This window comes from Chionomys nivalis, chromosome 5 (assembly GCF_950005125.1).
Source record: "Chionomys nivalis chromosome 5, mChiNiv1.1, whole genome shotgun sequence".
NCBI classification, from domain to species: domain Eukaryota; kingdom Metazoa; phylum Chordata; class Mammalia; order Rodentia; family Cricetidae; genus Chionomys; species Chionomys nivalis.
The window spans coordinates 24,356,401-24,428,489 of NC_080090.1; the positions used below are offsets into that span (position 1 = coordinate 24,356,401).

The following is a 72,089-nucleotide window of genomic DNA, read 5'->3' on the forward strand; positions in this document are numbered from 1 at the left end:
AAAGCTCATTCATTCAATAAATATCTATTGCACACTCATATACCAAATATTATTCTATGTGCTAAGAATGCATACGAATACAAACACACGCAAATCCCTTTGCTTTGAGGTTTGTGTTGAACTGGAGTTGAGTGAACAGATGTCCATAAGATTTTCAAGAGCTAGGGCAGGATACAGGCTTTGTGGGTGATAAGCACAACAGATAGAAGAGTGAAGCAGATTCTAGCCTTAAATAGGGCGCTCAGAATGGGCCCTACTCAAGAGTGAATATTTGTACAGACCTGAAAGAGGGAAGAAAATGCATGATATAGATGCATCTGGAAGAGGGGCAATTCCAAGAGAAAGTAAGACTGAGACCCTCAGGGAATAAGTAGGTCTGATATGCGCTGGGGATATCAAGGTGGCTGGTGTGACTGAAGCACTAAGACCTGTTTGAAAAATATTTGATTCATTTTATATACCAACCACAGTTTCCCCTCACTCCCCTTCTCCCATTCCCTCCACAGCCCACCACCTCATCCATTCCTCCAAAAGAGTAGGTCCTCCCGTGGGGCATCAACAAGGCCTGGCACATTAAGTGGAGGCAGGATCAAGCCCCTCCTCCCTGCATCAAGGCTGAGCAAGGCATTCCACCATAGGGAGTGGGCTCCAAAAGTCAGCTCATGCACCAGGGATAGATCCTGGTCTCACTCCAGGACCCCTCAAACAAACCAAACTATGCAACTGCCACCCACATGTAGAGGATCTAGTTTGGTCCTATGTAGGCTCCCCAGTTGTCAGTCTGTAGACCATGAGCTCTGATGAACTTGGGTCAGCTGTCTCTGTAGACTTCCCCATCATGATCTTGACCCCCTTGCTCATATAAACATGATGCTAAGGAAATTCCCAGGGATTCACAAGAATGACCCCAACTAAGACTCCCAACAATAGTGGAAAGTGTTACTGTATTGACCTAACTGTTGTCATAGAATCTTCATTCAGTAATTGCTGGAAGCAGGAGCAGCAATCCTCAGTCAAGCACCAGGCTAAGCTCTGGCAGTCCAGTTGAGGAGAGGGAGGCAGGAACATATAGATCTTTTAAGACTGTAGCCATAGAATAGTGTTGACTTTGCTCGAAGAGGTATTTGAAGATGTTTGAGAAATTGGAAGAAATGGGTGATGGTGATGTGCAGCAATCAAAGGAGAGCCCGAGGGAATTGGTTCTCTCTCCTTCTATCATGTGGATTCCAGGGATCAAAATCCGGTCACCAAGGTTGGCACCAAGTGCTTTTACCCACTGAGCCATCTCACAGCTCTAAGTTTTACTACTGTAATAGATTTTTAATATATCTAGAAAGTATCAGGACACAGAACATGACAAATTTCAATCAAACTTAACTTTGAATTTCCTCTTTGAAATATGGTAGTTCAATCCTTTAAAATGTGTGTATTTCTATGAGTTCTTTGAGAATTTCGTAAAATGAGTTCTGATCGTAAGAACCTCTCCTCCCACTCTGCTCAGATCCTGTCTCCCTTCAAAGTTTTGTGTCTCATCTCCCCTCTTCATCTATCAAGTTCAATTTGTGGTGTCCATATATGTAGATATGTGATCTTCCATGGGACTGTGGTCAACCTACCACTCTCTCTGTTTGTTTGTTTTGAGACATGGTTTTCCCCTGAGGACTTGATCACTCAGTATCTGAGGATGCTGTGCAAGCTGCCAAGGGGAAGGAGCAATCAGTAGTCCCTTCAGCTATGAAGCCTGTGAAACACAACAGTGACTAGACTGGCAAGCTATCCACAATGGTACAAGGGTGGCATTTTCATTTTGAAGGCGATTAACAGGTCTAACTGGAGTTAAGACCTGAGTAATAGGAGGGAAGGAATTCATGGTAGGTGCTGTAGACCTAGCCAAATACCTGGGTCTCGAGGGCTCATAGACCCTAGAGGAGAACCCAATACTGCCATTTGCAGAAACCAATACAATTTCTAAGTGTCTTCTAAATATTTAGCCTTATACTCAAAAACAAGTGCAGTTCTTGATCCACATCAAAGGAGCTTCTTTTGGCATCAGGTGGAGACTATTAAAGACATCCCCAACAGGCAAAAATACAGAGAATGGGTTACTGCAGGGTGTCCAACCACAACTGATAAATCTGCAATGAAACCCCTACACCTACAGCCCCAGGAAAATGTGAAAATGGGGACCAAAGTTAAGAGTCAGAGACTAGAATACTTAATGTCAGTATCCGTTAGAAATGGCAGGTAACATGCACTTATGATATCTCAACGATATTGTTGCTTGGATAAGATCATCATAATGACCTCAACAACTGCCAATAAGGAGATTCCACAGGCTCTCCACCCCAAATAAAGAGCTATGGGGGGTCCAGAGACTGCTCAAAGAGGAGGAAGCAGCTTCCTGTGGGGATGAGCTTCCACATAGGTTAGCCCACCCCAACTGGTCAGGCCTGGATACATGTGTATGAGCAATACTAAACGGACTCAGTATGGTGTGCATGGGCATGTATCAACGATAGTTTAGACAGATCATGAAATGAATTTCTGAGTGGGGATGAGAGGACTTGAAGATGAGAGAGAGGGTGGAAGAGACATAGATGTAGTGGTCATGTATGACATTCTCAAAAATTATTCTTTCAAGGTACCATCAGAATAGACACATTAATGTTACAATGAAAAAATACAAAAGATCAACATTAAAATTAGCAATCAATCTAGTAAGATCCAGCTATACCACTCTTGGACAATATACTCAAAGCATGCTCAATCATACCACAAAGACACTTGTTCAGTTATGTTCATAGCAGCTTTATTTGTAAAATCCAGAACCTGGAAACAATGTAGATACCGTTCAATCAAAGAATGGATAAAGAAAATGTGGTACATTTACACAATGGAGTATTACTCAGCTGTTAAAAACAATGACATCAGGAAATTCACAGGTGAAAGAATGGAGCTAGAAAAACTTATCCTGAGTGAGGTAACCCAGACCCAGAAAGACAAACAAGGTGTGTACTCACTCATAAGTGAATAGTAGCTGTAAAGCAAAGGAAACCATGCTACAATCCACAGTCCCAGAGAGGCTAGATAACAAGGAGGACACAAGCAGGGGTGGGGTATGGGAGGACACGTGGATCTCCCTGGGAAGGAGAAATTGAAGAGATCTCCTGGGTGGGCTGGGAACAGGTGGGGATGGGAGCTTGAGTTGGGGATGGGGGGGAGAGTACTGAAAGAGATGACTGGAAAGGGGGGACATTTTGGGGTCAAGTAGAAACCTGATGCATGGGAAACTTCCACAGTCTACAAGGATGACCCCAGCTAAGACCCCTAGCAATAGTGGAGATACAGCCTGAAATGGCTGTCTCCTGTGCTGCCACAATTGTCCTTAAAAAGCCTTCATTCAGCAACTGATAGAAACAGATGCAGAGACAGACCCACAGGCAAACATTGGGCCAAGCGTGGGGAATCCTGCTGAAGAGAGGAAAGAAGGATTGGAGGAACCAGGTCAAGGGGGTCAAGGACATCACAAGAAAACTCACAGAAAAGACAAACTTGGTTCATAGGGACTCACAGTTTGAGCGAACACCAGAGAACCTGCTTGAGATCACATATATGTGACAGTTGTGTAGCTTCGTCTACTTGTGAGCCTCCTAACAATGGGAGCAAGGGCTGTCCCTAACATACTGGCTGGCTCTTGGGAACCTATTCTTCATAATGGATTGGCTTCTGTACCCTTAATACAAGGGAAAGTGCTTAGTCTTACCAAAACTCGAAATGCATTTTTTATTGATATCCATGGGCAGCCTACCCCTTTCTAACAGAAACAGAGGAGGAGTGGATTGAGAGGTTTCAGAAAGGAGCTGGAGGAAGGAATAAGAGCAGAGGAGAGAGGGAAAAGTGCGATTGGGATGTAAAATAAATACATTTTAAAAAAATAGAAATCTTCCTAAAGCATTTTTATTTATTCTTTGAGAATTTTATACATGTGTACAGTGTATTTTTCTTTTGTTTTTTATTTTATTTTAACATTTTTATATATTTTAATTGAAATAGACTTGTATCATCACCTCTTCTCTTCCGTCCCCTCCTGTGTCTCATTCTCAAATTGATAATTGATCAGATCCACTCTCTACACTCCCCCTTCCAACTTCTCCCAGTCCACAATCTCCATTCCCTCTCAACTTCAGGTCTTCTATTTCTCAACCCTCAGAGTTGGGTTAGTGCTTCTGGTAGGTATGTGAGTGTAGAGCAATCCACTAGGGCGTGGCCAACCTACCATGGATCACACCTCTGCAGAAAACTGACCCTTCCTTCTCTGTCAATAGCCATTGACTCTCAATAGTACCTCTACTGGGGTGGGGCTTCATGAGCAATCCCAACCCCGATACACATGCGTGCACACACATACACACACACAACCCCATCTACGGTGGAATTTGACCTGACTTCATCTTATGCAGGCCTTGTGTAAGAAACAGTAGCTGCTATGAATTCATGCTTGCGACAGCACCACTGTGTCTAGAAAATACTGGTTTATAGCAGCCTTCCCAAATCTCTGTCTCTTATGTTAATTTTATATACAGTAGGAGCTATAATTTTTTAACAGTATTTACTTCTGAAATTTTCCATTTTTCTCTATATACTTACTTAGGTTTTTAAGATCCTTGGCAAAATTAGATTAAAAATATATACCCTCAAAGGAAAATCCCAAAAGATTTTCAGAATTATGTTTTATAAAGGAAGACTCTGCTTTTAATCAGTCAATATTAATTAAAATCCAATAACTTCCCATCGGACTGCTAGATCAACAAGGTGTTTCTGTTGGAATTTTGAGCTAAGCCCGAGAGACCAGAAAGCACAGTCTCAAGGGGGTACACAGCACTGCGTATGAAAATCACATGTGTTGAATTTGGACCTCCACTTAGCTGGATGATACGGATGTGTTGCAACAGAACTGGAGAAAGAGGGCTTCTATTAGGGACCTTTCTCGGCTAGATGTCTCTAAGTTTTGGTAAGACAACAACCTCCCAAAGAGGAACACATGCTAGGTATGAATTTCAGCAAAGTGGGGACTTACACCAGCCCATACAAAGGGCAGCTTTAAATGTGTGACCACAGTGTGCTGAGCCAGAGCTCCAAGGCACCAAGGACTTGCATGTTCCCTCGGCTTCATCATCTTTCTGTATTCCAATGATGCCAAATATTCCAGAATCCCCATTATACAATTGAGACTCACAGGAGGCTCTTGCAGTCACCCTCCCACCGCTCCCGATGACTTCCGTCCTTCTACCAGCAGCCCCCTCCTAAGTTCTCTAACAAGGCTCATCCACACAGAGCAGCAGCTCAGAGTCTGGAGCTGTCTTATTTCTAAGCTCTAGGTGTGGATGCTGCACCTGGGGTGTAGTTTCAGGAGCACAGGTCTTCAAGTGAAGTTCCTCTCCATCTGTGAACCTGTGGCATCCGCGAATCCCATATGCAAAAAGCCTTGTCTGCAGAGGAAGTGAGGAGAATATCTGCGAAAAGAAAGAACTCAGTGCTGCTCACAGAACCTGTATCTTTTACTATTAACACTTCAGATTTCACCAGTCACACCCAGTGAGGCAGATGCCACAAAAACACAATAGGAATGCCATATGCCAGATCGTGTTGCATAGCTGTCTTTCAGAGTCAAAATACAGTTTCTTTTGGAGAGGTTCCCATCATATAACTAGTGTCAATGTTTGAAGTTGCCAACCTGTTGCTGTGGGAAGGAAGCAGTAGTCCAAAACCCAGGCAGTGTGGCTAGATTCTTTGAAAAGTACATGGCCTGGTTGTTCCAGAGACAGTCATCACTACAGAAGATTAGGATATGCTTTCATAGTTGCAAAATGATACCATAGAGTCACCCACATAAGGTGTCAGCTAAGGGAACCACCAAACACAAGCCCCAGACCAAGAGCTGTGGCAGAGATGGAACTCCCACAGGGAACCTTTAGGGGCATCTATGTTTTTATTTATATTCAAGATGCCTTTATCTACTTATTCTCTGGAAGGAAATTCATAATGAAACCCCTGGAGGAAACATATACATTTAATCACCCTGCTTTTTTATGCTACATAGTCTCCAAACGATTTTTAAAAACCCATACATTGACTTTACCCAAATGCTTTCAATTGTAGCTTTCTGCCAGTATGAGAAGAGCTCTAGAAATTTCCAGGCAAGCAATTACTCTTATGTTGGAAGAATATTTTATATTTGCCTTGTTGGGATGGGATTTGAACATGGAGGATGGAAGGAGAAAGAAGTAATCAAGTTAAAATATGAATAGGTATTGTGGAACAGTAAGTAGATCATAGAGAGGAGTTTTGGGGCAGGGCATGCAGGAATGGAGGAAGAGGAACTTTGAGAGTGTGGACTATGGACTGTGAGAGTTTAGAGAAGCCTTAGCTCTTTTCTTACCACCCCAGTGCCTGCATCTCTATTTCCAGCCTACAGACAACTGGTCATTACTATAAGGGATGAGTCTCCCCAACTTCCTATTTGTTTGGGCCCTGGGAAACTTCAGACAGGGTGTGGAGTGACATCAGAAAGACTAGTACATGATCAGGAAATAAAGGACTTCTCATTCTGGTTCTGATCCTAGAAAAAACAAACAGGAGACTTTGTGCAAATGATCCGATTCCATTGGATTCATTCATGACCCCTCACACTGTCAACAGATGTGAGAGGCTATGTTTCTGGTATGTTTGTCTTTTCCATCTACCCAAATTGCCTTCTAGGTTAAGACTTGTGGAAGTTCCAGCTTAGTAGAGGGCATTCCCCCCTCGAGCCCCCACCTTAACGCCGGTGCACACGCCTTCCCTGGACCAAAGGGACTCTGTTTATGATAGATTGTCATTTTCCAGCTTCTTCTCAGTCCAGCTTCAGCGACCTTAAAGGAAGACATTTTTAAGCTATAATTATTACATTATTCTTTATTTTAGACTATTGGCTGGAACGAAATCCACCAAGGATTATCTCTTAGTTAATACTATGTTGATGAGTTTATCTAAATTTTTTTATTGTTGATAAAAGCTTGGTAATCAAATATCAGGGTGAAACTCTGGTTTATCAGAGAAGAGGTAGAGAAGCCACCAGTGAGCTCCCCTCTCTCTCCTTCCCTGATTCAGAGGGGCTTGAGAATCTTTCTAAGCCCCTCACCACTAGTTTCTGAGTCTCTCTACATGGATTCTGGGTCCTTCAAAATTTCTATGGCTAATTCTGGTCAGCAAGTCTCTAACTCCACCCTGATTCAAGGTTAAACTTTATCAACAGTCTCGGAGTGTCATTACGAACTGCAACACTGTGTAATTTGTTTGAAGCAGTGATAGATAACTTTTTTCTGTTTTCTCTTTCCCTCTGAAATGTTCCGTTGAAAAAATGAAAGTTTTTTCAAAAACTATTTTCAGAAAGTTGCCTTAGATTTGAGATTGCTCTTCAGAACGTGGGACAAGGATAAGTTTAACCAACCAAGTAGAAGACATACCGAAGCATCTCCTAATACAGGGGACAACAGGGACTCCTTTGTTCAGTGAGGTTGTAGCTGTCAGCCCATTGGCTCTGTTCCCACGAGACTCCTCCTCTTACTGTGATGATGGCAACATGCTTCTAAACCAGACTTTTTTGTTTGTTTGTTTTTGTTTTTTCGGGGCAGGGTTTCTCTCTGTAGCTTTGGAGCCTGTTTTGGAACTCGCTCTGTAGACCAGGCTGGCCTAGAATTCATAGAGATCCACTTGCCTCTGCCTCCTGAGTGCTGGGATTAAAGGTGTGTGCCACCACCCCACGCGTAGGCAACATACGTCTTGATGGTATCCTCACCTTTAGTTTCCCTCGTATCTGTCTGTTGTCTGCTCCAAGCCATCTTCCTACACCTGGAGATTCTGATCACTGAATAAAAAGGTCATAGAGAAACCATCAGACAAGGATTTCTAGCATGTTCTGTTAAAAACTGAAGGACTCTGCTAGAACACAATTTCCACCAGGCTCTCTGTGGTTCTTCAAGATTTCAGATCAAACAGATTTCGAGGTGTTTATTTTTAATTTCTGTGCCTTTCTTTTCAGCTGGAGTCAGGGGCATAAGCCTCTATAATCACAAGTATTTTGAAAGCTGAGTCAGGGCTATCACACAATCAAGGCTTGTCTGTGCTAAACAGAGAGTTTAAGATCAGTCTGGGCAACTCAGGTGAGTTTTCTCAAAAGAGAAAGTAAAAATGGATGAAGGTGTAGTTCAGTGGCATAACGCTTGCCCAGCATGCACTAAAGTCCAAGTTCAATCCCTAACACCACAAAACAAACCCCTCAGTGTCCAGACACAGATCAGCTTGAACCTATCTTACACCGTTGAATGTATTCACTCCCTTCATCCTCCGAGTCTGGAAGTTGTTTCTCCGTCTGTCTGTAGTTTATCCATCCTTAAAGCTTCACGCATATTCTTTCTTTCCTTGGCATCCTTCTTGATGGTCACAGACAACACAGTTCTTCTGGATTCTTCTTTCCCAAACCACGTCCCTTTGTCTAGCATACATCTCATCCTAATTTGCCTTAAAATTACAGTTAGTCATATTTTTTTTCTTCCTCAGAAGCCATAAATTCCATACGACTAGGGTAAGAGTATGTCATAATTTTTCACACCCACGAACTTGGCACAATGTCTAGAACACAGTGACAATTCAAAGTATATTTGATGAAATTTAAGGCCATGCCTTAACTCTGACTCACTGCCTCAATTTGTCATGCCCACATCCAAAGAGCATCAGAATGGGAAGCAATTGTGCAAAGAGACTAGCTCTGATGGTCTTGAGGAGGGGGATGGACTTGGAGAACAACGTGGGAAACCCTCTGGACAGGAGCATCCAGGGAGACACACGATCAGGATAGTAGTATCCTGGCAGGCAGTCTTACAGTCAGGAAGCTTAAGAGGCCAAGGGTAGCAGATGGTCAAGGATCATAAGATTGAGAGAGTTAAGTTTTGGGGTTATTAATATATATGAAATTCTTGGAGGTGGTTACTGATGGAGGGAGACAGTAGCTAGGGATGGTGGCTAGGAAATGCTGGGGGGAAAAGGAAGTCTGAAACTTGTAAAATACATTTAGAAAGCCCTAGAAGAGTGTTTGAATTTTGGAAGGAAAAAAAAAAAAAAACAGAGATCCATGACTAATTTGTAAGTCTCACTGGATTCAGCATCTGGAGTTGGAAGAAGAGGGCCAATAACTGTCATGCCCAAGTGGTCTTTATCTGTCTGGAGGGGCACTGTGGCTGATGAGATGAGGTTGCTACTATTGTATTCTTTTTCTCATGGCCAAAAAGTACTTCAATCACCAGGTGGGCCAGAAATAAAGGTCACAGGCTCCAGGGATTAGAGCTTAAATCTGGAAAAGGTGTGGCTGGGAGCTGGGATCAGCCAGGCTCCTGCCAAGGTAAATCATATACTTAGACTTCAATCCATTCGGATTGAAACCTTATTCTAAAGCCTGCCTGCAGCATCTGTGGGGATAATGGAAAATGTTACACTGGAAAATGTAGGAAGGATTCAGGGATCATGCTACAGTTTAGACAGAAATTTCACGTCTTATACACGGCTCTCCAGAATTGATTCCGCAGCTCAGCTGGCACCAGAGCGCAGAGAAAGGAGGAAGGAAGGGGCTGACTTCTCTGCTAATTTCTGTGCCTCCGTCACATATGCTGCCTACTCTTAGGCATTTGATTTTCGCTTTCTATAAATGATCTGACGTGCCCCGATGTAGCTGAGCCAAAACAGGGAATGTGGACTTATAATCTGACTTTTTCATTTATCTGCAGACCTGCCTTTGTTTTCCCAAGATTAAGCTTCCCCACTGACACTCAGTACTCAATTCATGGGTTTGCTGTGGGAACAAACTATTACTGTTGTGTTTTATTATTGTTATTTATTGTTATGATTTTCATGATTGGATGTGGTTGCTGCAATCATGACCATCAATGTTACAGTTTCCCAAATGCTACTTGTGATCAAGCAGTCCAAAATAATCACTTAATTGCAAGACGCTTTTTGAAATAACGTATTTTACATTTTATGCAACAAGGCTTCAGTGCTCCATTTTTATGTAATTGTTATCTTGCCAGATCCCTGGGTACCAGTTTCTAAAACACTGAAACACAATTACAAAGCCTAATGGGCTTTTAGAATACTAAAACTGTAATTATCTCCTAATTCCATATTTTAGTAGTTTCTCATGTCTAGCCAGTTACTTTAAAAAAAAAAAAAAGTGTCTTGCCAGTCATGGCAGTGAATGTCTGCAATCCCAGCACTTAGAAGGTAGAGGCAGGAATATAGTTAGTTTAATGCCAGCCTACATAACAAGACCCTGTCTAGGAAAAAGCATGTCTAAGATGGGATGCTATCTCTGTTGATAAAATGTTTGTTATATAAGCAGTGGGGTCTGAGGGTTCTCAACACCCATGTAAAAGTGGGGTATGGTGGCACATGCCTCTAACTCCAGTACTGACAGCCAGGCAGGTGGCTGCTGAGCCTCATGGGTCATCCAGCCTACTCAATACAACACGATTCAGGTTCTTTGGGGAGATTCTTTCTGAAAACAAAAAGGGAGAAGAAGGGGGTAGGGGAAGACATCCCAAAGTCAATCTCTGGCCTCCACATGTGAATACACAGACTAATGCATCTGCACACACGTGTGCACACACATGTCCACACACATGATGCCTTAATTCATAAGGTGATGTGGGCCCATGGTCTGTAGTCTGTCAATTACATTTTAAATAAACGCTGATTGGCCAATAGCCAGGCAGAAAGTATAGGCAGGGCAACCAGACAGGAAATAGAGGTGAGTCAAGGAGAATAGGAGAATTCTGGGAAAAAGGAAGCCCATTCCTCTGTAGTCCTGACCAGTTACAGAAGAAGCAAGATGTGACTGCCTCGCTGAAAAAGGTACTGAGTCATGTGGTTAACATAGGCAAGAATAATAGGTTAATATACATTATAAGAGTTAATACGAAGCCTGAGCTAATGGGCCAATCAGTTTATAACTAATGTAGACCTCTGTGTGATTTCTTTGGGACTTAATGACTGCAGGAACTGGGTATGACAGGAAACCTTCAACAGCAATAAGGTATATTAATTTTATGTAATGTGAAAGTTACAAAGATGAATAAAGGTTAAAATATTCTGTATCCACTATTAATAATTTTCCACAGTTTTTCCTACTTTTTACACACACCTATGTATAAATATGTGCTATTCAAAACTGGATCATTCTGCATATTGACTTTTAAATCCTAGTTCTGATTTTCTTAACACTTTTTTCTATAATATGACAGTCAGTGGCCACAAATATTTATTGTAAGAATGTATAAAGGGGCTGGAGAATTGGCTTAGATAAAATCAGAACCTGAGTTCAGATCCCACATAAAAGCCAGACATGTGGCGCACATCAGTAAACTCAGTGATGGGGAGATGAGCAGAGCTTTGTTAGCCAAGCAGCAATGTGGGAACAGCTCTGGGCTCAGTGAAAAACTTTGTTTCAAAGAATAAGGTGAAGAGTGACAGAAAAGGATACCAGAATGCACCTCTGCGCATTCACGGGTGAGCACATCTGCACACAGACATATGCAATACAGATACACAGAACATATACACGCGCACACACCACGTAATTAATCATTTCCTACTTTTCATATTTTGGAGGAATGTTTCAGATATATGCTTTGGAATCCAGATGTTACTTGTGATATTTTCTATAAGAACTCCTGGAGATTTTCATGTCTATGTCCACACCCTCTGGAGAACTTTCCCCTAGTGTTGGGCATATTTCTATGGGGATGACATTATCAGGGCCAGCTCTGGCTCTCTTGTCTTCCATCACACTGTATTAATCTAAATTCTGAAGGGTTTCATTTCTTTGTTTTCTTTTCATGCCTCTCTCTCCATTCTTTGAACTCTGACAAGAAACTGAGACCTTTGCTGCAATGCACACACACCGTTCCACTGTGTGCTAACAACTCCAAGTGAAGCTGTGTTGGATGCCTGTTAGCATTTGTCTAGAAGGACAGTTAAGACCAAAATCAATTTAAAATATGATTAGCATTTTATTAATGCTACGTCACCAAAAGATGAAGAACCTGTGGGATGATGCCTGTGGCTCTCTGAGTCACAGGTCTTGCTTGGCTTTCTGACCAGTCTCTCACCCTTCCCTGCCAACATATGCTCTATGCTCTTTCCATTGTTCAGAATGAACTTCCGTTTTCACACCTGATAATTTCCTTCCTGTCTCTCAAAAATCAAGTCAGAGTTCACCCAAGTGTAGCTGAATCCAATATCTCCCAGAAAGTGTTCACCTATTTTTCAAGACCAAAGAGATCATTGTTTGTGTGACTTTTAACATATTCCACATCACGATGGATTTATGTACCTAACTGCCTTTTTCTTTTTTACAGATGAATGCTTTGTACTCCAATTTATTAGTGTCATAAATAATTTTATTAATGACATTCAACATTAAGTGGCAGTTGGTAGAGGTTAAGATAAAATAGAAACAATAATGAATTATATATGGCAAGAATAAATGTTGATTTATAGGAGTTTGGATATGTTTTTTGCTCATGGAGTATGATGTATAATATAAAATGAATTTCTTACTTTGAATTGCAGGTGAATTGCTTATTTTACTTTTGAAAGTAAGAATGCATTTAATATCTTTTAGTCTCAGAATCGTTAATGGAATCTAGTTTTGCCACACAGTAGGCAAGCAAGAAACTCCTTAATGAAAAAAGTGAATAGATGTATTGTATATAATGTGCCTTTAAGCCAGAGGAAGTTTGTCTCTGAAGAGCAAAATAGCAGCGAGACAAAGACTTGAAACTCATAGTTTGATGAACCAAAGGTCAGCTAAAACTTCAGTTCACAGTGGTGTCTCCAAACACAAGGCTTCTTGGGATCTCCAATTCCATAAAATACTTGACCACTTCATTTCCCGCAACTTCAGTTTCTTCCTGTTTTTGGAAATGTAGTAAAATGACACACGAGAGTCCCCAGTTCTGGAAGCAGGGGACAGTTCACTAAAGAGCTGGCTCTACAAGTGGCCTTCTCCATTGATGCTCTAGCTGATGGTTACTTTATAAGCTCTTGTTACTTTATCTCTAAAGCAAGGAGATACTCCAGACATCATGAGCCCAAAAGTCTGCACTCTGCAAGGCTGGGTGTTAACATATCAGAGTTGATATTTAAAGTAGAATTACTGTGTGACCCACTCAATACTAGTTCTCTCTGTCCTTAGAAACAGCACCCCATTTTCAACTAAAACTTTAGACTCTGAAGCCATCTCTGAAGGTAGGTTGACTACTGAAGAAGCCTCCAGAACTCTCTGTAGACAAGGGTCTTTTTTAGATCTGGCCTTTAGCATTTTCCATCTGTGTTTTGTTTCTTCCTGGAATTTAAATATGGTAGCTGCCAGGAAAGCTACCATACTTGACCATTATACAACCTTGGACATGGAAATGAGGTGGTAAAAATGGTAGAGCAGAAACAAAGCCCGAATTTTAAGAGTCCTGTTTCCATAGCAGCCGTGAACTATAATGCTCTAAAGATTCTCTCACATAATGGGAAATTTAAACCCCATATTACTTCCTTTGGCATATAGCAGAAAGTAATTCTAGCATAAAACTCACTAGATAATGGAATATTTTTTCCATATTAAAAAACAGTTTTGGGGGAAGAAAGTTAGCATTTAAATTAGCATCCATCATGTCATAGGTACCAGGATGCATTTCCCTGACATTTAGTTATCACAAGACATGAATTACTATTTTTTCCTTTCTAACTAAGGAAGTTTCAGTAAAAAGACTAAATAACACGGCCAACAACACCTCTCTTCCCGGTAGATATCGAAAACGTTTTAGGACATATAGACTGTTCATTTCCAATGACACGATCAGCAGACGTCACTGAGAATATAGGGAATAAAAACTATTCAGGTATGAGCAATGCAGATGAGTTAGAGAGCAGAATAAAAACACACATCGATTTTAAACAAATGTGTGATCCAGCTTTCTAGAGAAGTGCGTCTTCCAATAGGGATTCTTCAAGGGCAAAGTGGGCCTAGTACAAGCTCCTGCCTCTTTCGAGGAGCAGGGGTGGTTCTCTTGATTCTCTAGTTCCCTCCACAGTCAGGAGCCTCTGGTGGGTGGGGTAATCCCCTGGGTGATTTACCACTGCTGACTCACCAGCCCACTTGTCCTTACCTCTGCTTCCAGCCGCATCTCAATTCTGAGGACTGACCCCTCTGCCGTGGGTTTGCTGTTCCTGCGATGGAGCTACCTTGACTTTAGCCTTGAAAAGGTGGGGAAAGCCTCAGTGTTGTCAGATGATGAAAGCTGGTATCGTCATTGTTAGTAAGAGGAAGTGATGAGCAAGCCTTGCTGTTTATGTGGCTGTAATCTCAGGTATTTCCTCAGCTCTGCATCCCACTTTACCCTCCCAGGCTCTGACATAGATTTTCCTTTGATACAAAGTGTCAGTGCTTGTCCTTGGAAAGCTAATGTACTCAGAAATGCATTGTTTCTGCCCAGGGGTTACAAAATGTAGAAAATGCAATCTGACTAGTCCATTACTGTGTCTCCTAAGAAGCAAATTACTTTAACAACACAATCTCATAAAGTTTGTTATTGTTATTATTATTATTATTAAAGTAATACATGATCATAGTTGAGAAGTGAAGCTTACTCTCTGCCCTAACCCATTTGTGAGTATCAGAAGCACTATCTGATTACACTTCATGAATTTGCTTATGTGAGAGTGGACACCAACATACTTTATTTTGCCATTTTCTACTTCACTTGCTATATCTTAAGCATGTTTAAAAACCTGTGCAGTTTGTCTCCTTCTGCTGATATTAAGAAATATTTTGAGAATATCTATCTCATTGTATGGATAGATCACAAGCTATGAACTTGGAAACTACTGATAAAAACCTATACTGTTTTCAGCTGGGTTTAAATTAATAAAAAAAATACCTATTCAAGTACTTAAAAAAGACAATTTCTCTTTGACAAACAAGTTAAAAGAAGAGGTTATAACATGCAGTCAAGAGAAAAATTATTCTAAATATCAATTCAAGTAGTAACTAATTCAATCTAAGGAATAACATATAAACCTCATATGCAGGAAATACAAATTAAATTCTTCTGATAGAATATCACTTTTTCCTACCCAGTTGGGAACATTTGACATATACAATACACAATATTAACAAGGTTTGGGGAAAAACACACTCAACCATCACTCAAGTGTGGTTGACTTTATGCAAGGCAATTCAGAAGACACTATGAAAACTTTAAAGGCCAAGTCTCTGTGCTCATCTCATCTCCTGAGTGCCCTTGTTCAGATATGCAGGCATATATATTAATATATGTAGTAATGTGTATTGCAGTTTCTAGTTGAGATTGTGACCTAACTACTGTTTTGTCATTGTTGGGTTTATAAGAAGGGAATAATACTTTTGAGGTTAGATTGGTACAAAGGCCAGAGGTAATCTGTTTAAAGTTCTTGGAATGGCATGTGAGCAGAGTCAGTATGCAGTCAGTGATGGCTACTGCGGTTCTCAGGAAATGTGACACTTTCCCATCTCATATGGAGGCACAGACTGGCTGTCTCCACCACAGCATTACTCTGGAGCAGAGAATGAATGAGCGCCATGAATTATGGCTCTTTCTCTGATAGTGTGACTTGCTTGAACTGGGGCATTGCCTTCTCCGTTGCTCGTGTATTTTAAATTAGGGAAGTTTAGAACTAGGCTTCTTCATTTTAGAATGTCTTATTGTCAAATGATTGCATTCACCAACAGAAGCCTTGCATTCTCATAGTGGATAATTAAAAACAAATAAAAGTGAGAAGAAATTTCTGGGCTTGTCAGCTCAGCAGGTAGAGTGCATGTCCAGAAAGCCTAAGAACATGAGTTTGATCACCCAGAACTCACAAAAACATCAGGCATAGTGGCATATACTTGTAAATCCAGGGAGATATGTTGTCTGAGGGGTTTCTGTCCTGCCCAGTTCCCACAATCATTAAGTCCCAAAGAAATCACACAGAGGTCTACGTTGGTTATAAACAGATTGGCCCATTAGCTCAGGCTTCTTATTAACTCTTATAACTTATATTAGCTCATTATTCTTGTCTATGTTAGCCACATGGCTCAATACCTTTTTCAGTGAGGCAGTCACATCTTGCTTGCTCTGTGGCTGGGCCAGAATTCCTGACCAAGCTTTCCTCTTCCCAGAATTCTTCTGTTCTCATTGACCCGCCTCTATTTCCTGTCTGATTGTCCCACCTATACTCCCTGCCTGACTACTGGCCAATCAGCATTTATTTAAAATATAATTGACAGAATACAGACCATTGTCCCACAGAGATAGTTGACATCCTCTGCCCTCCTCTGGACTCTGTATGGGTGTGTATGGACTCATGTGTGTGCAGTTCCTCCACACATACCATAACACACACACACACACACATGATCTAGCTATAAATTCTAATTATCTAAATTCAAGTATTCTTTCCCCAAAAAGCTTGTGAATGAAGCATCATGTTGTAGCTCATCCAGAGCTACTGAGAACAAAGTGGCACTAGAAGAAGACAAGGGGCTTGAGCTGCATCCTGAAAGACATAGGCAGGGTAGGAGCGTTTCCAAGAGCAGTGATCTGAGACCCTTTCATACACAGTGATGTCTCCATCACTTTCTTTCCTATAGATAAGTCACGGCTGCAGTCAGTGAGAATCCATTACACGCCAACTCATTGAGGACCCAAGGCATCAAACCAGTATTGTCCTATAGAAAACTAAACAATGGAAAAGAAATGCCAAAAGTAACAGAAGGAAATATATGCATGCTGTTTATAGAGATCAAACAAGGTGCTACAGGGCAAAGGAGAGTGTACCTTCAGGTGAGTGACCCGGGGGAGAAGTCCAAACACGTGCAAACTGAAATATTGCATTTCATTGCTTTTAGTTGCATCTGAATTCTAGTTTGTTTGTTTGTTTGTGTTCACTACAGGGCAGCTGTGGAGGTGGTGACAAACTTCAGGATAGATAATATTTTCTTACTCATGCCTCTTTACTTTCTTTTACCCAAATATTAGTAACAGGGAGGACTAACAGAGAGAGCACATTGGAAGGAAACCTCTTTCTTGTTGATATTTCAGACTTAAGATCAGTACCAGAGAAGGATTGGACATGACTGTTTTGTCATCTTTCCATTTTGTTTTGCTGGCAGAGGGAAAGTGTTCCCCATTAATCTCATGTAATATTTAACATAACATTTTGTGCTTTTCACATTAGGTTTAATTGTTTGTCAAGAACATGTTACTACCTTCCGTTGGATTAAAATCAAAACAGTCTTAAATGGTTGGTATAAGACATGTCTCCTCTAGCCATCTGTTTGCAGAGAGAAAATGAAATTCAGAGAAAATAAACAATTTGATACCTGATTTTATCATAAAATAAGAGCGGGAAGAGACCTTGTTGCTTTAAAGTCTCCACTCCATCCCTCACCTGAGAATGTTGATTCTACAAGGAAGATGCGATGCCCAGCTGTAACCTGGCTCCCCCCATCACCCTCTGTACCAAGCCATGGGAACTTGGTACCCTAGATTGCTTGTCCCCAAAGCCCACAGTCTGCTCTAGGGCCATGTGGGGCTCTCCAAAATGCTTGTCTTTCTGAGATGGAACATTGCTGCATTGTGTATAGAATTACCCCCAGAGAGTGGCTACTAACTAGGTAGCTGTTTGCTGCAGGTAGATGCGTTTGTCTATGTGGCCTGGGTATTCACCGGCATGTCCTGGAGTTCCCTTGTGCATAGAAAATGAGAGGGACAGGTATTAAAATGGGAGAAAATAGTTGGCCCTCTTCATACTCCAGTGAAATTTTCTGAGGAGAAAACCCTCTAAATTCAACTTGAAGTTGTCAGGGTAGGAAGGGAATTCATTTACGATTTTGAATGTCTTAACATTGGAGAGCTTATTGGTTATTTCAGAGGTTTAGTGTCATGTTGCCTTCGCAGTCTTAAAATTGTTGAAAACTTTTAAGACTTTTTTCCTTATAGCTGTCGGCAATATCTATTGATATTTTGACATTGGAAAGTTAAGTCAAATTTTAAAAATATTTACTTACTAATTTCTCTAAAGTGACACCAATGAATCCATTATGTTAGTGTCAACATAAACAACACGTTCTTATGAAGAAGCCCACTTTATCTGCATAAAACATTAGGAGCAGGAATGCTAACACTTTTAATTTTGCAGGCTATTGCCTGACTTGAAATAAGACAGCTTGATCTTATCTGCTTCAACATTCAACCCACCCTAATAAGCAGTCTTGGCTGAGTTGGAGGAAATCTAGCCTGGCGCAGATACACAGTTGGAAAAAGAAGGGCTGTTTTGATGGCCTTTTCACACAACTGTGAATATTTTTCTTTTCTTCTACAGCAAATCTTGACAAGTAGTAATTTCTTGAAGACTCCCCTGCATTGAAAAATCTGAAAGCATAGAAAAGAGCTGTTCAGGTTTGTCAGTCCACGATTCAATCTTCTACAAAGCAGGAGTGTGCTGGCTCACATGGCTCTTTAAACATCAGCAGGTTTCTTTATGCAGTTCTTTTCAAGTTCACTCCGCTGAGTTATGATTGACAAGCAAGCACGTGTATACCTTTAATGCATCTAAGAGGATGAGTTTGAAGATAAATGTGGGCCTGGAATATCACAACCCACAACATAAATCTGAGCATCAAATTCCAAATTTATTCCTGCTTTATTTATTAGTACCATGATTGACAAGAACACAGTATAAAATCTGCCCTCTGAGCACATTTCAAGTACATACTACAGATTGTTAACTATAGCCACTATCTTATATAACAGACCACTGAGACGTGTTCACTTTTATTATTGCATATGGTACCTTTTGGATAATGTGTCCATATTTGTCTGGACTATAGTCCTTCGGAACCAACACTCTATTTTCTGCTCCTACAAGTTTGACTATCCTAGAAGCATTGTGTACAAATTCCATATACTCCATGTACTTCTGTTTCCAGTGTAACTTATGTAACATAGTGACTTCAGGGTCATCCATTTTGTCAGCCGTGAAGACCTGCCTCCTCCATTAGTGCTGAATATTCCATCACCTTCCGATGTGTGGTTGATGTAGCCACTCACCCGCTGGTGAATATTTGTTTGTTATTGAAGTGGAGGCATTTCTTGTATTTTAGATATTAATCATTTTCATTTTTGCAAATATTTCTTCCATTATATACATTTCTTTTCATTGTATTGATTGTTTCATTGGCCATGCAGAAGCTATTAGTCTGATGTTTTCCTTTGTGCTTCTAGGGTCAAACCAGAAAACAATTACTACAATCCATGTCAAGAAACTTTCTCAAACACTTTAATTTATGAGTTGTATAGGTTCAGTCCTAAATCTGCGATCCATTCAGAGTTGATATAAGATATGGGTATAATTTTATTTTTTCATTTGAGTTTCATTTTACTGGCATCATATATGAGAACCACTGCTTCTTTTCCATCTTGTATTCTTGGCATTCTTGTTGACGGTTACTCAATGATAAACATACAGGTTTATTTTGGGGCTATGTATTCTGCATCATTGAACTAAATGCCTTTTTTTATTCATTTTCTGGCCTTTATTCCTACTCTCTGATCCAGGTACTACCAGAGGCATCCTTCTCAACCTCAAAGCTGTAGGGAAATGTCTGTGTTCCTGAGCCCAATTATTCTGATAGTGGACTAACTGTGGACCAGCCTGCTGTTCTATCTCAGTCTTATCTCAGGATCTAAACACTTGCTGTTCCTGGATTCACACGTAGTTTAATGCCTCTGGCTCTCCAGAGGATACTTTTTGTCTGAAACATTTTTCTATTTATAGTCGACATTTGAAGATGTCTATCTTTCATAATAGTGCAAGACTCATACCTCTGAAGGCAAACAGCTGACCTTCATTGTACTCTCAACCAACTAGACTGGTCCCTAAGTGAGAATACACCCATGTAGTGCCTTACTGGTTTTCTTGTGTTGCTCTCTCCCAACCAGACTGCACTCACCTTAATTTGTATCATTTGTTTCTCTCTGTTTTATTGGCTAGAAACAAAATGAAGGTGAGATTATAATGATGAGGGCAGCTCCTAAGCTATGACTGATGCACTTACATATAGATCAAAACATGGACACCAACACACAGTAAGTATGTAAATTATAGCAAGTAATTTCTGGGTTTCAGGGCTACAGGCAAAAAATAAGTCCAAATATCTATAAAAATGGGAAAGAGGATGAAGACAAAAGTATTCTTAATTGTGCACAATTTCTGTGTATGAACCCTTTGTTTTATGTGTGCAAATACATTTCATAGTGTGGGCTTAGATGTACAAGAAAAGGTCCTGAGCCCTGTGATACACCCCAGTGATCTTAACACATGAAGAATTAAGCATAGCTTTTCTTTTAGAATCCTATTTCCTTTCTCGGAGATGACCCCATATGGGGTTATTCAAATCGGAGAATTGAGGAGAATTCTGGGAGGGCTAGGATATATCGGGGCTATGCAGGTGAATATACCTAGTGGTCCAGACTGATCTGAGAAGCTGAGACGTCAACTTCCCATTAAGAAAGGGAGTGATGGAAAGAAGAGCTGGCAGGCCATTACAGGCAGTGGCTGAAGAGAGAACCTTCAGGGCAGGAGTGAGAGATGTAGCACAGATGTCCTGAAGGACACCTAGTTCTAGCTTAGAACAGGAAGAGCTGACCATGAACGGATCCGTTCTGAGTCACGGTCCTAGGTGCTAATCTTGGTGAGACCTTGTAACTTCTATAAGAAAAGAACCTTGGGGGAGGAAACTGACTTGTTCAAGGTCATACAGTAAATTCACGGCAGTCATGAGAAGATTCCCCACAGGCCTAAGCCAGATTCCTCCCAGGGTTCTGCTGTGTCTTTAATTAACCCATTGTGTTCTCTGACAAGATACAGTTTCAGAGGGCATAGAACCACCTCCCAAGATGCTCCCAAAGGCAACATTTATCCTTAGATGGTAGCTCTGGAGACTAGAAAAAAACAAGAACACTCCAAAGACACTAGCGAGTGGCAATGTACTAATTTCAGACTATCAGGATAATAACTTAAGCTTCTAATTTTCCCCAGTAGCCCACTTCTTTAGGAAAGAGGAAATACTTTGAGCTCATTTCATGTGGCTGGTGAGAGTTGACTATCAAGACCGGGCATGTTTATTCCTTCGGATTCAGCTGGGTGACATGTACTATTCAAATTGACGCTACCATGATTCTCTTTATTATCTACAAACCTTAAAAGCTTGCGCAAGCTATTTATCCTGTTTTAGAGACATTTCACTCATAGTAATACCAACAGAAACAAGAAAACAGAGTACCCCTGGGGCAATGGTCCTAGAAAGCAGTTGTTAGTCCAATGCAGAGGAACTTGACGTATCTAAGGAGAAAATGTTGACTAGCTAATTGTAGATTGAATTTTACTTTCTAAAACAATATATTGTGACCTTTTCATTCCTGAACACAATGAGCCGTGATCACCCACAGGAGATCTGTAGAAGACTGAGCCTGCCTGGATATCATCACAGATGGCAGAGGAACTCACAAGGCCCTAGCCTTCCCTAAAGATCTATAAGCAATGAATGGTTGTGGGAACAAGAGCGTTTTCTCCGATGGTGTAGCCACTGGTAAGTTGCTCATGCTTCGGGAAATAATTCCTCACTCATACCCTTGGAAGCAATCCTCATGAAACTCATCGGGCCACTGACCTCAAAAGACATAAAAGTAGAAGGTGGCAGTTGGTAAAGGAAGGGGATGAGCAGGAGTCATTGGCAGACAAGAGATGGTAATGAGGGTGAATATGACCCCAAAACATGTATGAAATGTCATAGCTCATCATATATAAATCTATTAGAATTAATATGTGCTGATGTGCCCAAGGTAACATTTTAAAAAGATGTGTTGAGGGGCTGGAGCAATGATTCAGTGGCTAAGAGTGTTTGCTGCTCTTGCCACATTGGGTGGCTCACAACCACCTGGAACTCCAGTTCCAAGAATCCAGCATCACCTTCTGGCCTCCCTAGCTAGGTACCTGCACTTATGTGGTGCACATAAACTCATATAATCAGACATACATCCATACTAATAACATAAGTAAATGACTTTTTTAAGTAAGAACAACCAAGCAGATACAAAGAAAGTTGGGTGTGATGGTGTGTGCCCATAATGCCCATAATTCAGGAGGATTGCTCTGAGTCTGAGAGCAACCTGGGACTAAATAACAAGAATCAGGCCAGTCAGAACTACATAATGTGACACTGTCAAAGTAGAGAAAGAAAAATGAAAAAAAAAGAAGGAATAAGAGAAAGGAAAGAAGGGAGGGAGGGAGGGAGGGAGGGAGGGAGGGAGGGAGGGAGGGAGGGAGGGAGGGAGGAAGAGAAGAAAGTCCTAACTACCAACACCTGAACATGACCTTATTTGGATACAAGGTCTTTATTGGCATAATTATATCAAGATGATATCAGACTGAATTAGGATGACTTTTCCATTGATATGACTGGTGTGCATATAAGAAGAGAGAGATGTGGACATAGGAGTTTAGATGGAGAGAGTCATGTGACAGTAAAGACAGCGATTAGAGCGATTTGCCCTTAAACTAAAGAATGGCAAAGACTTTGGCAATGATCCACCCCTTGAGACTTTCCAGTGAGGATGGCCCATTGATTTCTGACTTCCAGTATGCACAGTCATGAATAAATCAGTATCTTTGGTTGTAAGGCACCTGGTCTATATCTTGAAGCAATATGTCGTTATTCAGGTATAATTTGAGTTTGTTCCCACAGTTCCATATGCTGAAAGTTTTTGAGCCATTAAGAAGGGTACCCAGGGTGAAAGTTAGGATACAGTGGATACTCTCCTCAGAAGAGATTCACACTCTTCTCCTAGAGTGGGTTGGATCTTGCAAGAGTGGGTGACTTACAAAGAATGGATTTTCATAAAGAGAAATGGCCTGAGATCTCTGCCAGTTTGAGCTTCCTGTCTTTCCATGTAATTTCCTCCCACACGTTCCTATCACTGTGACTTCATCTGTCTGCCAGAGGCCTTCCAGAGCCCAGCACAGGCCAGTTGCCAGGATGTCGATTCCTTAGAACTGTCAGCCAAATCTTGAACATTTGTTATAGTGATGTGAAGCACACTGAAATGGAGTTCTGGGAGGCGAACGTTTCAACTTGTCCTTACAAGATGTCACTAGATGGTGTGCTGCGTTCTGTCCATCTCACACGAACCGGAGCGGCTTAGCCAAAGAACCTCAACTGAGGAACTTCCTACATCAGACTGGACTGTGGACAGCTATTGGGACATTTCCTTGATTGATGATTGATGTGGAAGAGCCAAGCTCACTGTGGGTAGTGCCACCCCTGGGAAGGTCATCTTGGGCTGAGTGATGTACAGCTGAGCCATAGGGAGAAAGCCAGTTAGAAGCACTTCTCCATAGCCTCTGCTTCAGTTCCTGCCTCCAGGTTCCTGCTTTGGCCTCCACTGATGAGGAATTATAACCCACAGGTCAAGTAAACACTTTCTCCCCCATGTTGCTTTGGGTAGGTTCTTTACAACAACAGCAGAGAAGCAAAGGAAGACAGACAGAGTTTAAGAACTGGTCATTAGGTTGGGACAATCATCCCTCTATTCAGAGGAAACTGGAAACCAGTGCTTCAGGCTCCCTGTCACCTACGAGACAAACGGAGAGCTTCACACAGGCCTTTGGAGAGTTGATGCCCGTTTATCTGCTCAGCTTCTTATGGCCGCATCATTTTGCTTCAGACCCTAAGAACCACTCATATTCCCAGCATGCTTTTCACCATCTTCAAGGCACAAGTTACACTGTTCACACCTGGAACACCTGACTCATCCCGTGTCCACCCCGAGAGCATTGTTTACGCTTCACGTCTCAGCTCGAGCGTCACAGCTTTCATGAAGGTAAATTTCCCTGGCTCCCTCCAAGTTCACCATGTCTTGTGTGTGTACACTGCCAGGTCATCATATCTTGTGGAACAGTTCTCACCTGTTTCGCCCCTCAGATGATGGGAAATGTTCAATCCCTCTTGGGAACAATCCGGAGCTCGAGGCTATCCTTTCTGCGCGAGGCGTGGGAAGAGATCAATGTGCTAAATTCCATACAAGGTATTACCTACATTGAGAGACCACAGGTTTTGTCTTCATGATGAACAGCATTGATACTTTGGGCAGCAGAGTTCGTTGTTGTGGGGACAGTTTGTGGGGTCACCTTTAACTTAAAAACAATTGTTCTGGGCAGGCGAATTCCTTCTTGGGGAGACCATTATGTCAATTGTAGGATGGTTAGTAGAATCTTGGCCTTGACCCTCTAGAGACAAGTTGTAAAGTCCTGGCTGTGACAACCAAAAAATGGCTCCAGACATTGCTCAATAAGCTCCCCCTCCGGGGGGGTGAGGGGTGGGCACAAAAGACCTTGGATGGGAGTAACTGACATAAAGACAGCAGGTTAAAGCAGAACTGAGGCACTGAGCTATTGGTCACCTCATATCAAAATGCAAAATACATGCCCTCTTCAGTCAGACAGTGTGGGGTTGTATAGAATGAAGACTTTGAGCTCAGCCGGCACTGAGTTCATATTCTGACTCTGCTAGTTAACAGCCATGGGATTCTGTGATTTGGTTTTAATGTGGATGAGTCTCAGTTTCTCATGTGTGCCATGAGGATGAGGCAAATGAGTAAGTACCCCAAGACCTGACTAAACCCTGGCACATAGCTCGCTTCTCTTTTCCCACTGTGTTGTGTGGAGGGGCACAAAAACTAAAGCCCAGGAAGTTTGAAAGCTGGGGACATTCTCCCAGCATGAATAAGCAACTGAACAGGAGAGCTCTGCTTTCCGGGGCAGAGTGGGTAGAACAGGTTATGGTGATGCCTGATTGGGTGGGAAGGGACGCCAGGCATTAGAAACAGAAGCAGAAGCCCTCTCGGGAGCCTTGGGAACTGACAGTGTGAGTCAGAGCTGGAATAAACAACACGGGGATGTGTTTCAGTATAATTTAAAAAGCAAAAAGATGTCAAGGTATAACAAACACTGTTCTCACAATACACACTCAGAGCCCTGGACAGACGTAGTAGGAGGGCGTATGCATCTTGCAGTCCCCCATATTCTTATTTTGTGGGACATGTGCTTGAGTGGGAGACTGCCATATGGTACAAGTTGGTAAAGGAGTTTGAAGTGCCCTGCTCTGGTGGGACCCACATGACACACACACACACGCACACACACTCACACACCAGCTAGAATTGCCATATTAGAGAACCTATGAGCACTGGGCACAATAACATGGTAATCACTGGAAAATGACTGCATCAAACACAGACTCTCTGCTCTACTTACCTAATTACTCTGCCCTTGAGATATTTTTGTTTGAAGCCACTAAGAGTGGTGTTGCCATAACAACCTGCTGTTGGATGCTGTTTGGTGTCTCCGAGTTGATTAAATCACCCACAGTCCTCATCAGTGATGCTCCAGCGGCATAATTTCTAAAAGCCGGGGCCGTTTTTCCTCTTGATCTTCCTGTCATGTCAAGATGAAGCTGGGCGGCCTCTGTTTGCGGAAGGTCTCAGTGTGTGTCGCTAGCTAAGAGGCTGCAGAGACCATATTTCAGAACGATGCTGTGTTTTCCTGGAAGGAGCCTTGGAACTGGAGTCAGAAGATTGGGACCTTCGTATCACCAACTGAGAGATTCTAACAAGGCCCTTTCTTGATATCCCTGAGACTTAGTCTTCACACCTGAAAAACAGGCTCAGGATTGTTTCCTTTCTCCCTTCCAGCCTCCTCATGATGTAGGAACTGCGTGAGACTGTCTATCGGGAGCTCATGGGCACTGGGGTACAGCAGTGGGGAAAAGGAAGACTTTGTGAGCCCCTGAGACATGGCCCTGGCATGTGTCCTGTTCATGGAGGTTTATAAAGGTCGTCTGCACGGAGTCAGTTGCAGTCAGTACAAGCCAGACCCTGGTTATGCTATAGACAGAATTCTGATCTATAGAGTAGTATCTCTTACATAGAATTCCCAGCTTTGTATGATTATATTGTCCTGAGAGGAGTACCTCTTCTAGTTCTGGGTTTGTGAAATGGATGACTCCTAGAATCAGGCCAGACTCTGATATTGGAACTCAGGGCAGTGCCAGTGTCTCACAGAAGACATGGGCTTCTGCCTCACCTTGAGCATACGTCTCCCTTTTCTACATAGCTACGTTACGTACGTCTGTGTTGTAGATTATTCTGTCTTTACAAAAGCCATGATTCTTAGCACTACACTTTACCTAGATCAGGAGCCCCACAAAAAGTAGCTAATAATGATCATGGCCACATTTTCCCAATTACCTGAAATTTAAAATGGAAAAAAAAATAGGTTCAAGATGTGTTATCCAAAATTTTTCTAAAGTGCATTAGTCCACTGACTTACGCAGAGGAAGGGTAGGAAACACAGTTTAGTCTAGTGACTCAGCAGTGTAAGGCAGCATTGAAGGGACAAGAGCCTTATTTCTTGGGGAAGAAGTAGGGTTCTTGGGAGATGGTGGAAGGGCTAGGGTACAGCTTGGTCCAATGTAACACTGGCTTTAGATCCTGCTCTAGAAGATTACAAAACAACTAGATTTCTATTGTAAGCATTTCTCCTATGAACTTTCTCCCCCTCAAAAGTTAACAATATAACAAAGAGCAAACGCTAATAACGTCTAGCAACATAGGCTGTAGCCACTTTCTGTCCCCCTTCTGGACATCAGGCACACTCAGTCCTACCTGGTTTGTGTGTGTCCAAAGAGATCAACCCTTATACCTCATACTTTAATACCCCATACTGTCCCTTTTAGGACAAACTTAAAGAATATCCTGAGGCATGATGTCAGTCTTTGTCAGTTTATTCTAGATCTACCTGGCTTCTACCTCCTCCTCTTCCTAGGACAGGGAACTCTGTGCTGCCTATTTTGTCTACTTAAGACTGGAAAGAGACGCTAGCGGGTGAGTCAGGCCCTCTACCTCTTCCTCACACAGCCTTTCGGAGTGCTGCTCCCAACTCGATAGTTCTCCATCTTGCCTCAGAGAAAACAAGAAGAAAGCACACGGGAGAAAACAGCAAGGTTTTTGAGAGAGCTGAGCATCTCGGAAGGATGTCAGGGAAGTAAGCTCCAGCATTCCAGAAGATGTAGATCAAGAGGGTAAGAGAGAGTAGAATTTCACACAGGCAATGATCAGTTATTAGTCAGATAATGGTTCACATTGGAATTGGTGTTTAGTAATGCTTGCTTGTCTTCCTGGGGGTGCCTGAAAATGGTACCTTAAGGACCCTGGATTCATTCAAATTACGTCCTGACTCTTGACAACTTAGTCATCCATCAAGGCCTGCTTCAAATGACACATTCTGCGAAATTCTTTCTGGTTCTTTCTAAACATATGCCAGTCCAGCACCTCACTCTTCCCATCTCTCTTCCCATTTAACTCTTGCTAAGCACGCTGTGCCTCTCCTGAGACTCTCATCCGATACCAGTTTGTATTTTGTTGTTTAGCCTCCTTGTCACTTCTCCCTGGAACAAGACTGTAAAGAGATTCAGAGGGTAGATGACCAATAACTCGCCTGTGCAGTCTATCCTGCTGAAGTGAAGGTTGCTAAAGCAAGAGAAGGTAAACGGTGTCTCATGAGTAGTCTACAGGCTCCTATGAACTAGCCTTCACCTTGAGTTTTATCAGCAAGTGGAGCCTTCCATCTGATAACCCACACTGGAAACACAGGTTAAATATTTGACAGCCTTTCTCAATGCCCAAATATGTAGATAAAATTTTGATTGACTTTATCCTTAATGCATCTGATTCATCCCCACTATTCCAGTTGCATTGCTTTTGCTCTTGTCTAGGGTTGGCTCGTTTTTCTTGTCTATTAAGAGCCAGCTTGTAAACATTTAAGGGTTTTGAGAGTATACGTAAGATATACAGCATGTCTTTCACTTCTGTTTGCTACTGCCGAGTTCGTGACTGTCTTAGTCCCTTCAGGTTCCTATAACAATACACCATACACTAAAAGGCTTTAAAAAGAACGGACGTTTCTCCCCACAGTTCTGAAGACTGGAAACTCAAGATCAAAGTGCCAGCCTGTTGGTTCCATTGAATGCTCTCTTCATGAATGCAAGCTAGAAACTTCTCTGTATCCTCACAGAGGAAAGGGTGAACTCTAGGGTCCTTTTAGGAAGGTCATAAACCCACAAATGAAGATTCTACTCTCATGACCAAATTGCCTCCCAAAGATACCACCTATAAAAACCACCGCATTGGGGTGTGGGAGGGGCAATTTAGTATGTAAATTGGATTGAGACATTTCATCTGTTGTAACAATGCTTCAAAGTGAATTGAATTTTGCTCTTGGACCGAATGGTTTCCCAACTCTGCTTTAGTCCAAGCCAGCCTATCCCTTTATTTTTTAGCTGCTTTACCCTTTATCCAGGATCTCTATGTCTACTCTCTGCCATGTTTTCAAGGTGTATCACAGTTATTAATAAAATTAATACCTGGCTAAAGATAGCCAGGCATGGTGGTGCATGCCTTTAATCCCAGCACTTGGGAGGCAGAGACAGGTAGATCTCCATGAGTTTGAGGCCAGCCTGGTCTACAAAGTACTAAGACAGCCAAGGCTATTACATAGAGAAACCCTGTCTTAAAAAAAACAAAAAGCAAAAAGGAAAGAAAGAGATAGAAAATCTCTTTAGCTTGGCTAATCAAGCCACCAGGTACTGCTTTCCTTCCTCTTATCCTTTTCTTAGATGCTAACGTTACCAGAGTTGCAGGACATATTAGCCAATCCTAATCAGAGTTAATTATCAATTCAACATAGCCTAGAGTCACCTGAGAAGGAAGTCTATTATTTTTTAGATTTTATTATATGTATGTATAAGAATACTCCTCCAACTGGATGTATGTCTGTGCACTACATGTAGACCTGGTATCTGTGGAGATCAGAAAGAGAGCATTGGATCTCCAGGGACTAGGGTTACCCATGGTTGTGAACCAAATCTGGGTGCTAGGAATCGAACCCATATCCTCTGGAAGAGCAGATGCCAGTACTCTTAACCACTGAGCTATCTGTTTAGCTCTGTGAAGGGAGTCTTAATTGAGAGATTTCCCGGATGAGACTGGCCTGTCTGAGTGTTTGGGAGGAGCATATCTTGATCATTAGTTGGTGTAAGAGGGTACATCCCAATGTAGTCACTACCATTCCCTAGGCTAGGTGGACCTAGGGAGGCACGGATCTTTGAGAGAGCTATCAATCAGCATTTCTCTATAATGGCTGCTATGCTTCCTTGACTGGGTGTCAATTTTACAGTCAATGAATGCAGAACAAGCTGTCCCCCGTGTCTCTGCCATCATCAGCCACTGGTAAGAACAGTTCGGACAAGGCATAAATCCAGCAGCAGAGTTCAACGTTGGTCAATTGAGCTCATTATAGTTAGATACCTGTGACATCATTCTCAGTGGCCAGGACATGTAGCAAGGATAAATTCACCACAATTCAACCTCAGCCTGACCAGGTGTCTTCTTTACTTTCCTGCTGCTGTGACAACATGCCAGGAACAAGGAAAGAAATGCTTTCCTTCAGCTCGTAGTTCCAAAGGGATAACAGTTTATCATGGCGGCGGCAGGCAGGTGTGAGGGCCAGAGCAGGAAGCTGGGAGCACATACTCTCCCTGCAGAACAGGAAGTAGGGTGCCTTTAAGCAGGGAGTAGCATGAGGCCTTTAATCTCAAGGTCTGCCTCAAGTGGGGTTCCCCAAACAGTCCTACAAACTGGGAACCAACTATTCAAACACCAGAACCTATGGGGGGACCTTTCTTATCCAAACAGCTACACCCACGTGGACAGAGGTCTGAATCCTTAAGCTATGCTCCTTTGTGTTATGTCTGTAGAAGGCAGGAAGGCTGAACATTGGCTTTCCTAACCTGGGTAAGGCACGTGATCTCTTTGCCAGCTCCCACCTCCATGTTTGAAGGTGACTCCCCGGTGTGTATTCATGCAAAGACTCCAAGAGTTCACCTTAGAAGTCAGCAATAAGAGGCTGGGGGAGAACCTCTTGTATACAGACAAAGGAATCCAAAGACTCCTTTCGCATGCATGAGTCAGCTTTTCCTCCTTTTCAGTTTCTGATACCCTTGAAGAGGTGTTATTTAATGGCTGCATTTTATATGACAACCAGGGACTGTATCTGTTTTATTCTATCCCATGGACTTCCCATACTGCCTGGATCAGCAGACATCTGTAAACTATTTGGTACAAAAAAAAAAAAAAAAGTTCTACTCATATAAACTAAATTCAGAATTCAAGTAAATTTTCCAGTAACGGGAAAATGAATGAAATTTAAAAGACAAATGTGAGCGAAGTCATCCTTAGCTTTCCCTACGGCCATTAGTCCTGTGCTGTCAAACTCCCCAGGCCTTTGGGCTGGTGATTACTGGTAATGGAGCTGGGAGTCCAGGTAATGCGGTCAGAGCCTTGTGCCATTTCCAGCATTCTCACTGTTTCTAGCACCCTTTAAAGGCAATCAACAGTAACTGAAGCTGTCACTTCCTGTGCTGCCTTCTACGGCCAGTGGTGGATGCTCCTCGGGTTCGGAGGCTACGCTGAGAGATGTGGCCTTAAGCAAACTCTCACCTTCCTTTTTCTTTCCTGTCTGAAGTTCTCAGCAAGTCAGCTCGATTCTAATGGAGAGCACACAGTTGCTCCTGGACATCCCAGCTCCAGACCCTCTGCTTCTTGATGAAATGAGAATGAGAAAGCTGGGCTGCTTTTCAAGACCCTATTTTGTCACTTAATAGTATGATTTTTGATACATTGTTTAAATTCCTTATCAATGACTTTGCTATTTAAAACGTATTTGGGACCTCACTTAGGAAGAAATTTCATAATTACTTCCAGCTCTTTGACATCAAATTTGTTAAACGAAATACAAACAAAAGTAAAGTGTATCACTTCTCCACAGAAAGTTATTTATTGTGTTTTCTCCTTTTCTGTCATGAATAGCAGCAATATTCCAGACACGAGCACTATGTTCAAGCCGTCAAGACTAGCAGTGAGCACAGCCATACTTAATAGAAAAGAACATGCAATATTAACAAGAAATAAGGCGTGTGTATATGTGTGTGCATGCATGTGGTATGTGTATATGTGTGCGCATGTGTGTGTGCGTGCATGGTGTATGTGTGTGTGCTGCAGCACAACCTGAGTTATCCTCACTAAAACTAATCTTTGAAACTGTAAAATACAGTTATGTAATAATTCAATCTCCACAGATTTACTTATTCATCTTCTCTTTAGCTTAAGCCTGTTTAAAGAGAAACGTGCATACCAGACACCTATAGGTACCAGAAAATGCAATGAAAACAACCTCTTGTCACAAATAAGTACATAGGATAATAAAAGAAGGGATAATATTATAATCAGAACCTGTATTAGAAGTTGCTCAATGTCACTAGATATGAAGTAACCATAATACATGGTTGGAATTAAAGACACAAGCTCTTTTCAACTAAATGCTCAAGAAATTCTCTTTATAGGAGGATTTGACTTTAATGGTTGGGTGACCTTGAACTTGGGAAGCTAGAATAAAGGAAGCATTTCTTCCTGACACTTTTTTTTATAGATGAAAATGACTTAGGTATAGGGAATCATAGTCCATTGAGAGATCAAATCAAATATTGCTGAGTGTGGACTGACAGGAAATTTAATACCAGTGGTACTTGAATGTCATGTTTTAGTTAGACTGGGTAGGAAATTCCATCTTTATTTTGAAGAAAATTAGTGGCATTAATTTCCAGAATCATAGTTTGATTATAGTTTGTGAAATGAGTTTGAAAGAGAAGAAGTAACACGGAAGGCCAGTGAAGGGACTGTGTATACATTTCCAAAGGTCAAAGACGAAGAATCGCCACCTTTGGGATCATACGGTCTGTGTTAGGACTATGTATACATTTCCAAAGGTCAAAGACCTTTGGGTCTTATGGTCTGTGATAGAACTATGTAACTATGGCCCTATGAGGTAAAAGAAGATACGGACTCAGTAAATCAACAGGTGAATGAGTGGATGTAGTTATGTTAAAATAAAACCCTCAGCCCTTCTGGAGATGTTCTGGGAGGATAAAAAGGCCTCTTTCCTTCCTTTTCTCAGGGTTCCGTGGCATCCTGTACTGAAAACTGATATTCTGGTTAATAACTTCATTTGAGGCACTAGTATTTCTGCTTCACAAATGAAGTGATCACATCTGTTCTGCAGGACAAGTAAGGAAGATTTAAACTAGCATGGTTAGGGATGGAGAGGAGGAACAGAGTGAGGAACATTATTGGTACTGGGGGGTGGGGATTACGGTAATAAAGAGCGCTGAGGGTGGAGTATCTTTGAGAGAGGGAAATTATTGCAATTTGGACATGTTGAGTTGGATGCGAAAGGCAAATGAGATAATGTAGGAAAAAGTGCTTCATGAACTGTGAAGTGTTTCAGAAATGGATGGGTTATTTTAAGAGGAAATGGCTAGGACCATTTTTGTGACTCACCATGAGCCCATCAACACTGCGGCAAAAACAATCAGAGCACATGAGCTGTCGATTGTAGGAGAGCCCTATCATATGCCTAGGTCAGCCCCATGCTATTATATTATTCCCACTGCTGTGAGTTTCTCTGAAACAAGAGGCAGATATTCCTATAGCCTGGTAGGAATGAACTAAGTCTGATAGCACCCTCAGCAGACCTGAAAGATGCAAAGCCGTGTCCACCCAGAGCTTTGACCAGCTCTGAACTGGGGAAGTTAGAATGGAGGGCGTGTTTTCTCCTTGTCACTCTGAACTGGGGAATACAGAATGGAGGGCGTGTTTTCTCCTCATTACTCTGAACTGGGGAAGATAGAATGGAAGATGAGTGTTCTCCTAGCTAAATATGATTTAAGAGTAAGAAATCATTCAAAAGATACTGCAGAACACTTGAGAAGGGATTGGAAATTAATATCGAAATGATCTTTGGGTACCATAGCTGAGGTAGCTTTGAGCTACAAAAATGGCTTTTATTTCATAGAGACTTAGGATGTTTTGGAAGCTGAGTGTGGCAGTAGGTGTTATGAGTAGTTTCGCTGGCCTGAAGGAAGAATGAGTGTAGTAGCTACATGGTAGCCCTCAATAGAGCTGCCCACACGGGAGACAAGGATGGGTTTTGACATCCATGATGGTTACCAGCATGACCCCTGGAAACCAGCAGCACAGCTATAGTATTGAGCTATGTTTCTCTCAACTGTGCAGCTCTTACATAGGTCATTAGTTCTATTGTGCCTCAGGTTCTATTGTTTTAAAGTGGGAAACCCACTGTGACTATAATACATCCCCTCAAAGACACATGTGTAGACACATGTATGGAAGACTTAGTTACTAGCTGTGGTATTATTGAGATAAATAGATCATTAATGTACAGACTTCATCAATGATGAGTTTATTCCCCAATGGAAAATGAACAGCTGGGGTCTACTTGAAGGAAATTGGTCAGTGTGGTGTATGGTGTCCCTGAACCCTTCCTCTTTGTTTTCTCTGCTCCTGGTGACCTGGGGTGAGCAGTTCCATCCTCACAATGATGATTCCACCTCGCCTTGGGACTGGAAACAATGAAACCGAGTAACCAAGGTTGAAGCCTCTAGAATCACACCTCTAAGTAGATCTTTCTTTAAGTGCTTCTTTATCTTAGGTATTTTGTCTTAGCAGTGGGGAGTAAACAAACACATCTTGATGCCTACCTGGAGGATAGTTTAAAAATTATACTTTGCTGTATTTGAAGCATGAGTTGCTAAAAACAGCAGAGCAATGGGAGCCTAGAGGAGGGGTCAGAGTTTGAAGTGTTAGAATTTAGTGTCTTTGGCAGGGATAGAGCAGAGCGTCCAGATTTAGTATGGAGTGTAATGTGAAAAATACAAATGATGGCGAAAATAGGGGAACAGCATCACAAAGACATTGAAAAGCCAGGGTGAGGCTTCTCTGCTTGTGACAGTAGGGCAATCGCCCCCTAATCCCAAAGATAAGTGTTCCAAGATGCCTGGCAGATACCTGAAGCAATGGATAGCATCAAATCCTGCATAGCAGCCTATACACCCTGAAGCTGCCACCTAGAACCAGAATTGATCTGTTTTCCATCTTTTGTGTCCTGGTGTACCTGTTTTAACACCACCATTAAACTTAGGAGCCTTTGTTAAGAAAAATAAAGATTATTTGGACACAAGCACAGAGATTCATTGACAGTCTATCTTGAAAACTGAGATGGTCACTGACTAGTGGGTGGGTAGTGTATACACCTTAGACAGGCTGTACAAAAGGATGACTCACATCCCAGTCAAGACAGGAAGGGACAGCACAAGACTGTATTGTTCTACTCAGAGCAGTGTGCAACTTTAAAATTGTTTATTTCTATAATTCTATCTAATATTTCCAGGCCGTAGTTGGCCAAGAGGTTCTTGAAACCATGGGAAGTAGAGCATCAAAGGGGGACCATCTTGATGATACACGTTGTTATGAGGGAGGAGGAAAGGTGTGTGAATTCAATCCATGGCCCCAACTTGCTCAGCGTGTGTTTCATCACTGAACCACACCCCCAGGCCTCCTGTACTTCTTTCTTTGTGACTATCTCGTTTCTTGCAGAGTTACACTGTAGATCTTTAAAGCCAGCATCTCAATCAGGCTAGTTGGACTGATTTTCTCTTTTAAGCTAAATTGGGGCGTTTTAGTGTACCATCTTCTCATGTATCCCAAAACTTAGAAACTTTGATTTGTATATATATATAAAAAAAAATGATACTGCTTTTTCGAACAAACTCCAGAGACCGGCATCTTTGAAAGAATGACAAACCTCAAACAGTGACCCAGGGAGAGGGTGGCACACTACCTCAAGGGGCACCGTCAGTGCTGAAATATTCTAAGCCAGTTAGTGTCGAGAAATTTGTAAAAGCATTGTACAAAAGAGCAAAGGTGTCTGAAGAACTCACTATTGTGTGAGTTGATAAAACCTTGATGTACAAATTAAAACAGCATCTTTCATAAGTTCCTAGAGATGACAGAAGCATGAATGAAAAATTGACTTAGCTGCAATGTTAAGGGCTGAGCTAAAGGAGAAACTACAGCTGGCCTTAAGGGGCTGACACTGCTTAAGAGGCGTGAGAAGCCAAGACCGTGCGCTGGCTCTAGTCTCCATTCTGTTTTCTTTCCCTCTCTTCCTAGTCTGTCTTTGTAACCAACCACAGGTCCCTAGATCCAGACCTCATAAGCTGTTCCCTGGTTGCCTCTGAGATGTTTCTCCACCCCAGTGGAGAATCATTCCTGGGCTGTTCCTCAATCAGCATCTTCCTGGTGTTTAGATCCCAAACAAATTTTTATTTTCTCATTTATTCCAGGCTGGCCTTGAACTAATTATGTAATCAAGAATGAGCTTGGGAACAAGAATTCCTGAAAAGCAGGTGCTTCTGTATTTTTAAAATGCCTTTCTTTAACTTTGTTTTGTTACCACACACACACAAAAGAAAGTACAAACAAACAAACAAACAAAAAACCTCCATGAAACTGCTTCTACATTGCAACATTATATTTCACATGACCTAAATCTATGTTCCTAGGCCATGGTCACTCATATTTTGCTTCTGGATAAACAGTGCTCTCTGTTCTTTTGATCTGAGAGCTGCTTCTTTCAATGACAGCCTTAAACCTCCAATTGTCTTTCCTCCACTTCCCAAGGGCTGCATCCCCAAACCCAGGGCTCCGTGCATGCTAGGCAAGCACTCTTGCAACTGAGCTACAATCCCTAGTTCCCTCCACACTTTAAAATCTAAGCCCTGAGAGTCACAATAAGGACAGCAGCCGAGACTGTAGCAGAGCGTGTGGGGACCTTGTAATACCCAACACAAGTTACAGCAAGCCCATCGGTGCACAAGACTCTGCTCACAAGGAGTTCACATAGGAAGGACAGATGACAAGTGGGACTGGGGTCAAAGGTCATGCTGCACGGCCACCATCCCCCAGGGAATCTATGGAGGAGCTAGAATTAGAATCTAGGTCTGCCTCCTGGTAAGGTTCAAGCACTTAGCATGGCATACTGTCTCTTTCCACCTGCACAATGCAAATGAACTCCCATGAAATTGCTGTTCTATCTTGGGCTAAGCCTTTCAGAAGAAAGATTAAAAAAATCTTTGGAATAAGGTTGTTTTGGATCTTCCTCCACTTCTTGGGAAAGAAAGGCTTGGTCCCCAGCTAGTTAAGTGTGTTGCTGCCCCTTCAGAGGGATGCGTCGCCTGCTCTTGTCCAGTGTCAGGGTCAGAGTCCTTGGTTTATCGTATGTGGTTATGGAGTCAGACATGTTTCCCAAAGGCCACGCACACTGGGAAAGTCCCCGTGTGTCTTCCTGGCATGCGGCCCCTTCCAACCCCATCTGTTTGCTTGCTATCCTTTAAAAACTAATAATCGCGAACTCTCACTGAAGCCAGGGCCACTGTAGGAAACAATAAAAAGAGAAGGGTTTTTTTCACAGCTTAGAGGAAATTGTAATCCGATAGAGTGTAAATATAGCCTAACTCTGAGTTCTGGCTCACATCTGGCCCCAATCTCTCTTTGAGAACCTGACGGAAGCAAGGTGACCTACGGCAATGGCTGATTTCCTTGTGTCAGATCACATAAATACTTAAGAAAGATTCCCTTTTGGACACCAGGAACTTCAAAGTCTGGGGGACTTTCAGATTTTACCTGCACACCACACACAGCTCACACCCTGCTGTGTGACGTCACGCTGCAGGGAAGAAGCAGCTCTCTAGAGCTCCTGTCAACAGTGCCTCCCAGAAGAGCAGCCTTCCAAGGCTTAAGGAGCTCATTTCTATGTATGGCTCCTTTTGAGTTCCACAGCCCGGCTGGAGATTACCACCACCACCACTTTCAGCACAGGGTGTTTGTTTCACTGTGGCTTCTCTCCCATCCAACCTTACTCCGGCTCCCAAATTCTTGCTTGCACACTAATCTGTTTAGCTTCAATTCTTTAGCTAGCTCAGACCCTCATCAAGTAAACTGTGGTCCTCAGAGTGATCAAATCAACGATCAAGCAAACCCTTTGATTCTCAGAGTGCTACAGAGAAACTACAGAGAAATCTTTTTTTTTTTTTTTGGCTTCCCTTTGGTTCTTCAATCCATGCCCAGCAGCCTTTAAGACTAGTTATCTAGCCGGGCGGTGGTGGCGCACGCCTTTAATCCCAGCACTCGGGAGGCAGAGGCAGGTGGATCTCTGGGAGTTTGAGGCCAGCCTGGTCTATAAGAGCTAGTTCCGGGACAGGCACCAAAGCTACAGAGAAACCCTGTCTCGAAAAACCAAAAAAAAAAAAAGACTAGTTATCTAAGAAGAGTTCCCAAACAGCCTCCTTTCCTTGTGTTTTTCTCCCAAAGAGGCAATCATGACTACATAAACGATAATGATTCTATCCTTCCTTGAAGAAATGATGTCGTTTAAAGAGATACCTGTGCCCTTCCCTTTGGCCATCAGATTATTGAGACAATGGGCCCAAAGAATTTGGAAATCCCCCAGGAGCCTCATGCTAGAAGAAGAAAAAGGCTGAAGCCTGGTGTCAGCCAAAGGCAGAATTTGTTTTCCAGGAAGAGAGTTCGCATAGTTCTCACACGTTGTCAAAGCACCTTAAAGGACAGATTGGGGCCAAGACAATGGTTTGTCGGAACCTTACCTTGAGTGGGGCTGTCCTGTATTTAAACCTAAAGCTCATGACAGAACTCAGCATGGACCTGAACGTCTCACTGGAGTTCTTTATTTGTTCTCTTCCCACTGTGGTCACGCTGCATGGATCTTTCTTTGCCTTTCACTATTCTTGTCCGAGTGTGCACTGAGGAGAGGAGGCAGGGCCTAGCTTGTCAGGTCTGTAAAGGCCCAGGCTCTGATTGTAAGAAATCCAATACTCTGATCTCCAAACAGTCCACTCTCCTCCATCTTACATGGCTATGATATCATTGCTATTAATACCGGGACCTTGGAATCAGATTGCCTGAGATGGCACACCATTACCACCACTCAGATGTGAAACAGTAGGACCTAAAATCCTCCATGAGGACCCTTTTCTTTCAGGGAGGATTTTATAACAGACAACTGTTATCAAAGCTTAAAATACTATCTTAAACAATTAGTGACCAAAGAGTTAGAAATTAGTATTGTGCCCTAAATCACAAGGATCTTGGCTTCTTTGTGTAACAGTTGTGTCTCTACCCATCCCTGACCCATTTCTTTTGTGAAAGCCATTCAGATTCCAAAGATTGACTTTATTCTCCATCTCCCCAAGCTCTCTTACAATCCTGTAGATACTGAACAAGTTTGCAATAGCTGCATTTAACCTTAGCATCTTCAGTGATTCATGCTTCTTCCCCATCATCAGGTGAGCTGCCGAGAGGCAAAAACCATTTCTGATTCCTAATTAAGTCACCAGAGCCTAAGAGAATCCTTGCTCTAGTGTCTAAGAAATGTTAATTTTGGAAATAAGCCTCCATTTTGCATTGTACAAACTAATGACTTGGCATTCTAACTGCTAAATCCGCTGATCTTCCTGCCTACACACCTTAACCCTTCCTCCCACATCAGCCAGCATGATCACATCCAACACCTGGCTTGTCTCTCTGGACTTTGTGATTAAGTTCAGTCTCCTGACCACAGCTCCTAAACCCCTGCAGCATCCGGTTTCCAGCTGCACCTCAGTTCCAAGCCACTGCCTGCTTATTCTCCTTCATCTAGCGTACTATGCCTCTCCTCAATTCTGCTCTTCCTTAGTTTAAGTAAAAAGTACTGTCATTTCTGGACTATTATTTTCTAGGCTTTACCAGTCACTTTGGCTAAACAAACAAACAAACAAACACCATACAAACAAACAAAGAAACAAATCTTTTGTCCTCTGGTTACCCTCTGTCACAACCCGTTTCTTTTCTTCCTGGTGTGGGCCAACCCCTTGTAATCACTTGCCCTTGATGCTTTTCTGATTCTGTCCACTGAGCTGAAAGCTCCACTAGGGCGGAGGTTGTGTTGTTTGTTCACCACATGAGGGGAGATGCTCAGAAGGTGTGTGTTAAGTGAACACACACAAAACAGAGCTTTTGAGAGCAAACCCATCCACATAAAAATCATGTAGGAATAAAAAAAAACACTAGATAATAGGATTTGATGCTTTGTACCTATCAGAGGGGGGGCAGGCTGCTGTCAGGGTGTCATGATGTGCCAGTCTCGCCTCCTCAACACAAGCAGCAAGTCCCACTAAAAGATGAGCTAATGTATTGGAAACTTTCAGATGCTGTAGAGTGTTAAAGCTATTAGGAAAGCAGGGAAGGCCAAAGAAGTGAATGATACACCTGGACAGAGTAAAGAGTTAAAGAATTTATTTTCTCAGGGAAGTAGTTAAGAAGTATGCATGCATGTGCGTACACGCACACACACACACACAGCTTCTTGAATAAAAGGTATAAAATTAATACCGATCTTTATTATCTGCTATGTATAATTTGACAATAAAAAGTATTTGCCAAGCACTCTGCAGTTTAGAAATATCTCTGTGTACACAGTGTCTCTCATTTGATAAGACCATTGAATGACAGGACAGCTCCGTGGACAGTCTACACAACCCAGTGTCAAGAAACCTGGGTCTGCATTCTGTCCTGTTACCTGCAAGCTATGGCTCTTCTTCTCAGGAATTCTATTGAGGGTATCGGGTGGTTCTTAAAGTCCATTCGGTTTACTTATCACAGTGACTTCTGCTTAACTGACGTCACACTTCTTTCCTTCTAGATTCAAGGTAAAACATTCTCCCTTCGGGACTTTCTCAAGCCTCCGTGTATCTGTTTGGCTTTTCCACTGATGTTCCCCACATCACACTATCTGAGTGATCCCTCTCTTGGGTGCGCAGGTAAAGTAAGACTGCTCTAGTTCACTGTGGAGGAAGAGCTTTTAATTGATCTCTTCTGATGCAAGTTCTGCCTGCACCCCCGGTCCCAAGGTCTCTCTCGCTTCATCTTGCACTGTGATCCCTCCCACACCACAGCCAAGGGCAGCTAATAACTTTCCTGAGGTTTTCAGTGGCCAAATTTAACAAGTGTTTTTCAGTCTTCATCGGAGAAGGCTGGGGACTTGCCCCATATTGATTTACCCAGTTCCCTCTTTTACATTTCCACCTCCAAACTCTGTTAGCCAAGGAAGATGTGCATGGGGGTGTCTGGATAAAAGGGGTGGGGTGTCTGGGGGAACAACCTTTCTGGTCCAGAGCATAGAGGAACATTACGCGTTTCTATTTCCCCTTCTATAGTCTTGGTACCTTCGCGAGAAACCCATCAGTCAGTACCTTCCGTTCTTTGTGCAAATCATCTGAAATCTTTTTGTTTTTACTTGGTCTCAGTCAAAGAGATGGAGAGGCAGTGATGTCTCTGTGTGATTTTTAAGATGAAAGCTACCGTGGTCAGACCTTGAAAAAAAAAATGTCTCCCTTCTAGTCACAGCATTCCAATGTAAAAATGGTCCCCTTGCGTGCCGATCTGGGTACTTCAGCCATGATTACAAGGAGGGAAATACTTTCACTAGCCTGAAGAGTGCTGTTCACGCTACTGAATGTGGAAGAGTTTCAGAAACACCAGAAGGGATGAATGAATATTCCTGCACCGGTTTCTGCAACCTGTTAGTATTCAGGCAAGCTACATTTCTTTCTGCCTGCTGGATCTACTCTCTCCGGTTTCTTTTTCTTTGTTGAATAATAAAGACTTAAAATTACATAAGGTCTAAACACAGCAGCAATGAGAGTTGGTGTCTTATGGTTCCTCTACCCCCTGCTTTGGTTTTCAGCTGCTGCTTTAGGCTTTTGCAGGAGGCAAGCCCCTTCAGGAAAGAATGTCAAAGCTAGGCTGCATTTTGTTCTTAGTGACATAGTTAGAAACATCTCAAAGCTGATTACAGACACACTGGATTTATCTTCCTTTGGGCTTTTGCTATGCTGCCGGGCATATAACTGTGTGCCATCCACACACATCCCTCTGTGCCTACCCATCAGGCAGACTACTTCCACAAATCAGTGCCCAGAGACCATGATCTTATTACCAACTCCACCTTAGATTGCATAGAATGTATTTCTAATCCAAACGGGAAAAAGCGTATTGAGTCAGCAGCAAGACAAGCTGAAGAATTTTTGCTGGTTACTTTCTTTCTGGGGGGCAACATCCTTAGACATTGCTTTTACAAGCCAATGAAAAAGCCCCCTATTTTCAGCACCACGGACTTTATATTCCCCGTCCTACAAATCCAGAACTTCACACGTTAGCAGAAACGCTAAGCAAAAAGCAAAACCTCATTCTCTAGATGCCTACTTTGCAAACGGCTTCTCTCTGCTCAGTCCCTCTGCATCCGCGATGCGTCAGTCCTTTCTTCCTCTCCCTTTCTAGGGGCTGGAGAGGCAGAGCGCCAGAGTGGAGCTGAGCCTGCAGATCTGCCATCTGATTGGCTGCCCGGCCCGTGGCTGGCCTATAAAAGAGACCCCTACAGGCTTGGCAGCCAGAGGCTCAGAGAATTCTGACCGCATCTTTGTCTAGCAGAAGCAACCCTGCTCAAGACAGAAACGAGCTCTCCTCCTGCCTTTCTCTCCTCTCTGCGAATCACACAATTAAACACCATGTGCAAAGGACTTGCAGGTCTGCCGGCTTCCTGCCTGAGGAGGTAAGCTTGGTTTCTGTCACTGGCCAGACTAAAGTTTTGCATAGACTTTTTTAATGACTTGCATGCTTTGCTTAAGTTCTTTGGGGTTAGCGGCGGGAAAAACAATCGTAGCTATTCTCTAGGAATAGCCAGACACTTTGATTTAGGGAGCAGGCTCCTTAAATACTGCTTCCTGCGTGTTTTATTTCGCATGACTTTAGTTTGGAGTCGGGTTCTGACTTTTACTTTAGGTCCCTTAGTCAAATTGTTTGGATTGCAAAGTGATAGGAGGTCGGAGATGGATCTGTACTCTCTTCCGGGATGATTGTCCCTTGTTTGAGCATTGCTGAGCACCCAGAATCATCGCTCTCTGATAACACGCTAGTCCTTGTGTGGGGAAGAAAGCCCAGAAGGAAGTTTGGAAATACTGTCAGAATGCTCTGTGTGGATTCTGCAGTTGCTCCGCTCAACCAGAGATGCTTTTCCAAACCAGCTCTCCCCTGTCTTCCTACCCCATCTCCAGTTGTTGACGTGAGACTTGGCTGGGAAATAAATCCTGATTGTAACTCATCAGCTTACAGTTTTAGAGGCATCCATGTGTCTTTTTTTAAGGGCATGAATAAATTATTTCATAGAGCACTTATAGAGTAGCTGGGTTAAAAGGAACACCAGGCTAGTGTGTATAGATGATTTCGTCTTGAAATTAAAGGTCAAAAGTGGGTCTCTCTGTGTGGGTCTCCCAACTCCCTCTACCCCCAAAGGATAACATTTGTGTGTTAGTGAGCCTGCTCTCCACAGTCTACCACCCAGGAGTATAAACACATTGATCACTTTTTTAAAATGAAGCAGGGAGTTTGGTGGGGAGCTGGAAGGCAGACCCCTGTTCACCTTCACCCTTAAGTCCTTGAGTTAACAGAAGGAGGCCTTTCCAAGCTCCTGTCAAATGATAGAAAACCAGCCATGCAGAACTTAAGAGTGGCAGGAATCAGATTTGTCCCCAGCAAATAGTTTTTGGGACAGATGAAAGAATGTCAAGGGTTAAGCAGCTCTCAGCTTCAGTGCAAGGGGTTCCAGAGGGTCTTATCTGCTCAAGGTCACATGATTGGTGGGGGCAGAGGAAGGACCCCATCCAGACTACCTGTCTCCAGTGACTTCCAAAGTCACTTTGGTTTTATTTTTATGCTTCTGTTGTGATACAAGGTCCTTGCACTCACACTTTCAGCTCTTTGGAAATACGCTTACACTAGTGTTAGCAGTAGCAGCTGGGACTCAGACAGAGGCAGCACACAGAGATAGGAGGTCATTTCTCTTCGGGCTAGGTTACAATGCATTCACAGCATTACCGTAAAACTGTCCCAGCTCTGGTGATTTTATCTTGCTGTCACTGGGGAGGACTTTGTCACCAGTCAGCACCTGGGAAAAAAGAGAAAAGCAGAGAGCTTGTGAGGGTGGAAAAATACTGCTTAAAGGGCAGCACAAGAACAGCGCCGAGACTCAGACACTGAGAAAGATCGGCCGAGAAGCTCCCAGTGTGCCAGCAGCCTCCTAAAATGCCACTGTGTGCCACCCTTCTTTTTCGGCCCCTCCAGGCGAGAGCATCTCATTCTTTTCATTCTTTGTTGCTTAGGAAACACCACTTTCCTCCAACCATTTCTTGGCTTTTATAAAAAAAGAGATAACGGTAATAAAAAAAAAAAAGCTAATAAGAAAGAACGGCGGAATTGAGCTGAAAGTTCAAGTAGTCAGAAACTGCTATCCCCTAGTTGCCTGTTAAATGGTGGCACTGAACTGGAAAGAGCTCTAATTAAATGATTACTCACCCCAGTGATGACTCTGTCTTGCTTCTCTTATCCCAAAGTCTCATTCGCCCTTTCCTAGTGTACATCGCCTGTAATGCAATTTTTTTTTTAAAGCTCTTGCTGGAGATTGCCTAGAAACAAGTCTAGTGGGGCTCAGCTTTCAGCCTGAGAATTTGTGTCGATTCTGGTCCTCTTTACAGGGATGCACACATAAGCTTATGCTCTGTGTACACACACACACACACACACACACACACACACACACACACACACACACAGGAACTGCTTGGCTACCACACTCAGGGCTGGCCGAACTCGCTCTAGTTTATTGAAGTGCTAATGTAGCTCTCTCTGGGAGACAACACCCACTTCCCAGGAGGTGTTCCATAAGGAGAAGGTGTCATGTTTCGCAGTTTTTGCATGCATTTCAAAAGAGCAGCCATTTATTAGCACAGTTTCACCAAAGATATCAAAGGTCATAGGCAGACACAAGGAATCTTTTCCTGGGCGGCCAGGGACTCTTAATGCTCACCAGTCTCTCTTTTAAAGAAATCTGTTTTTCATGTCAGTTCTTGTCTTCCTTGCAGTGCAAAGGATATGAAACATCGGCTGGGGTTCCTGCTGCAGAAGTCTGACTCCTGTGAGCACAGCTCTTCACACAGCAAGAAGGACAAAGTAGTCACATGCCAGAGGTGAGAGAAGTGGCCTCGCAGAAGAGCGATTAGGTATTAACTATCTGATGATAGAGAGATTGTACGAGAAGAGTGTGTGGGAAGGCAGCCCTTACTTGAGCCATATTTGGATAAAGATGGCCTCCATTTCCAATTGTAATCTCAGTTGGAATGTTAGGAGGGTCATGAGTTCAAGACCAACCTGAGATTTATAACACATATACAAGAGAGAAAGAGAGGGAGGGGGAGAGAGAGAGAGAAATAGAGAGAGAGAGACTCTATTTTCATGGTAACCATAATTAGATTTTAAATCTCTACATATTTTATGAAAAAAAGACCCTAATAAACAATATATCACATCTCATCTTAGATTTTTTTTTCCTCTTCAGTTCTATGTATTTAAGTCATTCTTTTTTCTGTAATGTCTCCAGGGTGAGCCAAGAAGAAGTCAAAAAATGGGCTGAATCATTGGAAAACCTGATTACCCATGAATGTAAGTAGCCATGCCTCTGTCTTTCTCTCATCCCAAAACAAGCCTGCATGTGGGTGTGCACACACACACAGGAGACAGGAAGAGGAAAGCAGTACTCAATATGAGACAAGTCATCTCCTAGTCTGTCAGTTTAGTGGGAACTGCAAAGAAAGCCTGGATTGCTCTGTCTTCCAGAATCAGGGAAAAACATTTTAGTCTTATAGCTGATATGTTTGAGAACTTTGTCAAATTTGATGGAAAGTTAATTTAGGAACCATCTGGATCATCAACAAGAAAACCAATCTCTCTCATTGCATGGGCAAAATGGCAAAGAAAAGATTCACATAATGAGATCCTCCAGCACAATGGACCACAACTCTCATTTTAAACTCACCGTGTCAGTTGATAGCCACATGGATGTTTCAGAATTAGTTCCTTGAAAGATAGTTCAATATTGGGTAGAAATTACTGGATAAAACTGGAATCTTTTAGATATCGAACATAAATTTTGGCTAGCTGACTTCCAAAGAGGGAAGGAAGGGGGAGTTCCTTCAACTCACACCTGGGTTCTTAATTACCTTGGCTTTATTTGAAGTGTTCTATCGAGCAAGTCAACCCGTGTGTTGACTGTGGCTCTTTGTCATCCGTCACAGGTGGACTGGCAGCTTTCAAAGCTTTCCTGAAATCAGAATACAGTGAAGAGAATATTGACTTCTGGATCAGCTGTGAGGAGTACAAGAAAATCAAGTCACCTTCGAAATTAAGCCCCAGGGCCAAGAAGATCTACAATGAGTTCATCTCAGTGCAAGCAACAAAAGAGGTAAGTTTCCATGGCAGAGAACTTTCTAGATCTAGGAATCCTAGGAGATTCCTAGGAGTGTAATTCAGTGTCGGGGATCTTTAGATCTACTAGTTAAAGGAAAAGATGGGGGAAGCTTTGAGAATCTTATCAATCTTTCAAGTAAATCTATTAGGAAAAAGGTTAACTTTGTCCATATGATTTCAATGACTCTCCTTAATAAATGCAATGATAAATCTCCTCAATACAAAAGAGAGTTATAGGAAAATAAAGCGTTCTTCCCACTTAGGAGCAGGGTGAACATTTTATAGTCTCACATATGCCAGGGCAGAACCACATGCCATGGTCTTCATTTCTGGAAGGAATGTAAAGAAGGTTCTCTGCTGTTTCTTGTTGAGTAGAAGCCTGCAGCCTCCTCCCTTCAACAGGGTTCTAGATCTAATACAACCTTGATCTTTGCATTTTAGGTGAACCTAGATTCTTGCACCAGGGAGGAGACGAGCCGGAACATGTTAGCACCCACGATCACCTGTTTTGACGAAGCCCAGAAGAAGATTTTCAACCTGATGGAAAAGGATTCATACCGTCGCTTCCTCAAGTCTCGATTCTATCTCGACTTGGTCAGTCCTTCCAGCTGCGGGGCAGAGAAGCAGAAAACACCCAAGAGTTCCTCAGACTGTGCCTCCCTGCTGCCTCAGTGTGCCTAATTCTCACCAGAGGCAGAAAGCAGAAATGCCAAGACTCTATGCTCTGGAAAATCTGAGGCCAAATATTGATCTCTATTAAGCATCAATGCTTTCTCCACGTTGTAGCCTAGTGTCCATGCTGCCTGTTGTGTGAGTCACTTCCATGTAAAACTAGATTTAGTTGTGGGTGTCGGGGTTTTCCTTGGGGTATGATCCAATTCATTTCAAATTTCCCCCAAGTTTCCTTAAGGGTGTCACGTGAGCAAGTCTCCAAATAATGTCCCTGTAGGCCTGGATTTTCAAAGATTGCTGGCAGGGCTCTCCTTCCAGCAGTTTGATCTCAAGTCAAATGGTTGGTCCACATCCTTGACAACACACGCACATGCAACAGCAGCCAGCAGCACTTCCTACAGACTCCCGATGTGTAGGTGAGATTGATGTGTGTGTATGTGTATATATTAAATATATCTAATATACGCATATGCATTTTGTATATATTGTATCTATGTATTCAAATATGCTTGTGAATGTACATTCACATGTGCACACACATTTCCACAAGACTAGATGGGAAAGACCCTAGGTGCTCAAATTGGAGTATGCACGCATGCTTACGCGCATGTTCTGATCTCTGGTCCTTCATAATGTGTTTGAACAGGGCAAACTAAATTAACTGCCAGGCAGGCTAAGAAAGGAACACTAGCTTGTGGAAAACAAGCTCTGTAGAACCATCAGGTCTTGATGCTAAGCACTGACGACACACTGAGCCCTAAGCTAAGGGGCAAACGCTCTGAAAACTCTGCTGGCTGACACAGAACTGCCTTGCACCAGTGGTCACGACTGGCACTTTTAGGTCCCTATGTTGATGACTTCCCTCCTTTGCCTGGGTGCTCAGGGCATGCCAATTTAGCTGCTGGATTGGTCTGGTTGGGAGATGGGATATTTGAGCCCAATGAAGGAAAGTGGCCCAGGCCCTGCCGACTAGCCCGCTCACAGGCCACTGGCCATGTGAGGTCAGAGGACCTAAAGACTGTCCTGCTTCTTTCCTCTCTTGATAAGGTGCTCTTCTGTTCCCATCCCAAAAAGCTTCAGCCCTCAGATGAGCCTCCTTAATTCGCTGTGGTGGGTGGTTCACTTTGAGAACCGTGGCCTGGCTCGAGGCTACATGCCTACATTTGTAAAGCCTCACCACGGGGAAGGCCTTGTTTTGTAAGGAGGATGTAAGTTCTCACACACTGAAAAGCCCTCCTTGCTTTTCTTGCTTTGACCGACGGAAGGAGAGAGGAAAGAAAAAGAAGAAAGATGTCAGGATATCAGTTGGTAGCACTACTGTTTGGAGCTTTACAAGGCACATGAAATACTTGAAAATTTCTCATTTGTGTTATTTATGAAGTTGTTTTGTACAATGTTTATATTACTGTATTGTTTTATAAGTGGAAGTACAGGTTATTACCCGAATTACTAATGGATGCCCCGGAAGTAATTTTCTTCTCATTCTTCTAAAACTACTGTCTTCGAGAGCACACGCATACTCATGCGCACACTGTACCCATTGCTCTAGTCTCGGTCACATGCACGGGCACCTATGTGGGTAGTAAGCCACTGTACTGGGCTGCGAAATGAAGACACTGGAGAAGTGTGTGTCCAAGTCTCATTGTATTGAAGAAATTGGTTTTCTCACTGTTTCCTGTTGTCTCTTTGACAGTCTTGTTTGTCCCTAGAGCTCCCCATCAGTGTTCCCCACCCCCTCTTTTGTTATACACAGTTCCACGATCTTGTTTGTACAATTTTCTGATCTTGCCCTAATGTTTTCATAACTTGAGATTGTACCTGTACTCACAGACTGCTGCCTCACAAATAGGTCTGGAAAGTCATTCTGAATGAGAAGTAAATTATTTTCTGTAATACATTTTGAGTGTGTTTTCAGTTGTATTTCCATCGCTCTTTGATATGGTGAGCCTGCCTGCTGCTGGTCCACACACAGACTACTTCTTCCGTATGCATGCCTGTTTCTATCATGTGCTTTCTGGGCCTCGATGCTGATGCTGCCAATGAAACACACATAACAAGAGTAAATAAATGCTTCCCACAAAACAATCGGCTTGGAAACACATTAATGACCCAGAGAGAGGCATGCTGTGAGAAAGAGCAGGGCCTAGGATGCCCTTCGAAAGTGACTCACACTGAGTCTTTTATCCCTTCCCTGCCAACCCTGGGAAGGAAAGCAGAAACTGCATTGTTTATGCTCTGGTTCCCTTAGCTGTTCTTCCTGCTTCTGCTCACAGACCCCGGGAGCTCTAGGTTCTGAGACTGCTGGGCAGACGCAGTGATCACTTGCAGGTCTTCAGTGGGCTTTAAAAACAAAAGCAACAGCAACAGAGTCTCACTCTGCTTGGGCTGGCTTGAAACTCAACTATGAAGCTTGGTTTGAACTCAAATTCATGGCCATCCTCCCGTCTCACCCTCCCAAGCGTGAGCATGACGGGCACAACTCTCCTTGCCCAGACTCAATAGGGCTTTAAAGGCTCGGGTTCACCTTCTGAGCCGCTGTCTTTTTTCATCTACCTGTCTGAGTGAGAGGAGGTGGATCATGGGGAAACCGAGAAGGCTGAGGTACCTAGGGGTGTCTGGGAGGCAGCTCTCGGCCACAGCTCCTCGCTATCCTCTTCGCCCTTTGCTAATTTCCAAGGAAGAGGTCACAGGGTGCGGGCATCTGCAATCAGTGCTTTGTCATCTCACGGGACCCCCGTGTCCTGGCGCTTTCCCTTCCTGTTCTAACAGTTCTGCTCACAGGACAGCAGGCATAGACGACCGTAGACATTTTTGAGTAATGCTCCTTTTAAAGTTCTGGCAGAAACCCTGGGTCCTGTACTCAGAAAAGTACACAAAGGAACCCAAATTTCTCATAAATATTTATACAAAATGTTTACAAACCACCCATCAAAATACAGATTGAGATCTCCCTGTTCTTCTCATGTATACTTGCTTCTCACAAGTGGAGATGTCAATCATGAGAACCGACTCTAAAATCTTTCACAGATGAGGTAACAAACTCAAAGAAAAAGTAGCTCCCCACCATGCGGACAACAGAACTGAGGTGTGCACTCGGGCATTAGAGCCCTCAAAGAACTGGCTAGAAACTCACAGCAGCCTCCAAATAGCCACCTACAAATGGATTCAAAGCCCCAAAGGTGTCACTTGTAGACTTATTGATCAAGAATGGAGTCAAAATAGATTTCTATTGTTCCCTTCTTCCTGGCAGCTTCCTGGGCTAGGTGTTCCAGAAGGTGCAGGCACAAGATGAAGGAGCGTTGGTAGTTAGAAGGTATGCAGGTTCTTGGCTATTCCATAACATCACTACTCAGACTGATACAGAGATCTGCCTCTTGAACCCTGCACAGTGCGGTGCGGTAGCTATTCATTTGTATCTGTGGTGGTGGTGGCAGGGGATATTCCAAAGTGTGGATTTAGATTCCTCATTCATCTCTATGGCTGTCTGAAAACAGAAGCTAGACTTTGCTGGTGTATTCTCCCCTGTGAGCCTTGCCCTGTGTTCCCAAAAACACCTGCTGCCAGTTTGAGAAATTTAAATTTTTAAAAAGATGACAAAAAGATAAAAGAAGAGAAAGGATGAAGAAGAAAGAAAAGACACGGGGGAAAAAAAGAACCAACTATGTTTTAATCCAGGCTAAACACATGGGACAAAGGAATCATTCCAGCAAAGAAAGTTCGAGTCAGGTCAAATAACGGATGTGACCAGGCATCTGCGAAAGCTGGCGGTGTAGCCACCAGACAGCCCTGGTCATCCCATTGGAGGCCGAATGCAAACCCAGAATCTGCATAGGTCCTCGTGCCCAAAATGATCAGTTTTTTAAAAACCTGTTGTTTTAGTCGATGTTGTTTTGCTTCTTTTATGCCTACGTGGTGCCTGGTAATGACATGAGAAAGGAAAATGCTGGGATTCTCTCCTTTCTGTTAGAAAAGGAGACAATTGGGTGAGATGGCTCAGTGCTCATTTACCTTTAGAACCAATTATCATAGATCGCATACGCAAGGGGCTAAGAAAGCCAATAGGAAAGACTGTTCTGTGACTACTACTGATGAATAATGCTCCAAGAGAGGGAAAGTTTCCCAAAGGAAGCCCACAAGTCAATGGTCACACCTTATGCGCCTGCCATGAGTTCTGAGGGTCAAGCAAGTGCTGGATCCTTTATGTCATCTTGTTTAACCCGGGATGATCTTAGGGCCTTTTCACTGTAGATGAGAAAATTCAGATATCACAAAGTCCTGAGATGCACCCAGTAGCATATACTCAGAGAAGGGGTGGAGGCTGCATGGAGCCCAGCTTTCTGACTCGGGAGTTCACCAGTTTCATTACCCTAGCTGAGAAAGAAGAAAAGGAAGAGGAAAAGAGAAGGGGAAAGAAAGTCATAGGAAGTACAGGAAAAGTCCCAGGAAGAACGGGAAATGGAGAGAAAAGGTTAAAGGGTAAGGTAAGTGGAGCAAGGAAGGACAAAGGAAGAGAGGGACAGGAAAAGGGGGAATCAAAAGTGAAACAGGACAAAATGCTAATCACCATGGCACAGCAGGCTGGAGCGCTCAGCTGAGCGGCCACTGGGGTTTGCCCATGTATTGTCCGAGTTGGGGCAAGTGCATATTCTCTGCAGATCTATCCAAAAGTGCATTTTGGAAGCAAGCATTAGATACTAAAGACAGTTCTGAGAGTCACTTTTCTGGTTCCTCTCTGTTCTCTAAACTTGCCAAACTCAGTACCATTCATGGAGTAGGAAATAGACAAATACTTAAAATAAAATTTAAAAAGGATAAAAGATACCCTAAATTCTCAGACTCTACAGGGGTGGGGGACAGTTACACAACAAGGTCATTCAGCCAGTAGGGATTATATGCAGCCAGGACCACAGCTGGAAAGCGGCAGGAGCCCATGGTCCTCCTCACGTTCCTGCCTTCCCTCTGGGAGGAAGCCAGTAGGTTAAAGGGCCCTGTCCCCACTCCAGGAGTTCAGTTAAGGCAACAGCATGTGCAAACCAGTGAACTAGACCGTGGGAACCAGAGAGCGACAGCCTCCCAAGATTCTGCAAGACTGGCTTTGGGCTCAATGCTGCTGAAGTTAAAGGAGGCTATCTGCTTCCCTCCCCCGCTTCATGGGGTATTTTGTAAGATTCCCAGATTATTCACCAACTACTTTCTCTCAGGACAGCATATCCCCCAAAAGATCCCCTTGATGATAATGAACTGTGGGAAAGGGACTAGCGTCTCGTTGAAGACAAATTACGCATTCTGTCTCCCACCACCCACTGTTTCTAACACTTGCTTTTCTCTTCTTCTCCCCACTAGAGGACTTGGTCTTTTTGAAAATTTTGTCTTCTATGTGCCTGATCTAATGGAAGCTCACCAAATCCAGCTGGACTCGGACTGAACGAGCATGGGACCAAACTGGACCCTCTGAATGTGGCTGACAATTGGGACAGACTGAGAAGGCAATGATAATGGCAGTGGGATTTGTCTCTACTGCATGTACTGGCTTTTTGGGATCCTAGTCTATTTGGATGCACACCTTCCTAAGCCTGGATGGAGCAGGGGACAGCCATTGGACTTCCCACAGGGCAGGGTACCCTGCCTTCTCTTAGGACTGGAGAGGGAGGGGGAGGAGGAGAGAAAGTAGGAGGGAAGTGGGAGGAGGGGAGGAAGTGGAAATTTTGAATGGTGTTATTTATAAAGTAATAAAAAAAAAACAAAGTAGCATTTAAAAAAAGAAAATTTTGTCTTCTAATACTTTCTTGCCTTGTTGGCCTTGAAGAAGAAAACTGTCAGGAATGTTGGCAAATTCCAGCTCAAATGTTTCTCTCCCTCCTCTATATCCTACCTTAGCCGTGGCCCTGAGCTTACATGGAGTCACCCCATCTGGAAACTCCAGAAACTCAGCAGACATCTGGCTGTGTAGCATTCTCTGGGTGGAACCTCTCAAAGTTTCTCCACCTGCAGTCATGTCCCCTCATCCAGGGCCTGAGAGGGCACGGCCTGGGCTGTTGTCTTAAACTGTCTACGGGCCTCTCTGTCTTCCAATGGGTTACTTCATTGTAACAGTTATGGTGTTCATAGGTGTGTATCTACCTTTTCCTAAAAATTACAGTGCTTCAAACTCTCCTGGCTGGTGTTCCAGATTCTATAATATTGAAGTCTTTCCAGCTTTCTTGTCTAATCTTCTACAACTCTCTCTTGGATCCTGCTGTAAAGATGGGCGATTTCTGAAGTAGTACTTGGCCGGCTGTTCCTGTGGTGTTTCTGGTCAGTGCATCTCTTTCATTTAGTTGGTGCCTACATTTGTTACAAATTCAGCTGAAGACCTATCCCCATTGAGAAACTTCTTCCACTTTCTGGCATGATTTAACTCTTCCCTAGGGACTTCCTTTACTGCTCAGTGTGCTTTTATTCCCAAAACATTGTTCAACAATCACTAATTTTTGCCTTCCAAATTTGACTGCCAAGTTCTCAAGGCCGTGGACCATGCTTCATTGCTTTAATAAGGCCTGCACCAAGTCAAGAGCCTGGCACGTAGAGGATGACTGCTGGTGGGATGACTCACATCGGTTTACAGACTTCTGGATGCAAGTGGGAAGTGGTCCATCTGGCTCCCCCCACTTTCCTGAGAGCTTACTGCATCCTGAGTATTGTTGGGATGTAATTTTCTCAGAGTCTACTACGTTCCCGTCATTTCTTGTAAGACACAGGGATGTTTTCCCAGCCTTGTGGAGGAGGGGTGGGAATGACATAGAGTAGAGAAGGTATTGTTGGAGCCACTTACAGAAAGAAAGATTTCGTGAAAAGTCACAAGTGTGTTCATAGTGTGTTCATGTGTCTATTTTACATAGGTAACTAAAGTTAGTTCTGTTTCATGGATGGAATACATTCTGGCTGTGTTCCTATTTTACATAGGTAACTAAAGTTAGTTCTGTTTCATGGATGGAATACATTCTGGTTGTGTTCCTATTTTACATAGGTAACTAAAGTTAGTTCTGTTTCATGGATGGAATACATTCTGATTGTGTTCCTATTTTACATAGGTAACTAAAGTTAGTTCTGTTTCATGGATGGAATACATTCTGATTGTGTTCCTATTTTACATAGGTAACTAAAGTTAGTTCTGTTTCATGGATGGAATACATTCTGGTTGTGTTCCTATTTTACATAGGTAACTAAAGTTAGTTCTGTTTCATGGATGGAATACATTCTGGTTGTGTTCCTATTTTACATAGGTAACTAAAGTTAGTTCTGTTTCATGGATGGAATACATTCTGGTTGTGTTCCTATTTTACATAGGTAACTAAAGTTAGTTCTGTTTCATGGATGGAATACATTCTGGTTGTGTTCCTATTTTACATAGGTAACTAAAGTTAGTTCTGTTTCATGGATGGAATACATTCTGGTTGTGTTCCTATTTTACATAGGTAACTAAAGTTAGTTCTGTTTCATGGATGGAATACATTCTGGTTGTGTTCCTATTTTACATAGGTAACTAAAGTTAGTTCTGTTTCATGGATGGAATACATTCTGGTTGTGTTCCTATTTTACATAGGTAACTAAAGTTAGTTCTGTTTCGTGGATGGAATACATTCTGGTTGTGTTCCTATTTTACATAGGTAACTAAAGTTAGTTCTGTTTCATGGATGGAATACATTCTGGTTGTGTTCCTATTTTACATAGGTAACTAAAGTTAGTTCTGTTTCATGGATGGAATACATTCTGGTTGTGTTCCTATTTTACATAGGTAACTAAAGTTAGTTCTGTTTCATGGATGGAATACATTCTGATTGTGTTCCTATTTTACATAGGTAACTAAAGTTAGTTCTGTTTCATGAATGGAATACATTCTGGTTGTGTTCCTATTTTACATAGGTAACTAAAGTTAGTTCTGTTTCATGGATGGAATACATTCTGGTTGTGTTCCTATTTTACATAGGTAACTAAAGTTAGTTCTGTTTCATGGATGGAATACATTCTGATTGTGTTTCTATTTTACATAGGTAACTAAAGTTAGTTCTGTTTCATGGATGGAATACATTCTGGTTGTGTTCCTATTTTACATAGGTAACTAAAGTTAGTTCTGTTTCATGGATGGAATACATTCTGGTTGTGTTCCTATTTTACATAGGGAACTAAAGTTAGTTCTGTTTCATGGATGGAATACATTCTGGTTGTGTTCCTATTTTACATAGGTAACTAAAGTTAGTTCTGTTTCATGGATGGAATACATTCTGGTTGTGTTCCTATTTTACATAGGGAACTAAAGTTAATTCTGTTTCATGGATGGAATACATTCTGATTGTGTTCCTATTTTACATAGGTAACTAAAGTTAGTTCTGTTTCATGGATGGAATACATTCTGGTTGTGTTCCTATTTTACATAGGTAACTAAAGTTAGTTCTGTTTCGTGGATGGAATACATTCTGGTTGTGTTCCTATTTTACATAGGTAACTAAAGTTAGTTCTGTTTCGTGGATGGAATACATTCTGATTGTGTTCCTATTTTACATAGGTAACTAAAGTTAGTTCTGTTTCATGGATGGAATACATTCTGGTTGTGTTCCTATTTTACATAGGTAACTAAAGTTAGTTCTGTTTCATGGATGGAATACATTCTGGTTGTGTTCCTATTTTACATAGGTAACTAAAGTTAGTTCTGTTTCATGGATGGAATACATTCTGGTTGTGTTCCTATTTTACATAGGTAACTAAAGTTAGTTCTGTTTCATGGATGGAATACATTCTGGTTGTGTTCCTATTTTACATAGGTAACTAAAGTTAGTTCTGTTTCGTGGATGGAATACATTCTGGTTGTGTTCCTATTTTACATAGGTAACTAAAGTTAGTTCTGTTTCGTGGATGGAATACATCCGGATTGGTTCCTCTGTGTGCACTATCCCGTCAGTGACGTCGCAGCAAATTCACTGACACTCATCATTTATTTTGTATTAGTACCACTTCATCTGCTCTAACTCTCTTAATACATAGAACCACCATGATAAAGAGACTGTAACCAAAAAAAGAGAGAGAGAATAAAAATCCATGGCCCCTCCTTTCACAGATGAAAAACAGATGCACAGATAAGCAAATAATTAATTACTCAAGACCACATATCTCATGAGCAAAAATATCAAGGCTTGACCACAAGACAATATGGTCCCACAGCCCAAGCATATCTCATAAAAGCCTGGAGTTATATAATATATATTACAGAATATATATATTTTTTCATTGTCTACTTTCCTCTCAAGATTTTTTCCTCTGAAAGTTTCTTTTGCTCTCTTGTATTATAGTTAGACGCTCACTTTTGTGCCTGTCTTTTGTTTCTTAAAGGTTTCTGAGCCTCCTGCCCGGGACTGTCATCTAACACCCACGTTTCTCTCACATCCACCTTCTTAATCTATGTAAGATATCCATGCACTTCTGATGATATTTAAGACATTTAAAGTTGAACTATTTCCATAATAGCCAGCTGCTCAGCTGCGCCTATAATTCCTATCGTCCCATTAGCATTTGGACCCAATCCATGCAATAATTACCAACGGCAGGTGGGACAGTCTCCACACCTGCCTCCAATTCTGTTGCCTGACATGTGGGTCTTAGCTCACTGATGATCGAGAAAATAACGTGGATACTCTGTGACTTTGACAATAAAGTGAGTCCTGAAGACAGTTTTGCATGCTGATTATTTTTGTGAATAAAATACTATGAGAAATTTGAAGCACAAGGGCAATTTTAAATATAAATAGAAAGGTCCATGTAAAATAAAGGGAAATGAAGGAATTACTGAAATCTTCATCTATACTTCTTAGCAAGTAATAATAGTTTCCATTTGTTGGTGTGCCATGAAGCCTGGTATTGGAATTATAGTCTATGTAAATTACCACCCAATTTTTTCAGTATTTCCACTTCATGAATCTATCGAGACTTGAGTGAGATTGAGCTCTTTACTCAAAATCTCACAACCAGTGATCAGACTCAGGATTAAAATGAGTTCCATTTGAGACTCTAGCTCTTTGGCTCATAGAAGCTCTAATTGTCACCTCCCTTGAATGACAGTGTCTTCAGTAACTACCTCAAATCGCTCTTTCACTCACTAAAGGTGTAATATCACCTGAGGCAATTTCATGTGATGTTAAACTTATCTAGCCTTAGATAAAACTGATTAGGAGCAAGAGAAAATGCTCACCTAAAGCAAAAGTTGGAGAAATTTATTGAAAATGATAGATTCAGAGCCCCCCCAACACTAGAGGTTTGGTGTTTTAGGGAGTGTCTTACTTGATTTCTATTGCTGTAATAAAGACCATGGCCAAAAGCAGTTTATTGTCCATAATGGGAGGAAGTCAGGGCAGGAGCTCAAAGAAAAAACCTTGCAGCGGGAACTGAAGCAGAGACCGTAGAGGAATGCTGTTTACTGGCTTGTTCCTCCTGGCTTACCCACTTTGCTTTATGATATACCCTAGGACCACAGTGGTCTGAGCCTTTCTAAGTCAATCATCAGTCAAGAAAATGCCCAATAGACTTACCTACAGGTCAACTTGATGGAGGCATTTTCTCAATTGAAGTTTCATCTTCTCATGTGATCCCAGATTGTATTAAATTGACAAAACCAATTAGCCAGCACCAGGAGTAATTTAAAAAAAAATAAATAAGAGGGGAGGGAGGGAGGAAGGGAGGTGAAGGGAAAGAAGGGAAGTACAGGGAGAGGAATGGAATAGGAAAGAGAAGTGAGGGGAAGTGGGGCAGGGAGGGAAGGAAACAGATTTATGTCAGCAGTAAATTAGCCGCATATCAACTTCAGTTAGGAAATATTGAGCTAGAGAAGCTAGCTCTGGTGCAAGAAGCTGAGCCTGTGCAGGCACTCATACAGGTAAGCTGCCATCGCTCTCTATGTCTTCACGTTGCCAAAATAAACTTAGGGCCAGCCCTACCTGTGAGTCAATGCCAGGAGCTCTGCAGGGAATACAATCTGCATGTAAGGAATTTGAAGGCTAACGGGAAAGGGCCCTTGGCCCAGTTACTTACCCTGATAGAGACCAGGAAGCATAATATTTTGGAAGTCACAAGGTTCATTGGCTGAGTCTACACTCGCAAAAGCCTGTGAAGTGGGTGTTATTCATTGTTCTGATCTCCATTTAACAGGCGAGAAGAGGAAAATTCACATAGCTAATAAGTGGTTGAGTGTTCAGTCATTTAGCTCTATGTTCTTTCCATAACACCATAAAGCTTTCTAAATTATAATTATCACTTCCTGAGTACAAACAACAGGATAAAGGGAAATTTAATAGGGACACTATGTGACGGTGTATTGAGAGGATATGGTTGTTGAGGGAGCTCATGTACCTTCAGAAGTCATAGGTCCAAAATTTTGGGCTTACGTCAGGCATCTTTGAGAGACATGTTTGCAAATAATAAATGTGGAGTGGAAACAAGCTACTGTGAGTACTTATTCCTTCTCATAAAGATGTTCTGTAAGTCCAGAGGATGATACTAAAGTCTCACACTGAATATCGAGTCAGGTTGAAAGGAAGTTAGTTGTAGATATTTCCTTCAGTTAGATCAGCTGTTATACAAAGAGCAATGTACCGCTCGAGGTCAACGATACTTCATGTGTAGCATCCATGTAGTTAAGTGTTCTACTGATTTGGGAATGTTAGGGTGTATCTTTGAGAGTCATTGGGCCTTTATGGGGTCCTGAAAACTCAAAGGCTACCAAAGCTAAGCAAGTAGCTTTAGGGTTCTTGTCTCAAGAAATTTGAACAATGTGGAATGCATTCATACTTTTCTTTTTACTTTTAGTAAATCTATGTGTGCATTACTACTACCCTGTATCTCACTGATTCTTTGTTCAATACGCAAAGAACTTAGAGGTTGAATCATGGATCACTCCCCAGACACCCTCCAGGGGCATAAGCAGCCTGTGTGCTTGCAGCAAGAGGCACCAGCACAGTGAAGAGTTAGGCAGAGCTTTGTTTAACCAACCCTGTGATTTATCTATTAGGGAAAGGTCATGTTAAGATGGCTAAGTAACACCTGTCAAATATGTTTATTCGAATATAATGGATCAAAGAAGAGTCTACATCAAGGACATACAAATGGCTCTCTGATATAAACAAATATCAGTGAATGCTAGCTATTATACTGTAAAAGAAAAGTACTCTCTCTCAAAGAACAAAACAAAACAAAAGCTCTAGAAAGACCTAGATGTAAGAAGAGAAAGAAAATTAAAGGTAAACCCATTCTCTTCTTGTTGTCTTGGTAATTTTGTCTCTCCTCCTGGCTGTACCCTCTTTCATCTTCTCTTTAAAAACCCTCTATCTGGTTTTGTTTTTTGTAATTCTAGTGATGCGTGACTCTTCTAGGAAGATATCAGCAAGCCCTACTACACCCAGCAGCTCATTTCTGTATGCTAATATACACAGCTTCAGCAACACTCAGCCTATGCTGCCTTGTATCATTTGTTGGTATCTTCCTAAATTCTTGTTTCCTTTAAAAAGCAGTGAGGTTTTGATGGCAGCCTTTATACAGAAGGCTTCTTCTGTGTGCTCCACAGGTAGTAGGCATAGACACCAGTGGCCAGCACATGTTCATATCGTGACATGAACTTGCAAAGGTAATCTTACGATGCCATATTGATTAGTGTGTTTCTGATGCAGGCACAGAATTCCTTACACGGTAAGAATTTAGGCTCTTGGACCTGAGTAATTTCTGGAGAACAGACATAGAGCTAAAGTTGGTATCCAGTAGTGTCTATTGGATGCATGAAGGGAGACTGAACGTGGAAAATAATAATTCAAAAATCTGAGTAAGGAGGAAAGGAAGGAAGGAAGGAAGGAAGGAAGGAAGGAAGGAAGGAAGGAAGGAAGGAAGGAAGGAAGGAAGGAAGGAAAGAGAGAGAGAGAGAGCAAGAAAGAAAGGAAAGATAGATTCCTAAAAACAGAATTTCATGGAACACAAAGGCAAACTGGACAGTAAGAAAGCTAACACGTGACCTTCAGGCATAACTTGCCCGGTGACCATTGGTGCTTAAGTGAACACACTCCCTGCCCAGTGAGTTGTATTACCTGAAACAGTTGAAGTGACAGCTGTTGCCAGAGATCTTGCTTTGCTGGAGAGTGAACTGTCAGCTGCATTTCTTCATCACATATGCCCCCCGAGAAAATCTACACAGTGACCGCTACTGGGCCAACAAAGTTATCAACAGGATCCTTCCTTGCCTGCAGTCTTTCTCTTGCATAAGCTTCTGCCAAGAATTCAGTCAGTCCAAATAAGTTTAGGCATTGCTTCAGACGTTTATTTTAGGTGAGCAAGTTCTTCTCACAGTGAGGTCTGTTGACTCCAAAATAGGACAAGACTCTTTCTTCGCAACATTCTCCTTGCCACCAGAAACCTCTGGCTTCACTCTGACTATTTTTCCACTTCTCTTCGTCAGGTGACAACGATGTAGTCACTGTTGCTACCATAAAGTCTTAGGTGTAGCTGTCACCTTAATGGTTCTAGGTGTGTCTACCCAACAGGGTTCTCTTTGAGACCTTGAGACAATACTGTGTGTGTGTGTTTTTTTTTTCCTCCCCATCTATCAGTATTCAAGGGCTGGAAATAAAGTGAGGAAGGGAGGGAGTTCATGAACTGTACAAGTTCAAAACAAAGCTGTACCTTAATAAATTTCTCTTATGTGGTTCTTCATTTCTAATTTGGTGTGGGATGTGATCTGTGACTCCATAAAGGAAATAGAACCTGCTTAAGCTCCCATGAGTCATGTTTAGGGATGATGCTTGCTGGCTGGGTCACCTTGCCTTGACCAAATCCCTCTCTCATCTTGTTAGCAATGCCTCTCTATTTCATCTTCTATTCTTTGAATGGGGCATAAGGGGTTTGATTTAAGCCAATCAACCACATCAAAAGCCATACTAAGTCAATGTTTGTTCTGCTGAGTTTTAGGCTTAACTACTCACACTTCAGGTACATCTGGATGCTACAGCCTCATGTGGATGTACCTTGAAGCACCTCTCTGGTTGTCTCATTTCTAAAAGACGGGTCAGATCCAGAGAAATAATAGTAAAATTCCACAAGTGAGTACTTGACCAGGTCATGCCACGAATTAGATTCCTTAGTAGGGCATTGTTTCATCTTTATGTGACCGGAAGTCCCGTGTCGGCTCCCCACATATTGTAGCACTGCTAGAAATTAGCTGGCGATTTACAGCACTTTCAGGTATTTGGATTTTTCTTCCTTTCTGTCTTTACATTTGGAGGGTAGAGGCTTTATACTCTGCCTTATTGAACTCTGAGTGTAGCACCAGTCTTTGAGCTACACAGCTGAAGAGGAGGCACTGGAAAACCTAGAGAGAAGGTGCAAAGATGTCTCTTTAGATGGGGCTATGGTTTGGACTTGAAATGTTCCCAACATTCATGTGTAGAGGCTCAGTCCTCAATACAACACTGTTCATAGTTAAGGCTTTTGTTAGCCTCATCAATAAATTAATCCATTGATATAGAGTCCTAAGTTGATGGCATATTGAGAGATGCTAGAAACATCAGGAAGTGGGACTCAGCTGTACAAAGTAGATCACTGCAGGTCTGTGTGCCTGTGTGTTTGTCTGTGTGTTCTAAAAGGTTATGTATTCTCTCTCTCCCTCCTTCTCTCTCCCCCCCTTCTCTCTCCCTGTCCCCATTTCTCTCCCTCCCTCACTTCCTGTCTACAAGGTCTTCCCACCGCAACACTCTGCCTTCTCTCAGTTGAGCCAGCCAGCCATGGACCGAAACCTCTGAAATCCTGAGCCCAAATAAATTTCTCTATAAGTTGTTTTTTTTTTTAGGTATTTTGTCCCAGTACAAGAAAACTGACAAATGTGACTCCGGGTAAATCACTTTTTTCTGGCCCTCCACTTCTTCCTCCATTCCACAAGCAAAATCTTAACTATGTTATGGGATTTCTGTGATATATTAGCTACTCCACCATCAACAGCTCTGAGCCCATAGAAATTGCATTTCAGAGCCGGGCGGTGATGGCGCACGCCTTTAATCCCAGCACTCGGATTAGTTACGGGACAGGTACCAAAGCTACAGAGAAACCCTGTCTCAAAAAAAAAAAAAAAAAAAAAAAAAAAAAAAAAAAAAAAAAAAAAAAAAGAAAGAAATTGCATTTCAGTACTGAAATCCCAGGAAAAAAAAAATTGCATTTTTCTTTCCTTTTGCAGCATATTTTCTGAATGCAAATTGGGATCTACCAAATGGTGGGAAGTATGCGAGTCTTCAGTGTCAAATGGAGTTAGACTGGTAGAAAGCCAAGATATGACACCATTGTTTCTCTGGCAAGGCAGGGGTGTAAAATTCTAGGTCCAGCATTGTCGAGGTGACCTCTCTGATCCATCAACTTTATGCTCACCTTGTCCTCACTCCCTGAAGCTATGACAACTTCTCTAACTCCATAGTTCCTGGGGAGGGGTATGGAACAGCTCCTTGGCTGACCAGTTCCATGTGGTGTTGAAGTCATTTTGGAAGGCCAAGCTGAGAGTCCAAGTCTGTTGGCTAGCTTGGCCAACAATTCGGTGAGCTGTCTACAACTCTTAATAAATTTATTTTCCCCCAAGCAATTACAGCGGATTTCATTTCTACAGCAGGGACATGATGAATAGTGTTCTCTCTGAAGGTATATCTCAAGGGCAGCATTCTTTTAGGGAATGGCGCTTGTGATAAAGAAAAAGTTTTGTCTTTGGGTCATTACGTATTCAAATCCAGAAGCCTTGTGAGGCATGGAACATAAGATAATGGCTTCACTAGTCTGCTATTCAGGACATCCATCTGTAAAATGTTGTTTATATCAATACAAAGAGTCTTCTATTTATTAAAAATATTTATTAGCTATTTGCTCTCATCCTGGGCCTGCTGGTTTCGTATTTTCTGATTCCTGAGGACAGAGCTGGCCCCCTCTGTTTTCTGCTTCCATGAGTTTCTTTTATATTTATTGTTATGTTTAATAGTTACTCTCATTCGTCTTTCTCCCTAGGCTGAGTGCCTAATAGGATAAATACGTCTCATTCACATTTCAACCCCCCACATTTTTATTATCACCACTAATTTCATTATTATCACTCATATTTGTTTCTATTACTTGACAAAAATGTTTGTTGACAGACTAAGGGGTAAAAGGAAAGAAGGAAGGGCAGGAGGGAGAAAAGAAGAAAGGAGAGGTTATAACTTATATCGTTCATGACTTGTCTCTTATATTTGTCTAGGGAAATGCATGCGTGTGCATGCGCTAAAGAGCGAGACAGAGAGAGTAAGTAGCCTAAAGTGGCCTCTAATTCCATTTTCTCCTGCCTCACCTTCTCCAGTGGCTGGGATTACAGTCCAGTGCCACCAGCTCATTTATTCAAGAGGAAGAATACATGCAAATTTGGGAGAAACCCAGAGCTCTTAATGAAACTGTAAACACATGTGGGCATCTTGGTGCTGATGATACAGAGAGGTTCCTGCAGGTGATATCAACGGTTTTAGTAGGAGGTTCCATTTTCCTAGGAAAGGGATATTTGCTTGGAAAATATTAACATTCCTAATTCAATAAGCTGACCTCCCTAAGCTGGAAAGGAAAAGCAGGTCTGTGTGTCTTCTGCCTCATGAAGGGGAATTTTCTCCTTATCATTATTCAGATAAAGCATTGATTTGAAGGGTTTGATTTGCTTAATGAGTAAATGAGCCCTGATTTATTCCATTACATGACATTCTGGAAAATACAATAGAGACCATTCCTGCTGATTCACGGTTTCTTTTCCAAGTTATTTTGTCTTTTCGGAGCCTTGTTTCCATAATGCTAAATCAAGGATATTGGAAAGAGCCAAGACAGTACTAATAAAAAACACAATTCATGTTCATGTAGGTTTTTTTCCCTCAAAGTTTAGCAAATCAGATGGCATTCTTTTATCTCTTTTGTGTGTGTGTGATTTTCAAGACAGGATTTCTTTGTGTAGCTTTTGTGCCTGTACTGGAACTAGCTCTTGTAGACCAGGCTGGACTCGAACTTGCAGAGATTTGCCTGCCTCAGTCTCCTGAGTGCTGGGATTAAAGGTGTGCACCACCACCACCTATTTTATAATTTCTAAGATTACATTTATTTACTTGAGGGGATGGGGTAACTTTAGGTGTTGGTGAGTCATTAATGTGTATTTAAGATTTTCATTGACTTTGAACTATTTTTTATTCACTCTTTAATGTGTGTGTGTGTGTGTATGTGTGTGTGTGTGTGTATTATCAATTTCTGGATAAAAGGGGGGAAGCCAACAAGAAGGAAACTGTAGCCATGGTTGCATTTGCCACCTATATTTAAGAGAAAAAGATTGTATAAGAGTCAGAGGCAGGTGGATCTCTGTGAGTTCGAGACCAGCCTGGTCTACAGAGCTAGTTCCAGGACAGGCTCCAAAGCCACAGAGAAACCCTGTCTCGAAAAACAAACAAACAAACAAACAAAAAAAAAAGAGTCAGAGAAATATGGTCAAAAGACAAGTATTGCTTTTATAAATGGGAATGAGTCAAATTAATGCCAAAATGATGAAAAGCATTCATATAGAGCAGGAAATGATGTGTTACAGAGAGTTTCATATGGTGGCATTGATCCTGGTGAAGTCAACAGGACCCATGCCAGCTTGAACCTCAGCCAAACCCCAGAAATCAATACGATGTTGCTACAAAACTAATAGATTTGCATCTCTTCTTTCTCAGGCTTGCTCCCACTCCTAGCCCAGCATGTGCCTTTGCCACACATCTCCATAGCCTGAAGCCCTATGACTAGAGAGGACCCCTCCCCTCTCCCAGATAGTCGGGTTTTCTACTGATATAATTAATAAGCGAGGAGATGTTTTGTGCAGAATGGATCTGGTATTTGAGCCATGAGCCACGAAGGCTGCTGAGAAATCAGCAGTGCTGTTCAGCCAGAGGCAACGGAGTCCATCGTTTTTCTTTCTCCTTTGACAGTGATTCCACTACGGAGGAAAATACTACCTTGAAGTTAAGAAGAATGTGTTGGGTCTGACGTCATCACCACTGCTAATAAGAGGAGCTGGGGTTTCCTCCAAACTTTGCCATGTTCTTAGAAAAGTGTTAAATGCTTTGAAAAATGGGATCTTGGCTAATTATTGCCACCTTGATGCTATTGTTATTATCTCAACTTATAGAAGTCCCAGAACTTATTGAGTCCCAGAAAGACTAAACTCCCTGAATGAGTTTGTTAGCCAAAGGGCAGCCCTGAACAGAACTAGATGGTGCTGTATTCTGGAAAAAAGAGGAGTGGATATCTCAAAGAAACTTTGGTGGAATACAATGATGCCGAAAGCTCTAAACTGGAAATGACGAAAAGAGAGAGTAAGCAAAAGGACACTAACCACACAGAAGCAAAACAATGAAAAGAAGGGATCCAGTTCTCAGTGGGAGAATGACTGAGGTAAAAGGGACCCATTAGTGGGCATTTGGAGAGGAGCCACGGCTTTGTAAGTTCAAAGAAGACTTGGCAAATGACCTGAGTCAGTTCCACTCAGAAAACTGACTCATTCTGATAGAATTCACCTGAGTCTTGTGTTGATAAATAAAATGGCAGTGGGCATCTGCGTGGTTCTCATTAAAGCACTCTTCTCCTGCAGACAAAAATAAATAAAGACCCTGAAGCCCAGAGAGCAATTTGAATCTATTGCCCTATTACCCCACACCGTTCTTTGTTTCCACTCACCATTCTGTCTGCTGCTTTGTAGTCCCAGACAGCAAACCAGCCAGAAGCTATCACTCATTCTAAAATCACACACACACACACACACACACACACACACACGACACACAAGGGAAGGGAAGGGAAGTGAAAGGAAGGGATGGGAAGGGAAGGGAAGAGAAGAAGAGGAGAGGAGAGGAAAGGAGAAGAAGAAGAAGAAGAAGAAGAAGAAGAAGAAGAAGAAGAAGAAGAAGAAGAAGAAGAAGAAGAAGAAGAAGAAGAAGAAGAAGAAGAAAGAGAAGAAGAGTGAGGGGGAAGGAGGGAGAGAGAGAGAGAACATGCAAAAGCAATGTACACAAGATTTACCTGAAGTTCTTGGGATGCAACTGGTCTTGTCAATTTAAGGATAGGTAAAACTTAAAATCCCACACCATTCTTAAAACTGCTTTAATCTCTCTGCCAGAATTACCCAATAACACCTTCTTCTCATCTATTTTTTTTTCTTCCATTGTGTCTCTAGCATCCAAATTTTACTTCCCTTTGGTTTTTGTTAATGTTGATTTTTAAATTATATATGAGACCTACGATTACATTGAAAACAGTAGCAATATAGGACATGGGCAATAAAGGCCACTCTCAAACCATAATATTTTGCTCTGTATTTTTCTTGAGTATAAAATTTACACCATTTTCCTTGCTTGTGTTGGCTCCTACTTGGAGATTTCCACCTCTAAACTAAACCTTGTCAAGGTATTTTCCTTTCCAAAGAGTGTTCTCAGGCCAGGGCTTAGGAGCAATTTTAAACCATGTGATGAGGTTTGGTGGTGAGCACAAAGCCAAAACACAAGGACATGCTTGATATTCTCAAGAGCTTGTTGGACTTGGTGCTCGAGGCCCTACATGGCTCACGGGCTGTTGCTTTTGATTGCTCTTTGCATCCATCTCGAGCACTGCAACTCTATCTAGACTTCTGCTGAGCTGATGTTATTATCCCAAATGAGTTTAAGTTTCCATAGTCAAGAAAATTATATTTCAGAGTTCTGATAATAATAAACCTAAATTATGGCCAATGATAACAAAACTTCAAATCAAATGATTATTCTCTAATCTTTACATTATTGAAATGAGGAGGAAATCCATGCAAGAGTCTTGTGAGCTCAGGAAAATCAAAGATGTTCAGGAAAGAGATTGTTTAGAAGACCATGCAACTAGGGAGCTCTCACCATTACCAGAAGAAAGCAATGTTTTATCATGAGCAAGTCAAGCAACGGATTTTATGCTTTATTAGATAGATTTCCTGGAAAAAGCAACAGGGAACATCAAAGATATTATATTTATATTTAAGCAGAATGGCCAATATCATACTTTAAAATGTTTTTGGCTGTCCGATGCAAAAATGTGAGATGGGCAAAAGCTCTGAATGCATATATGTTATTAATAGCAGCATCTGAAAGGGGAATAGCAGCATCTGAAAAGGGAATAGCAGCATCTGGAAAGGGAATAGTTGAACAAAACAGACCCAAAGATGGGAGCCATGTGAACATCTGGCAGGAAAATAATAGTAAGTGAAAGAACAGCAGGCACAGAAGCTTAGAGCATGTGTGGAATTTGTGGGATATTTATCAGAGACACAGCATGGAAGGAATGGAAGTGTGGAGCTGAGCTTTCGTCATCATGAGGTCATGGAAGATGCTCTGGATTTAATTCTAAGTGCGGTGAGAAGGCATAGGGGGCTCTCAGCTAATTTATGTCCTAAGTTTTTAACTAAAATTTTAATTTGAGAAAGAGTGTGTGTATATGGGGTGTGTGAATATATGTATATATATATACACACATATATGTATATGTGTATGTGGGTGATATGTGTGTATATATGTACGTAGGGTGTGTATGTGTGAGTATGTATGTGGCGTGTGGCATGAGCTTGTATGTGATATGTATGCTGTGAATATGCTTTATTATCATTGGTTAATAAAGAAGCTACTTGGAACTATGGCAGGGCAGAATAGAGCTAGATGGGAAAACTAAACTGAATATAGAAAGAAAGAAAGTAGAGTCAGGGAGACACCATGTAGCTGCCAAAGGAGAAAGATGCCAGAACCTTACCCAGTAAGCCACAGCCTTGTGGAGATATACTGATTAATAGAAATAGGTTAATTTAAGATGTAAGAGCTGGGTAGGAATACACCTAAGCTACTGGCCAAGCAGTGTTGTAATTAATATAGTTTCTGTGTAATTATTCAGGTCTGGGCAGCCAGGAAACCAATGTGCAGTCTCTGTTTGCATGTGTATGTATGAATGCGGTTTGTATATGTGTGTATATGTGTATGGGGTATGTGTGCATGCGCATGTGTGTGTGTGTATGTGCGTGTGTGTGTGTGTGTGTGTTAGGTCACTCGGGCTTCACTGTGAAGGCTGCATGAGAGGAAATAGAGTATAGAGATTGGAGAAGGAGTCATTTCAGGAGCTTAGAGGAATAATAAAAGAAACATAATTTTAATGTTTTCTGATTAAAATAAAGCTTTTTCATACAATATATTCTGATTATGATTTCTCCTGCCCAAACACCTCCCAGAGTCTTCCCACCTCTTCACCCACCACCCAAATTTACACCCTTTCTTTCTCTCAAAGGAACACTTGGATGGACTGGACAAAGGTTCAGTGGGAAGGTTAAAAAACAGACACATACTGTTCATGAAGAGAAGGAGTACAGTGTGCAGACAAAGAAGGAATAAGGATGACTGCTAACTCTGGCCAAGTTGATTTAAGGGTAGACAGCACAATGGGACACACTAGAGAAGAGCCCGACGAGCATTGTGTTTGAGAACACAATGTCTGACTGATTTGAGTTACATTTAAGACAGCAATTTTGCTTCTAGCAAAAGGCAGCATCTCAAAAAAAGCTGATTATTAAATAAATAGTTTGGAGAGAAATGGAGAGCCATATGGTAAAAATAAAGTCTAGCATGGACCTTATGTGAAGACACATACCAAGTGAGTCAGTTTAAATAGCAGAGGAAGCCATAAAAATGTGTGAAAATCATTGGAAAATTATATTATTGTCTTAATTTAGAAGGCAGTTTAATTATGACATAATTTTTTATAAGCTCTCCGACCTTGTCAGATTCAAGGTAAATTGTTCTAGAGTTCTTAGCTCCCATTCCCAGAATGCATCAGTAACCTCTGGGAAATTATATTCAGAATTTGGGTTGATTGCTCTGCAGTTTCCTTCCCTTTCAGTGCTACTGGGTTATCAAATTCTGACTGTCACTGGGCTCCCTTTTTAGTCTAATGATTGGACTATGCAACTCTAGGCCACATCACCACTTTTTTAGAATGTATACTGTATCAGGAATCCACACATTCTCTGAGGGGAAAGCATAATTCTGTAGTCTTCGAAAGTTTTGAAAAATGCCTATCTACCTGAAATGCATCTCTATACATCTAGAAAATCTAACTAACATGACTACAAGCTTGACTATTATAGATGACTATCTATTAACCTATATTTCTTAATAATACACTACATTTTTAAATGAACTGCACAAATACAATACCTTAATCAAGAGCAGAAATATACATATCACAAGATTTACCTTACATTTGTATCAATAAACCAAGATCCATACTAATGGAGATCTATAAAAATGAACCTCAACAAATTTTCATGATTAATTTCTGTAAAGTTGACACATAATTAAACAATATAGCTAAGATAAGAATGGACAGAAATAAAGAACAAGCCGGGCGGTGGTGGCGCACGCCTTTAATCCCAGCACTTGGGAGGCAGAGGCAGGTGGATCTCTGTGAGTTCGAGACCAGCCTGGTCTACAAGAGCTAGTTCCAGGACAGGCTCCAAAACCACAGAGAAACCCTGTTTCGAAAAACTTAAAAAAAAAAAAAAGAAATAAAGAACAATAATGAGGAGAGAAAATACATGTGAAAACTGGGACATGCATTGCCAAACAACTAGCAAAAGAAAACTGCAATGGAAAGCAAAATCTACTTAGAACTAAATAGCAATATAATCATTATTACCAAAATTTGCATAATGGCATTAAAGAAGTACTTTGCAGATGTATCATTTAAAAAGCTACAGCCAAAATTTTAGAAAAGCTAAAACTAATGGGATAAACATCCAACTTCAGATGTTACAAAACAGAACCAGATAGACCATAATAAGCATGTAGTCACTAAGCTCTAGCAGAAACAAATGGAAAAGAATAATTAAGTCATAGAGATAATCAGTAAAATCAATAAACTGATTTTTTTAAAAAGCTGGTAAAAAGAAATACAATTCACAGATGACTGATGACCAGAAGAGATCACAATCCAGTGATTTTAGGAAAAAAAGTGTATGTGTGTGTGTTTATAGCAACTACAATTACTCATTACTAAGATATGATGAGAGATATTTTGAGTCACCATGTAATGTTCTAGAACATATGTCATTTTAATATAAAACATTCCTCATGAGAAATTAAGATTCAGCAGATGATTTATTGAATGCATTTTTGCTTAACGGTATTTGAAATCTATGATGAACTTATTATAGCATAGTCCTATCAGGACTTGATAAGTATCCATGCTGAAGGTCATAGAACATCCAGGAATACTGAAGCAAAACAATATAACAGTTATTCATCCACAAATTTGTCTATAAATTCAAAAATATTCTAACTACCTTCTCAGAAATTTTAAGAACAAGTTGATATAATGACTTAAAAATTTACATAAGTGTACAGAAGCCCTGTAGTAACCAAAACAAACTTTAAAAGGATCAAGTTAGAAGATTTAGCTTTACTTCTTTCAGAATTATTCTTAAACTGTAGTAATAAATGGAGACCAACACTGTTCCCACAGTGATGCACGAAAATTGATCAAATTAAAATCAAGACCCCTATATGTACATCTATAATAAACAACTTATACAAAGACTCTAAAGACATCTAACTAGGAAAGGAAAGCATCTTGAACAGATGTTGCTGGAGATACTAAGTATGTATATGGGATAAAAATGCAGCTTGGCTTTTCCCTCAAACCACTCAAGAATTAAAATTGAAACTAAGTTTTTAAGAGGATAATATAGGACAATATTCTCATGATCTTGTTTTATATCAAGATACTTTAAACACACCATACACACACATACACACACACACACACACCGCTAGCCATGAATGAGAATAATAGAAATGATTTTGTATATTGTAAAAATTCTTCTTAGTAGATGATAGTGTTAAGAAATTATAAAGGCAAGCTCTACCCCAGGAGAATATTTGAAATAAACCTGACAAATGACCTACACACCGAATAGAGAAAGAATTCTTTTATTCTAATGATAAAAAGGCAAAACATTAAAAGGTGTCTACAGTATGAACAAGCATGAAACCAAGGAAAATATACAAATAGCTAACAAGTCTATATTTTTGAAAATGCTTATCTGGGCTGGTGAGATGACTCAGGGTTTAATGGCAGTTTTGTTGAGCTGGACAACCTCAGCTCAGTCCCTGGGACCTGCATGACAGAAGGAGAGAGCAGATTCCCAAAAGTTATCATTGGATCAGTACTATACAGGTGCCATGGCACACCTGCCTAAATGTGCACACACACATACACACACACACACACACACACACACACACACTGAGTTGTTCATCATCAGTAATCTGCTAAATCACAAATCAAAACCACAATACATGTATTCAAATGACTGAAATGTACAAGTCACAATGATCCTTGGTGAAATTTGGGGCAATTTATTCTTACATATCCTACTGATGATATAATACTAGAAGTATTTTTTGAAAGCCACTCAGAAGTCTCTTATTGGAGTGACTATATGCCAAAGTGACTTTGTAATGTGTCAGCCTGACCAAGGTGAACTTCGCTTCTCCAGATTCCTCTCCTGGTAGGTCACCAGTTAGAGCAGAACACAAGAAAGATACTTGTGAGAGATAAGAGTGGGAACATTAAGCACCCACCATTTCTTACAACCAACACATCTTTTGTCTGCTGATTTCATTCCTATGGCTTGAGGTGATGTCTGGACCTGCAGTTCCTCCACCCTCCTCTCCCTCTCTCTCTCTCCCAACTTTCCCATCACAGAAAGAGACCATAAGAACCAGCACCAGTCAGTCCTGCCCCCAGTATGGGTGCTAACTAGTTCTTTTTTTTTCTCTTATTTTACATCTGCCTTTCTTCCCCAAATGTCTTCTCTGTGGATGTCAAACTCCTGCATCAGACATGACTGTTAGAGGCATACAGAGGCTGCAGGCAATTTCTAATGCATATTGTGCAATTCTTTTTTTCTTGTAATTGCTTCTAAAATATTGTGGAGGCCCAAAAATGTGAGCCTATTTCCACCTTATCTGAAGGTCACAGAGTTTTAGCTTGTTCAAAGTTTTTGCCTGAATTCCCCTTCCTACTCACTCTCCCTGCCTGCAAGTTCTCCCTATACCTCCTTCCTTGCTATTGGCTGTTCAGCATTTACTAGACTAATCAGGTGCATTAGGCAGGCAAGGTAAAACAGAGCACATCTTTTACACAGTTAAACAAATGGAGCACATCTTTACATAGTTAAACAAAGATTCCACAACAGAAAAAAAATGTTGGTTGTCAAAGTATTAATTTGGCAATTATTTTAAAAAGTCCAATAAGAGACTTCTGAGTGGCTTTCAAAAAACACTTCTACTATTATGTCATTGTCCCTGCCCCCACATTATACCTACCTGATTATAATTAAATATAACAATTTAGCAGAATCTGGTAAATGATATGCTAATTTCTTTTCAAGGAAACCTAACTTGTCTTAGCAGTGACTTAAAGTCAGGAACTCAAAACAAGCCCAAAAGTGTTTTGGTCAGATGCCTGAACCATAAAATCCTTTGTGTTCATTCCTAGCTGTATTGAGAATGCCTGGCATTGAGAACAAGGTATAGAATATTCATGGCTGATGAATACAACAGTCAGTGCTCTGTGGGTAGGAGACTGTGGTAGTCCAGCCATGAATTTCGGTGTGACTGCTGGCACTGATGACAAGGACCAGCATTGTGAATCAGGTGATGGGAGAGCTCCATGGAATGGCCA

General features: G+C 41.8%; 1 protein-coding gene across 2 annotated transcripts; it reads left to right on the forward strand.

The window, feature by feature from the left end:
* Nucleotides 1-41,713: 41,713 nt before the first annotated feature.
* On the forward strand, nt 41,714-48,347 carry Rgs4 (regulator of G protein signaling 4). Of its 2 annotated transcripts, XM_057770847.1 has the most exons (5): nt 41,714-41,859; nt 44,225-44,329; nt 44,740-44,801; nt 45,434-45,600; nt 46,047-48,347. In XM_057770847.1, exons 1-5 carry the CDS (start codon nt 41,816-41,818, stop codon nt 46,284-46,286), a joined length of 618 nt encoding a protein of 205 aa, XP_057626830.1. In that variant the 5' UTR covers nt 41,714-41,815; the 3' UTR covers nt 46,287-48,347. The 2 variants fall into 2 exon arrangements, with proteins under 2 accessions (XP_057626830.1, XP_057626831.1); XM_057770848.1 differs by lacking the exon at nt 45,434-45,600 and having other exon boundaries at nt 46,047-46,255.
* Nucleotides 48,348-72,089: the final 23,742 nt, after the last annotated feature.

Bases quoted from the DNA above. Each gene is read 5' to 3' on its own strand.
- Rgs4 (XM_057770847.1), top strand. From the start codon at position 41,816: ATGTGCAAAGGACTTGCAGGTCTGCCGGCTTCCTGCCTGAGGAG. The intron at 44,802-45,433 runs GTAAGTAGCCAT...CATCCGTCACAG, and splicing joins AAACCTGATTACCCATGAAT to GTGGACTGGCAGCTTTCAAA. The intron at 45,601-46,046 runs GTAAGTTTCCAT...TTTGCATTTTAG, and splicing joins CAGTGCAAGCAACAAAAGAG to GTGAACCTAGATTCTTGCAC.